Source organism: Ptiloglossa arizonensis, chromosome 9 (genome assembly GCF_051014685.1).
Source record: "Ptiloglossa arizonensis isolate GNS036 chromosome 9, iyPtiAriz1_principal, whole genome shotgun sequence".
In the NCBI taxonomy this organism is placed as follows: Eukaryota; Metazoa; Arthropoda; class Insecta; order Hymenoptera; family Colletidae; genus Ptiloglossa; species Ptiloglossa arizonensis.
Window position 1 is genome coordinate 6740606 of NC_135056.1, and position 72089 is coordinate 6812694.

The 72089-nt window shown below is 35.4% G+C and overlaps 2 protein-coding genes across 18 annotated transcripts in view; both read left to right on the forward strand.

Annotated features, from left to right (window-relative positions):
- The first annotated feature begins 1008 nt into the window (after positions 1–1008).
- On the forward strand, positions 1009–47085 carry Alk (Anaplastic lymphoma kinase). Of its 7 annotated transcripts, none has more exons than XM_076320403.1 (26): positions 1009–1869; positions 5491–5703; positions 17203–17582; positions 19353–19545; positions 19641–19768; positions 21489–21620; positions 21700–21855; positions 23928–24058; positions 24150–24319; positions 24411–24505; positions 24607–24705; positions 24817–24994; positions 25080–25227; positions 25472–25624; positions 25885–26041; positions 28630–28821; positions 31473–31718; positions 32151–32252; positions 32423–32618; positions 32745–33024; positions 33384–33676; positions 36839–37064; positions 37136–37252; positions 38666–38926; positions 39554–40027; positions 41321–42370. In XM_076320403.1, the coding sequence occupies exons 3-26, from the start codon at positions 17240–17242 to the stop codon at positions 41411–41413; spliced, it is 4563 nt and encodes a 1520-aa protein (XP_076176518.1). In that variant the 5' UTR covers positions 1009–1869; positions 5491–5703; positions 17203–17239; the 3' UTR covers positions 41414–42370. The 7 variants fall into 7 exon arrangements, with proteins under 7 accessions (XP_076176518.1, XP_076176516.1, XP_076176522.1 ...); XM_076320405.1 differs by lacking the exon at positions 41321–42370 and adding an exon at positions 42381–47085 and having other exon boundaries at positions 1010–1869; XM_076320404.1 differs by lacking the exon at positions 41321–42370 and adding an exon at positions 42426–47085 and having other exon boundaries at positions 1010–1869.
- A 3343-nt stretch (positions 47086–50428) lies between these two features.
- Positions 50429–72089, forward strand: part of Calpa (calpain A) — a 29141-nt gene continuing 7480 nt past the window's right edge. The window contains exons 1-8 of one of the 11 annotated variants that reach the window (XM_076320413.1): positions 50429–50593; positions 50914–51046; positions 65022–65198; positions 68155–68342; positions 70797–71100; positions 71174–71355; positions 71459–71709; positions 71792–71949. In XM_076320413.1, coding sequence (XP_076176528.1) covers positions 50514–50593; positions 50914–51046; positions 65022–65198; positions 68155–68342; positions 70797–71100; positions 71174–71355; positions 71459–71709; positions 71792–71949 — 1473 coding nt within the window. In that variant the 5' untranslated portion in view covers positions 50429–50513. Of the gene's footprint in view, positions 50594–50913; positions 51047–56582; positions 56855–59299; positions 59441–59466; positions 59588–59792; positions 59911–60245; positions 60840–65021; positions 65199–68154; positions 68343–70796; positions 71101–71173; positions 71356–71458; positions 71710–71791; positions 71950–72089 lie in introns of those variants that run through there. The other 10 variants (XM_076320414.1, XM_076320417.1, XM_076320422.1 and 7 more) reach the window with 10 other exon arrangements.

Here is a 72089-nt window from a genome sequence, read left to right on the forward strand (position 1 = left end):
ATAAAATTATCTCTAAAATGATGAAAACGTAACGAGGATAAGTTTCCTCGTGTGGTTAAGTTTTAAATGCTCCAGATACTTCCTTTTCCGCTGCAAGAGCCTTTTTTCTAGCTGGAAATACAGCGAGCGAGAAAATAAATTGCTGCAGTCCAACGATGTAAACATGTCGGTTTTTCGTTACCCGAATAGAAAATTCGTGTAGTATCTTAAACGAAGGTGCGTTTTAAAGAGGAACGGGGAACGCGAGCAACTCGAATTGTAGTCCACGCCACGTTTATGGAACACTGCGAATATTTAGATATTTAATCGAATATTCGATAATCAATGATGTTCTCGTAATATACTCGTAATATTCCGGTAACTAACGCTCGGATACCCGGAAAATATTCGCATATTAAAGCATTCGAATGGTACCGGCCCCAATCAGAACCCAAAGCCTCGAGCGTGCCAGGACACGGTAAGATTCGATTCAGCTGGAAATCCAGGAGCGAATCCCAGGGACCGCTTTCGGCGCGCGTGGCCCGCTCCGGTGGAAAAAAAAAAAAAAAAAAAAAAGGAGGCGCAGACGTGAGTTTAACTCTCGACAGAAGGGCGGAGTCCCTGCCCTTCGTCAATAAGAGCACGCTCCCTCGTGTCCCTTTATTTCGTCTTTTCGTTCCCCGCGTTCGACGCGGTATCCTCTCTACCACCCTTCATCCTCATCTGCGTTCATCTCCCGTGCTCTCTTCTCGATCTTTCCCCCTCTCCCCTCCCACGCGTATAATCAGTCGCTACCCTTCTCCGTTCTCTTTCCTTCCTATCGCCTCGTCTTCGTTTCTTCTCCAGCTAAATCACAAACATCCACCCTCTCCGTTACTCTCGGACGCGAAGCTCGTCTCGCTCTCTTCCTATCCGTCTCCTTCTCTTTAACCCGAACCTCGTCTAACCCCCCACCCTTCTCTTCGCGAAAGGTTCGTCAATCCACCGTCTTTCTCCCGGATACGTCGCGGCGAGCGCGATCTTTTTTCGGCGGTCTCGAAATACGCAACACCCGCAACGCGTTGTCGCGTGGAACGTGGCTCCCACGGGAAACGACGCCGTACGACGTCGCAACGCTGTGCGGCACAGAGCGAACCGCTGGCGAGCCAAACGGTGCCGCGCGGAAGCGGAGAATCTCGGCGAGGCTCGAATATGCGCCCAAGGTGAATCCTGATGAACGTATCATCGATCGGTGGTTGCTGAACCGCCCGCTGTGCTCGGTCCACGCGTGTACGCGCAAAGAGACGCGCTGCTGCCAGCTGAGCCGTCGTTGCTCGCGCTACTATTGGCCACCTACCGACGAAGATATTCGCGTATCGCCCAATTTCCCGTGCGACGGTGAAACGGTTTCGTCCTCGACCGGCCCGCGATCGAGAAGGAACACGCGGACCAAGAGATCGAAAGAGAGAGAAGGATAGTCGTTACAGGGTGGCATGGGGTGGGGTGGTCCGGAGAGGGAGAGAGGTGACTTTTATCGATTGTCGCGGTGAGACGAGATACGCGCGAGACGTGCTGGATTCGAGAGCGCGAGATCTCGCGTCGGCGGCTGGAATCAATTCGCGTGGTCCACGCGCCTCAGCCAGCACGTACGAAAGCGAGATCGACGTCGGGTACGACTACGCGAAACCAGGCGATGACCGATCCACGTCCTCCCGGCTAATGGTGTTTCTGGCGACGACACGTCGTTCCCCGCGAGCGAGAAGGGTGGTACATTGTTGGGGTGACAGATGCGAGAGGTCGCGCCGGAGAAAGTATGTGATCAGTTGATGTAACGGAGTTGTACGCGTGATCCGTTGGTGCATTTAAAAGATACGCAGGACTCCTCCGTGCTACTCGGCTTCCCTTCTCGATGTAAGTACACCGTGCAAGTTCATTGCGCGTTCAATTCTTATTAGTCGATCGTGGGAGAGTACGGTTCCTCGAACGAACGAAACGGATACTTTTATTCGTCGAACGTATTGGCTGAAATCAGCTGCGCGTCGGAATTTGGAGAAATACTCGATGCGAGGAACGGAGAATATTAGAACTTTTTAACGTTACTACGCGCCGTGATTGACACTCGTTCAACGCGTTCGAGCGTCTGGAAAGTGCCAAGAGAAAGGTTTATCGCACGATCGGGGTAATTAAGTCGAAACGACGAAAACGGTAAATATCGTCCGTGGTATGGTTTATCAAAACTCGATATGTCGTCGAGCCGATGCCGAATCGCGGTTCGACCTATTTCGGTGCCGGAGAAAGGACGACATCGCCGAAACGAGAAGCGTGAGGTAAAAGTAGTCGATTGACTCGCCGTAAATCACTTCCTGTAGGCTTATTCCGAGATCATCCGTGATGACAGTCAGCGGTGTAGAACGGTGTCTGACAGCGTGATAACAACGAAGAGTGTACGGAAGTTCGTGTTGTGCAGAGTACGCGATAACGCAGTTACGAAGAAGAATGTCGAACTCTGTAATTAACTTTATCGATCTTTTTAACGAAATGCACGGAAAAACGATAGAATATTCTCCTTCGCTTATTTTCTGGAAGTCGGAAGTTTTAACGTTCGTTCTTTCGTGTTTTCGTATATCGCAACCAATGCACATTAAAACAATAACAAATATATGTATGTGTTTAGTTTCGAAACGGTAACATTTTAGATGAAAACGTTCAACATTTTTAGCATATTTTTAACTCGTAAACGATACTTTGGCTAGTTCGATCGTTTTTCGATTCTTTTTCACGATCGTAATTGAAGGTTATACAATTGTCGAGAGATTGTCAGAAAATTTTATAAAAGTATTCAACCCCTTCGATGTGAATATTTTCCTCTCGAGGAGACGTTTCGGTTAACTCGACACTTTTTGGATTTTTTTCAACGATTGTAATTAAAGATCGTATAATCGTCGGAAATGCGTAGTTTCGAGAGATTGTAATAATGTCTCGATGCGACGTACTAATTACGCCTGATCCACATTGCGATTTCTTGCGAGCTGGCGCAGGTAACGGCATCCTACTTGAAAACGATCATTGCTTCGTTATACGGTTCGTTCGTGCACGTGCTAGATAAGACGAACATCTCTCGAGTTAACGATTCAAACCGGTGTCTCTGAAAATTAGAAACATCCATTTCGATGAAGTTTCCAAAATTGTCGAAATTGAAGGTTATCTTTTGATTTCGAGGCAACATTTTATTCGGAAAATGTACTTGTACTTCGGGAATACGATTGTACGATACATTTGATCGGTCGGGATTGATGCTCGAAAATAAAAACATCGTCGATACCGACAGGTAACGAAACCGTTACCGATCGCGATCGATCGATCGGTTTAATTGGCAAAGCACAGCTGTCCGTCGAGTACTTAGCATTCCTGGGGATCAAGTACCATCGAGTGGGAACAACAGAGACTGAGAGGAAGAACTCTCGTTGGTCGTCACTTGGAAACGTCGGGCAACAGATCGCGCCGACGCGAGTGTACAAACTCGAAACGTAACCTTTAAATTCTCCTCGAGCCTCGGGCGTCGTTAACATCTCGTTGCCTTCGTGTTTTACATTATCGAAGTAAAGTATAGTAATCGCTGCATTCGAGGGACAATATCGGGAATTGCCAGTTCGCAAGGTAGCCAGAGATTTTTATTTCAAGCCGAGAACGAACCTCGCGTGTTATTGTCTAATGAGGAAAACGAACGAGATACAACGAGAGTGAGCGAGACAAAGTAACAACGAGCGAGTCTAGCATTACATGTGCTCGGTGATCGAAGCTTCGAAACGATGTTGTACCAGTATCTGCTTTCGAGACGTTAATGAGAAATAAAATTTGTTATAATTGTTAGGAATCTAGCTTGCGGTATGACATTCATCGACGAACGATGTAATTGTGACAAGCCATTGATTTTTGTTCAACCTTTCCAATCGTGTGCTTGTGGTTATCTTCGACATTACAAATTCAAAATGATCTTTGATAATACGAAAAAAAAAATTTATATATGTATATTGTATATTTTTACATTACTTTGCGTGTTACTTATTTCTAAGTAATTTTTATTTTTGATTTACATTTGTACATTTTGACTTGTTATATATCGCGAAAATCGAAATGTACAAGTGTAAATTAAGAATAAAAATTTCTTGTAAAGCAATAAAACGGAAAGTAATGTAAAAATAAGACGTGTCATGAGTATTGAGCAAAGTAGTTGTATTCAATACGAGACAAGTCTATAAATAAACACGAGTAAATTTTATTTATGTAAGTTTTGATTTCAATTAGAATATGGATCGGTAAAGTTTTCTCGATGAAAATGAATCCAAATACGACTTGTTTTTAATTACACGTTGTACGGATCATTTTTAAAAAAACATTCAACTACAATTAAAACTAATTCGAAAAGCACCGTGTTTGGACTTGTTTTTATCGGGAGAGTCACGCCAATCCATTGAAGATGTAAAAGTCTCTCGGACGTATAAAGTACAATTATTAAATTAAATTCTATTAGGTTCTTCGAAAAGTCATTTCGTTTTTTTTTTTTTTTTTTTTTTTTTTTTGAGAAAATGAAACACGATTTTTTAGAGTGTATAAACATTTTATTAAATTATACATTATCCATTTTGGAAAACGAAATGACTTTCCGAACAACCCAATATTTATCGCTTTCTTACGGTTTACGATCTTTAAGTTACACTTCGTACGAATTGGGACAAATATAAAAAATCTTATTAAATATAAAATTCTTACATATTGTATATATGTATATTATATCAATATACATATATACAATAAACGTGGACCAAGTCTTCGATGACTCGTTCGTACAAAATAAACGCGAGCACCGAATAATTTCGTCGGTTTCGAGTCCGGTTTCAATAAACGATCCCTCTGAAACGTAAATTACCGCGCGACGTACCAAAAATTCCTCGCGAATGCATAATTCGTGAATCGTTCGAACGTACCCTACGGAGACTACCGATGTCGTCTATTCGATACACGCGGGACCCGACTGAATTCAACAGAATCCCGGCACCGCGCGCACGCGAGATAAAAAGGAAGACAAGAGTAACGAGTATCGTTCAGATCGTGCTGAATCGCGTCGAGAGAGCACTTAATTCGCACTCGTCAAGCGATCGCTTCAATATTCCGGAAAAGAGTGAGACAGCGTTATAGAGGGAAAAATGACGGGGGACAGAGAAACACGGAGGCGGTTAAAGAGTACCGAGGGTTATAGGGAACTAGAGAAGGGACGAAGAGGAGCGAACGGCGAGGGGGGGTGGGAGGTGGGGCGGGCGGAGCGAAGCGACGAATAACAGGGTAGAGTGGGAAAAAAAAAACGAGTTCCTCGATTGCCGTTAACGACAGACAAGAGATTATCCAGTTGAGAGTACGAGATCCTATAACGCGATGCAGCGTGCCCCGTGTTTCGTCGTTTGCGAGCGCCCTGTCGTCCTCGAACTTCCGAAGCTCGTCGACGCGCTTCTCATTAAGCACTTTCGTTTCGTACAGGTAACGGAAACACGGGGGATCGAATCGATCGGCGACGTGCAACACACCGGCGTACACCGATAATCGCCGGTATCGTTCCAACGAGAGAATGAGAGACTGAAAGGGAGGAAGTGTCGGTGCATCCGAGTCGTTCGAGGAGCTGCTAATGCAACGGAACGGATGAACAACCGGGAACTATGCCGGTGCATTGTACAACACCGTATTCGGTCGAAGGTAAGGAAAATTTTCTCTCTCTCTGTGTGCACGCGATTCTTTGACTCTTCGAGGTCATTGTCAGTTGAGAAATGTCTCAATTATGTTAACTCAACGTACACCTTTTGGGGTACAGTGAGTTAAGAATTGTCCCATCTTTTTAACGCTAGAACTACCGTCAGATTTCAAAATGACTGGTTCCAACTGCTTTTATAATGAAAATTACTTTAAATTTCATATCTTCTTTTCCGATCATTTTTCTAGTTATGACTTTTCTATTCTACACACGTGATCAATTTTATCAATTCTAATAGGGAATATTAGATCTCGTTGTATCTAAAAAAGAAAAACAATCACCGAGGAAAATGAGAAATTTATCAAATTGATCACGTATGTAGAATAGAAAAGTCGTAACGTCTTTGGAAAACATGCTATGGAATTTAAAGTAATTTTCATTATAAAAGCAGTTGGAATCGTTTTTGATCGAAGGTAAGAATGATCTGGTCTCTATATATGCACGCGATGCTTTGACTCTTCGAGGTCATTGTTAGTTAAGAAATGTCTCAATTATGTTAACTCAACGTGCGCCTTCTTTTGGGGTACAGTGAGTTAAGAATCGTCCCACCTTTTTAACACTAAAAGTACCGTCAGATTTCGAAATATTAAGATATATATCTCATATGTATCTAAAAAAGAAAAACTTTCACCGAGGAAGAAGAAGAATTTATAAAATTGATCACGTGTGTAGAATAGAAAAGTCATAACTAGAAAAATCACCGGAAAACATGCTAGGAAATTTAAAGTAATTTTCATTGCGAAAGCAGTTGGAACCAGTCATTTTGACCGGTTGGTAAATCTAGTGTCAATACACCGACGTGCACGGTGTGATATTTAGCAACCCGCCATGAAAATTTAAAATAACTCCATACAAATTTCCCAGTGAGGCTGTTAATATTCCATCTCATAATTAAATATCTAATTCATCTGTCTTTTTTTTTAGTTTTAGTTATTTCGTATCGTTTCACACATTTAGCGTGCCTCGAAAAGTTAACACATTAATGAACTAATGCTCTCCAGGGTACGTGACCTTGGGCCCTGCACATTATTCGAAATAATAAACGCGCGAATACTTTGGGAATGGTATTATTGTAAGTTTTTTTTTTACATAAAATATTATGCATTTTATAAAAAATTCTTGAACTTTTTACCGAAAGGTCATCCCGTTAATGGTCATGGCTGGTGTCGCTACAGATTTCGCGCGAGTCCAAGATACAAAAGTTAATTACAAACGTCGCGCAATGACGTTGCTGTGTAACCGATCGGTTCACAACTTCGCGCGTATTTGTCTTGGAAACTTTTAGCGGAAACCAGGAAAAACAGATTATTTTTAGTTAATCATCGATGCAGTTCGCTTCGTTACGCTCCGTATTATAGGCACGCTCTGAATACCATTGCTGAAGAAAACTCGATTTTCTTATTAATGTATTCAGACACTGCGTGGATATTTCTGTTGAGTTTTTTTCTTCTTTTTTTTTATTATGGAAATGGTACCAGCTGCACTCGCTGTAAGATGTAAAAACAATATTGGATGAAAAGATTATTTATTCCTCGAGGGCAATTGTTAGAGTACCGTTGCAACGTAATTGAGTCAACATTGAGAGTAATGTCTTTTGAAATATTCCCCGGAGTCTTAGAAACACGGTAGTACTAACGCGTTGAACGAAAAAATCATTCTTGAAAAATTTGAAAATTCTCAAGGTGCTGTATATTAGTACAAGAAGGAAACAGTTTAGTATTTTGGGCAAAAAATGGAGCGTTCTTTGTATTTTAAACCGAAATAAAAATTAGTAGACACGTGTATACCTTGTGTGATGTAGTTTAGCGCGGTGTATATTGTTTTCCCGGAACAAGTTTTTGTTCTTGTTTTTCTATAGGTTTGTCGCTCAAATGTTCCATAGAGTCGTTAATTTTTCGAATTTTGCAATAAAACATAGATGATACGTTCTCGAGAATATTTATTTTTAAAAATATACAAAGAAAGAAGAATCGACCTTTTTGTCAGAGATCAAAAATTCTGTTCTCGTTAAATAATTGTTTACAACGCGAAACAGATGGTAATCTCTTCCGACAATATCTGGAAAGAACGAAGTACGAGGGAGAACTACCCAATTAAACTTTTTATATTTCCAGAGTGTTGTTTGCACAGTATGATAACGTTCATTATCACGGTTAAGTAAAACTTCTTTCGGTTGGTTGACGTCGACCGTTTTTTTACTAACTCAGCGTTCAATGTTTCACGTTGTCCGCAATGGAATTGTGCAATTAAATTCCTTACGTTGGGAATTACTGCTCCAAATTATTGTCTCCGCTCTTGCATCTTTTGAATCATTCCTGATGTTAATAACTTTAACATTACAAACGTTGTTAATTATCTTTCGTCGCAGTTCTAGTATTTCCATTGTTTGCAAACGAAATACACATATAAAATCTTTCGTTCGTATTTATAATCAACAGTGTCCATCTTTTATTGGTTTTAGTTCACGTACGATTTAAACATACGTTGAGAATAAAATAGCAAAACTGAAAAAATAAAAAAAAGTATTAAGAAAATTAGGATTGAAGAATAAAAACGTTCGACACGAAATCAACGTGACATTGATATGTATATAATAAATATGCGCGTAAACTTATGGGCTGATTTGATACAACATATAGTACGATATAAAAATCTATTTCGAAAAGTTTATATTCTTCGTTGTTTATTGATTGGTAATAATTGCTTAAATACTTTAACGAAATTGCAGAAAAATAATAGACGTTGATAATATTTATAATATCTTATTGTCGTTGACTCCGAAAAATCGATCATTCTAGATTGTTCGACGTTCAATTGTTATTAAATATGCTATCGATTCGTACGGCATTTTATAATTCTCGACCAAAAATTGGACGATTTTTGGGACTTTTTGCGGAGAAAATTTTAATTTTTACAGATTTCAAATTTTCTGTATACACATATTTAATTATATTGCACCAAGCCACAGGAACGTTCTCAAGTGTCTAAAAAAAATTGTTTTTACACTTGAGACGACAAATCTTGTCTCGAACATCGAAGTAAAAATAAAATAGAATCTTAATCCGTGCAAGTGTGATCATTGTCTGAATTAAAAGAAATAAAAAAAGCTAGAAAATTGATAAGGTGGCATTCTAAGAGAAATTTAATTTTTGGATCTTTTGTGACTTTTTCCAATGATAAAGAAAACTCTTCACAAATGTAGAATTTATTTTAATAGGAGCGATAAAGGGACATTTACTTTACATTCGTCTACGAATAAAGTATCACGCGAACGAGCTTGGTAAATGTTTCGAAAGTTTGTCCTTGATGTTTGTTGTCTACTATTAGAAAAATAGAAAAAATTCGGTTGAAAGCCCTACAACTTCGTCAATTTTTCGAGTTCCACTAGAATATAAATTTACCGTTTAACGATTATGTTTCTCATACTTCGAACTTTAAGAGAGTCCGAGAAAAAAGAATTCTTTTGTTTTACTTCAGAACTGGAAAACAAATTCGTTAATAAATAACGCATTACACAGATTGTATTATGACCGAATGTAGCGTGCTGTTAAGTCTTCGAACCGAGAGTTCGGTTCGAGAGTGACTAAAAGATCGATAGAAATACCCTGAATAATTTGTTCACGGCGTCCATTGTTATAGCAACCTATTCTCTTATCTACGTCTTTCGTGACTGTTACGCCGACAATTTTTTAATCTCTCCGAGTTCTCTCTCGCGCTGCGAAATCCGATTTAATGGAGCAACGATTGTTTGCAAATTGGGATTCAACCTATCCTTGTTTAATACTAAAAAAAACCTACATTCGCGAAATTGAGTAATTGCAATTTTTCAACATTACATAGACACGTTCGTACAAAATATCTTCCAGCATCTATACTTACACAAATGTATCGAATATCGAAATGGAAGGAAAGTTGTTTGCGTAATTTATTCTTTTTCAGTCACGTATACTAACATTTTTTTTTTTAAATTTACATGTGTTTTAAAGTTTGTTTGCAATTCAAATTATTTAGCCAAGAGTAAAACTTAATCGAATTAAATTTAGTAACAATTTTCAAACGATGTTTCATTCCAGAACGTGATCTGAACCGAATGCAATTGGAACTTCGTTCAAAATTTTTTTTAAATACGTTACTACATTTTTAACACGTTATTACAGTAATCCTATTTAACAATAGAACTACCAAAGGAGTTAATTTGACTTGTTTCGAACTTCTTTTTAAAATTACTCGACTATTAACAGTATCTTTTCCTACAATATTCATGGACTATTATCAAAATAGACAACTAATTGTGCTTGTAAATTAACTTGTCCTTTTCCCACCGAATTTCGCAGATACGTATTTGGTCTGATACAAATGGTAATAGGTTCACTGTCGGTAGTTCTGTTAATACAGTCACATAAATGTTAATACAGTCCATGTTTGTATAGGTGTACGAATAAAGTATATTACATGGATCAACTATATATTCCGAATAATGTCTATAGTTCATATTTAATTTATTCGCACGGACATTAAATAAAAAATCATCGTTATCACGTATCTGCAGGTGTATTTAATCACTTGTTATACATGTATCTACATACCTACACGTATGATTATTATTTTCAAGAAATTAATAATACATGTAATTTTATTCTTTTCGTGGACACGAATATTTGATATAGGAACATAAGTAAATTCAAAGACGCGATTACATCCTTTCGTCGAATAAAAATAAATTTTCGACGAATTAAATTTAATTTTAGGGTTTCACTAATCGTTTCAACCGGGCCCATTAGGTTCGGTACTAAATCATTCAATACGATCGATTATTAAATATTATCAAATTTTATTTACAACACACAACGTACAAGGTGGAGCATTTAAATAGAAATATTTAAATATCTCCGTTATTTGTGATTTTATAAAAAACTCATCGTAACAAAATTATACCGTTTGAAGGGGCACGTGTAAGAGTAGCATTATTCTTCTTCGAAGGTCATTTTTTATGAATATTTAAGGTCATCGATATTTTCTTCAATATCCTTGTAGAGCATAAAAAAAGAAACAAATCCTACGGTCTAATGAACCATACAGTTTCGATCATTCGATCTCGAGATATTTTCATTTCATTCACGCGATTTGAAGTTACGTGTGTTAAAAACGATGGTCGTTTGGGTTTAGAATTAAATTTCTTTATGAACGATTTTTCAGCATTTTCTCACTCGTGTGACCCGATCGAAGCGCATACCGTAATAATTCTTTGTCTCGTATCCATCGGTGTTGTAGATTTGTTAAGATAATACCACTTTCTCGCTCTAGTTGTCACGTACTTGTACGCGGATCGTAAGACACTGACTGCACTTAAAACATTAACTGCATTTCGCTTCACGCGTTACGGTTCTTCGCCTGTTGCGTTTTGTAGTGTGCATTCTGCTGCTTTGCTTAAACTGTTTTATTATGATAGAGAATGCGTGTAACGAGGAGCAAATACGAGATGAAAATCTACCACTGTATAGACTCACCGCTCGCCTTGATTATTGTTTGCTGTTTCACCATAAATGAAAGTCATATTAATTTCCTCCTACCGTATATAACGCATTTTCACGATACTTGAGTCTCGACTGACATACGAATAGTGAAAAAGGAACATTTTCATTTTTAGACGATCATTTCGATGAACAGTCTCAATTACGATAATCATAAGGTAAATAAACCTTTTAATACAAATTCATCGAGTAGTAACTATTTGATAACATTACGACATATTAATGGATAATTGGAACAGTATGGTTTATAAGATTATTGGATTTGTTTCTTATGCTTTGGAACGATATTGAAAAAGATATCGATCATTTTAAATTTTCGTAAAAATAGAACTTTGGGAAAAGATTAATGTTATTATTACCCTTTCAAAGGGTTCTTTTCTAGAAAAAAGTTTCAGTTTTTTCATAGAACCATAAACAACGAAGGTATGCTTGGCAACGATATTGAAAAAGATATCGATGATTTTAAATTTTCGTCAAAAAAGAACTTTGGGAAAAGATTAATTTTATTATTACACGTGCACTTTCAAAGGGTTCTTTCCTAGAAAAAAATTTCAGTCTTTTCATAGAACCGTGAACAACGAAGATATGCTTTGCAATGATATTGAAAAAGATATCGATGATTTTAAATTTTCGTCAAAAAAGAACCTTGGAAAAGGATTAATTTTATTATTACCCTTCCAAAGGGTTCTTTTCTAGAAAAAAGTTTCAGTCTTTTCATAGAACCGTGAACAACGAAGATATTTAAGTGTTATCGTTTAAATGTGTCCATAATTTTCGAATTGTTGCATATTACGATGAAACCAAACGTGTCGAAAGATTCGCGAAAAAGAATCGGAGGAAGAGGAATTGATGGACGCGTTTTCAACGATCGGTGTCACTGAATCGTCGCGATTCCCTAGAAATTACGAGTATACATTCGATGAATTTCGATCAATGCTTGCGACAATAACCATCGCTGCTGGGTATGTTTCTCACTTAACGAGAAAAAATTGAACAGTGGGAGTCGATATGTTCAAATCACAGAGCACGACTATTCCAGAGTTTCTGTTGTTTATGGCACTTCCCCGATAACGAGAAATAAATTTATCCATATTGTCGCATGCGAGAGGAATATTAGACGAAATTGCAATATTATGAAGACTCATACGGGCGTAATACACTGGCCACATGGTAGAAAACATGAATTTTACTTCTTCTTAAATTTATTATTTATGATTTATCGTTTGTAGAAATTATAATTTATTATTTATAGATAATAATGCGTAGACGGAGTAAATGCTAGTAGTTCAGTCTGTGAGATTTATAAGTACATAATTTTATTCTTTTTAAAACTTGAAAACAATCTCTAATCATATGCTAGATAGGTATATAGTTTTATATTTTTTAAAGCTTGGAAACAATCTCTAATCATATACTCGATAAGTATATAGTTTTATATTTTTTAAAGCTTGGAAACAATCTCTAATCATATACTCAATAAATATATAGCTTTATATTTTTTAAAACTTGGAAACAATCTCTAATCATATATTCGATAAGTATATAGCTTTATATTTTTTAAAGCTTGGAAACAATCTCTAATCATATACTCGATAAGTATATAGTTTTATATTTTTTAAAGCTTGGAAACAATCTCTAATCATATACTCGATAAGTATATAGTTTTATATTTTTTAAAGCTTGGAAACAATCTCTAATCATATACTCAATAAATATATAGCTTTATATTTTTTAAAACTTGGAAACAATCTCTAATCATATATTCGATAAGTATATAGTTTTATACTTTTTAAAGCTTGGAAACAATCTCTAATCATATACTCAATAAATATATAGCTTTATATTTTTTAAAACTTGGAAACAATCTCTAATCATATACTCAATAAATATATAGCTTTATATTTTTTAAAACTTGGAAACAATCTCTAATCATATACTCGATAAGTATATATAGCTTTATATTTTTTAAAGCTTGGAAACAATCTCTAATCATATACTCGATAAGTGTATAGTTTTATATTTTTTAAAGTTTGGAAGCAATTAGTTGAAGTTTATGAAAAATTGTTCGCGACATTTTGAAAATGAAAGAAACAAAGGAAGTTTACTCTTATTCAGGAGTAAGATTAAAATGAAACTTGGATGCATTGCGCCCTTGGTGTTACGAGAGACGTCTTCGTTATTACCGGCACACAGGAAATTATGAAATATCGGTGAATCAGTTATTCCATTTCCGCCAATCATCGCTTCGTTTCATCATCCGGCTCACCCTCTCGATTCTGCAAGCAGCCTCTGTATCTCGTATAGGTTTGCTGACGATGCAGCGACAAATATTTCTCCTATATCTTAGATGTAATATTGTAATGTACGAAATGCGATCGTTAAGTGTTTTCGACAAATGGTATTAATTATACGGGCCTCTTGATATTTCCACAGTATTGTTTCCTCGTATAAAATATCGATTTGTTTTCATTTTATCGCGCAAAATATTTGAAAACGACATCTCCAATTTGTAACACTTTAATTAAATCCACAACGATCAGTCTGCTCAAGCACTTTGTTAAACGTTTTCAATTTGTAATTTGGATCCTTTGCAAAAATTGACGCGGTATTTATTAATCTACAAGGTTGAATCTAAAAGTTGAATATTCATGTATTATTTCAGCAGCACGAGTATTACATTTCTATTTGTGTAATTAAGAGTAGTGTATATCAAAATTATAATTTCTCTTCTTCTCTATGTTTTTCAAAATATTTGAACTTTTTTAGTTAATTTTATATATATACGGATTGTGGGTTCATCGGAGCAATAAATTATCAGCCTTTTCAATTATACTAGCGATACTTTATTACCAAGAAGATACATATATCTTTTTTCTGTGAGCTTTCTAGAACGATTAATCGTCTTTTACGCGTAGAAGATTAGTGTTATAATGTGTCTCGGATAATTAGACTTATCTCGAGAATAATAACCAAACATTTTGGTGCTCGGTCCTAGGAACCAATTCTAAGAGTCAATCATTATCAAAAAAAGGAGTTTCAAGTAAAGATTCAGTTTTGATTATTAAATACTAGGTATGCGAACTTATATTACTTCAATAATATACGACAGATAAGAGTTTCACTTGTATTTTAAACAAATATTATTATAATAATTCTCTTCGTGCGAGTAAATTTTTTTTTTCAATATAATTTATCTTAAATTTGTAAATGAAGAAACAATGTTATACTCGTGTGTTCGATTAATACTTCCAAACTCGATTCTTTGAATTAGGTTCTATGATACGTATTTGCATCGGTATCTCGATTGTACACCAATAACTTTATATCATAATTTTTTCACACATAAGTCAATGTCTCTTTAAAACAAAAATGATTCAAAAATTAAGATTGATTTTTATTTAATTTTTCTTATATTTCTGGAATCATATCCCTTTGGGTAAACAAACCTGCAATCAATTTCAACAAATCGCACACTGTAGAATTAACGAATGTTACGTTAATTTCCGAAAGGTACTCGTATTAAAAACGTTTCATGAAACGTTTGGATTAATTATTTACGATTTTATGTAATTCTCTTAACTTTGAAAAAATAATTCCAGACCATCCAAATTGAGAAATGTCGAATACGGAAAGAAAAAAGAAACATCAATGATTGAAAAATTATTTTGCGAACGTGTCGCAAAAGCATAAATTTTCGTTTTTCATTTACAAAAGTATTGGCAAGGTTTCTTCCTACACGAACCCACAAAAATTCTAATTATAATTATAAGTGTAACCGGAGATCCAACGAAAGATCTATGGAAGAGCAAGTCGTGATGTTCGAGGGCTTCGTGTGCATCTCAATTAGCCTAAGCTATGAACATTTTCACCTAGTCTTGCCGTAAGTTGTGTTACAAGTATCGGCCTATTGTAAAATATGCGAAACATTATCACATTTTAACTAATCAGAATTTCTTCGCACAGTTAAACAGCAAACGAAAAATAATATTATTTTATACTACATGGCCACCTTTTACAGCGATGAAGGATTGCAAACGACGCAGCCAATTGGCTATCGCGTGCAGTCTCCACAGTTACACATTTCAGAGGCTGGTTTTAGGATGTTCTTCGAACTATCTAAATTTCAATGAGAAATTTCACACGCCATATTCTCTAACTCTGACCGCAGTTTATAATAGTTCGTAAGTGAATATGAATTTGGTCGACCACAGAGTTAGTGCTTGTTTTGCCGAGGGGTGTCCTTCGAGATGTAACACGCCTTTATTTGTATGAGAAAAGTATTCAAAATGGGGCCAAATTCTATCAAAAATATGTGGCGAGACAGATTACTCTCTGTAAAATTAAAAATAGCTTTTCCAACAAGACTTCCCTCGACCTTACGAAGCAAAAACAAGTGAAGTGTAGTTACAGGAAAATGTTTCAAAATTCATTTCAGTCGAAGATTAATTATCCGGTAAGCCGGACTTAAATTCGATTATTTACAAACCGTGGTCAGAATTGGAGAACATAGTTTCTAAGACATATAAAAATTTGAGTAGCTCGAAGAACTCCTTGGCAAAGCTTTTCGAAACATCCTTGGAGCCGATTGGCCTCGTCGTTCGTAAGCTTGTATTGCTGCTGCAAGGTGGCCATTTTGAATAATACCATCGTTTCTCTCTCGTTGGTATTTTAGCCACTTTGGCTGCGTCAAAATGGACTTTGTTCCAATATTTACATTCACATCTCCTATCTTATACAAAATCTCCTAAGTTGTCCTACCTTACTTGCACGCAATAGCTTATCCTACTTTACTTAAATATCTATCTCTGGCTTCACTCAGCTTCCTCTCTACTCTTTTCAAATATTCCGTTATTCCTGCATTCTTCTCACCATCTGTTATTTCCTCCATTCTCGTATTATTACACCTTGTCTTATTGCACTCTTCCACTAAACGTTTCAACATACCATATTTACAATCACACATTGCACACACTCCACACCTCCACACCTTGCTCCAACCACCAATTTTTATCCTCCATTTTTATTACATTTCTCCAGATACACCGTTAAACTTTCTATCCCATTATACCTTCATTTTCTCTTGTATTATTACACCTTGTCTCATTGTATTCTTCAACTAGACATTTCAACACGTTTACAATTACACATTGCAAACACTCCACACCTCCACACTTGCTCCAACCATCAATTCTTATTCTCCATTTTTATTATATTAATATACATTTATTATAACTTTCTACCCCATTATACCTTGATTTTCTCTTATAATAATCTTATTACTCCTTGTCTCATTGTATTCTTCGACTAAACGTTTCAACACGTTCACAATCACACATTGCACACACTTCAAACCTCCACACTTGCTCCAACCACCAATTCTTATTCTCCATTTTTATTATATTACTATACATTTGTTACAACTTTCTACCCCATTATACCTTGATTTTCTCTTCTAATAACCTTATTACACCTTCTCTCATTGTATTCTTCGACTAAACGTTTCAACACGTTTACAATCACACATTGCACACACTCCACACCCCCACACTTTCTCCAACCACCAATTCTCATCCTCCATTTTTATTATATCACTATACATTTGTATACTACCCCATTAAATCCATTGCACCTTGATATCCTCCTAAAATAAATTCGCGAATAAACTCCGGTGTGTTAAAACTGCTTTCTGTTTCGTGTACAATAACTCGATATACTTGTAACAGAACTTATGGCAGGCCTAGGTAATCACGAAAAAGTTGTTTGGAACCTCGTCGGGCGTGTTCACGCGATCTGTTCCGGGAAAGGTCGGAACGGTCGGCGCCTAGACTCATGGTTGCCGCGAGAAAAAAGAGAAAGCGAATGAAACAAATACGAAAAAACGTGCTTCGAAATGTTGCGTGTGACCTTTTCCAGGATATATCGAGCGGCTATACGAAGAAACCACGGAGTAATGATCAGAGCTACGCGGTCTGGGGTGTTGACCGCGAATTTCAGACAGCCAACTCGCGCCGTGCACGATTGGCGATATAAATTCTGCTTCAACGTCAATCTGTTGTTGAGAATCGTTGTCAGTCTTTGTTGCATCACCGGCGGCTGTTGCGATTGGAGGGAAAGGATGGTGCGCGGGAACAAAGACTTGCAAATTACTCTGACGCGACCCTCGCAGTTGGGACACTGCGATTTGGAGGAGAGCTGCGATTGGTCATGGAACCAAACGCTGGAATTCAACAGAACCACGCCATCGGCGCGCAACAAATTCGGCCCGAAGACCGACGCTAATAATTCGGAAAACGGTGAGACACTCGCCATCGAAAGCGATCTTTCGAAGCTACGGAGAGGAGAGTTGTCGAATTTGGAACGATGCTCGTTGTTGTTTCAATCGTAGACGGGAAGTTGATATTTTTATGCAACGAAAACGAAGGGAATTAATTGATCGTTACGTGTGTCTTCGATCGATGTAATTGAATTTTTCGAAAAGAAGAGAAACACGAGGGAAAAATATCATTCGAACACGCGTAATCGGTTCGAGCTGAGCAACTTGGCTTGCTGTATTGGATTCTATGAGAATGATTAAATTTTCTTTAGAATTACGTAAAGAGGTAAATATAAATATAAATTGAATAGTATTAAATGCAATATTTAGCGTTCAGCTTCTCTGGAAATTGATGTAATTGAATTTTTCGAAAAGAAGAAGAATACGAGAGAAAACTATAATTTGAACGCGCCTAATCGGTTCAAGCTGAGCAACTGGCTTGCTGTATTAGATTCTATAAGAACGATTAAATTTTATTTAGTAGAATTACGTAAAAAGGTAAATATAAATATAAATTGAATAGTATTAAATGCAATATTTAACGTTTAGCTTCTCTAGAGATTTCTCAATTTTCAATTTGTACGAGATGTTCAAGACAACAACTGACTTAGTTCTGACGGAAGAACGGATAATTTATAATTTCAATTCTTTAGCATTTAGCAAAGTTCGTTACCGGAATATAAAAACGGAATTTTAATGAACCGGACCAAACGGAGGTAACAGGTTGTGTCTAAAACAGGTAATTTTACCAAATAACTGTAAACACGTGGCTCGACCTTAAGTTCAGATTTTAAAACGATGACAACAATTTTAGCAAATGGATTTCCCAAGGAAACAATGTAGTTGTATATTATCTCGATCGATCTTTCGATCTCATGTTTAAATATTCGATCGTTAACCAACGCCACACCATCGCTAATTTCTAATTATCCGTACTTTAATTACCCACTTATCAGTGTAGACAACTTGTATCGCTGATCAGAGAAGACAAATATTTTCCAAACATCAAATTACAACACTGGTCCAACATAGACGATGATCCAATTAAGGCAACTCTCCTCTACAGTAGTTTCCGACTTTAAACAATAAAATCAGCACTACAAATTAATTGAAAACGAGGTAAACAGCAATTTTTATCTCCAGCTGTGACTAATAAGAAGTTATCTTCGAATAACGATAAACAATGGGCAGCGATTCTGGATCTTGAATCCGGGGTAAAAATTGTGCCAGGATGCATTACGAACAAACTTACATTTTGTTCGTAATTTATATTCAGAATTTGGAAACATATACGAAGAACAATTGTTTCTCAAAAAGAGACGTAAACTTGCTAAAATTATAGATCGTTCGAATAAAATTTCTCAACAGTGTACACGATATACGATGATTAAGAGTAATTACGTAAGAAACGTACGGTGAAATTTGTCATCGCAGAGGTGCACGAACCAATGTTTGCAAGGAACTTAAAGTGTTTAATTTACCATATGATTAGAACTGTTCGTTTTCCCTGTGAACGGTACGGTGTAACCGAAGTTGTATCGAGATATCAAGAAATAAAAAAATACATCTATAAGAACGGTGGATCGATAAACGATACGAAGAGAGATCTAGTGATTACAGACTAACCGAGAGAAACAGTAGTGTACTCAACTATTAAGATTATGGATTTAGGTCCAACGTGAAAGAATCTTTCGCCCATTTTTCAGAAAGTTACACCGTGTATTTAATTAATTCCATTTTTTTTTGCCAGGACACTTCTTGTGGTTCACTGGCCGTGGAAAACCCCAATTGTGGTCATACTCGATTCCTCGCACTGGATCGCTTTGTGTATTGGAATTAGCCATGTACCAGGTCGAGATGTCCGATGGTATTATCAATCTAATCATAGTTACGAACGAAACGAGTTCGTTCGCCGCGCAAAAGGAAGGGAATAACAATGCAACGTACGTAATTAATTTTACATTGCTTTCTTATCGAATATTATTCAATGTCTCGTTACCGAGCTAACGATAAAAAGAAACTCGTCGTTCTATTGCAGATGGGAAACAACGCGTTTTAATCTTGGTGCAATTAGTCAGCCGCATCGACTACTTCTTGAGATGCTGACACCGTACTCTAATTCTAGCATTGCAATTGATAACATTCGTCTGATCGATTGTTTCCCGGGTAATTATTGTTTTATTTCGTCTATTTTATTCCACGATAGAACGTGTCTGATTTACAGCTTAAGTAGAGTGCTTTGAAACAGGTACCTTCTATCGTTGAATTTCTGTTCAGATTTTTCAATAGATAGTATTGTCGATGTGAAAAAATGAAAAGATTGAATCGTTTCGAAAGGGAACTTGATCTCTTCGTAATGATTTTTTTCGTTGCGAGAAAAGTTCGTTTTGCGGTAATACGAGCAACGTAGATTGCATTCAAAGATTTATCTTTAATATTTTAAGAAGAATTACACAAAATTTGATCGCATTTTATGAAAGGAAATTAAATAATACGTACACGTACGTTGTCGTAAGTCTATTTATATTTCATATCGGTGAGTTAACAAAATATTCCAACGATGGGAACAGTGTTTGCAATTTTTATTGCATCTCTCATAATTGTATTTAAATTATAAAATTAATATAATTAATATCGTCGCGAAATGTTTTTAACTTCAGTCGACAAACAATTTGATACTTCTAGGATTAAAAACACTCTCGAGAGTTTTATTGCGTTACAAATTTATGGAGGGTAAACAGATTTTTGTGACAGATTACATTTGTTTTCTCTCTGAACGCATATTTCTGTAATAATTAGTTCTTTATTTGATTCTTTCGAATGAATTGTTCAGTTTGTATGGAACAGATTAAATTAAAATACACGTAATGTTCTCGCGATAATATTCTATACATTTTTCATTCGAATGTTGCTCACAGTAAAATTCCCATTATTTAAACTTCCATCGATCGAACGTTCTATTATTCAAACAAAGTATACCCTCGAGAAATATCTTTTCCTAGTAAAATAATCGTTTGTCACTGCTAAAATTAATTCTGAACAGTCACGTCTCGCTATTAGGGAAATTCAACTATTATATTTGCGTTACGTAACATTTCATTATCATAAGACATCAAATGGTACTACCTACTATATTCAAACGCATGCTCGGTACCAAATGTATAATAGTATTCGATCGAATGTACAAGATAATAATAGAGGACAATTAGAATTTATTCTAACAGCTTCTGAACATTAATTACAATTTCACTTGAAAAACACACCGCAAGGTAAATAAATTATACAAAATACAAAACGTTTCGTAACAAAATTAATCCGTGTTGTTATCGTATCATATTGTATTTCGTATAATTTATTTCTCTTGTAGAATGTCTCTGAAAAGAAAAAAATCCCCTCGAGCGGGTCGAAGACGTAAATACTGAGATTATAATTAATTCACCGAGGCATTATTTTGATTTATCAACGAACATTTACGATGCGAGTCTTTTCTTTCGACAAACGTTAACGCGCACTTAAAAGGAAAACTAAAAGCAAATACTAGCTTTATACTTTATACTAGCTTTATACTTTATATTAACTTTATACTTTATATTAACTTTATACTTTATACTATCTTTATACTTTATATTAACTTTATACTTTATACTATCTTTATACTTTATACTATCTTTATACTTTATACTAGCTTTATACTTTATACTAGCTTCATACATTATACTATCTTTATACTTTATAGTAGTTTTATACTTTATATTAACTTTATACTTTATACTATCTTTATACTTTATACTAGCTTTATAGCTTTATACTAGTTAATACTGTTCAATAAGTTTTGTCGTTCGATAAAATTTATTGAACAAACTATTATAGAGTTTCTCGTTCGCAGAGTCGACACCAGTAGGAGCAGCTTGTACCGAAGATATGTTTCGCTGCAACAACGGTTCGTGTTTAAACAGAACGCGTATTTGCGACCTGACAAAAGACTGCGCCGACGGCGAAGACGAGGCTCTCGACTGCGGTAATTGGCAAATTATTGCTTTCCCGTTTCAGTTCAGCTTGTCGGATATATGACAGACTATAATCGAAGACCATTTCAGACAAAATGCCGGAGAACTCCAGATGTAATTTCGAGCACGGTTGGTGTGGCTGGAAAAATGTACCGGGCAGACCTTTAAATTGGACCCTTCATCGTGGCGCAACTCCGTCCGATAAAACTGGACCTAGTTACGACCACACATACCGCAATGCGTCTGGTACGTAAAATTATATTCACGCGTGTAGGTAAATTGGAACGAAAGGTGCGCATTCTGTATCGAATTAAACGCATTCGTCGAAATTTACTTTTTACGTTTAATCGAACTCGTGGAAATTAAATTGAAATTTTCGTCACGGATCACCTACGTAATTTTATTCGCGAAGAAATTATTTTTTACTTTTTATTCTTTAAATCAGCAATTAGAGTATCTGTAGTTTATGGGTTAACGTACTGTGTGGTATTTAATTAACTTGGATTCCTTTAGTAACGTAATGAAGTGTCTTCGACCAAAAAATTCTCCTAAGCCTTATTAGGGCACAGAAGTATGTAATAGAATATGTAATAGAATAGTATTTACGTTTAATCGATACACGAAAATTAAATTGAAATTTTCGTCATGGATAATCTACGTAATTTTATTCGAGAAGAAATTATTTTTTTTTATTGTTTGAATCAGCAATTAGAATATCTGTACTTAATGGGTTAACGTACTGTGTAGTATCTAATTAACTTTAGTAACTTGATGAAGACTTCTTTGGTAACTTGATTAAGTCTTTGGTCTTGTACCAAAAAATTCTCCTAAGCCTTATTAGGGTGTAGAAGTATGTAATAGAATTTACGTTGAATCGAATTCATAAAAATTAAATTGAAATTTTCGTCACGGATAATTTACGTAATTTTAGTTGCGAAGAAATTATTTTTTTTATTGTTTAAATAAACAATTAGAATATTTGTACTTTATGGGTTAACGTACTGTGTGACTCCCTTAGTAACGTGATAGTAGTACGTATTTTAGACTCCCTTAGTACCCTTAGTAACGTGATAAGAAATCTTGCACAGAAGAATACTCTTAAGTCTTATTAGGTCGGAGAAGTATGTAATAAAGTATGTATTATTACTCGTTCAGTGCAATATTTAATACTGTACAACAGTGTCGATAAATTTTTTAGCGAATATAAGAGTGAATAAATCGAACGATCGCAGGTGCGAATAAATAGGTACTGCAGAGCTACAAAGAATGTCTCTGAGTTTTCGATATGAAAGAAATCCATCTTGAAAATAATATATAAGCGTTTTTAACATTTTATCGTATCTCGTTTGATTTTACTATTTCTCTCTTTCATCCTTAATGTACAAAGTGAACGAGAAATAAGTAACAGCGATCAACTGAATTACCAACCATCTTGGAATCAACTGTGATAGTTAGAGAGTCATCATCGTATTTAGAACGATGCAGCCGAGGATCGAGTAGATGTTTAGGTTTGTGTATCGATTATGAAAGAAAAAAAATCGAGAGCATGCGTTGCGTGTTGACCTGCGAGTGCAATCGTGTCGGAAAAGTCAACTTGTAAAGTATGGTCGTACGTAAAAGTACGTTGTATATCATTCAGTTTGTCCACCATATTTGATTTTAACATATTTTATTAAGAACCTTTACCTTCTGCATTCCTATAACCTACTGTAAACTACTGTTTTATTGTAAATTTGTCAACCAATCCAATAAGTACCAATGTTCTGTTTATAGGACTTCCGAAAAAACATTTTCTTATCGGTATTAAAATTTATTTGAATATCGTGTGTCTTTTAAGGCATAAAAATGAGACTTAAGTTTGATGCAACCACTTTTATAACAAAATATTACGAATGAAAAAAATGTATCCATCGATCGTTTACTTAATTTTTATATTCCAGAATGTTCAATACAACTAATTCTATCTTATATTATTATGATTTTTTACCAATATTCTATAAATATTTATATATTCTACAAACTATATTTGAACGCACTTTTAAAGTATTTTGTGCGGTATCTTTGTAAAGTATTCCTATTCGCCAAGGTATTTTCAAATATTTACATTATATAGAACACAGGAAAAATTCGAATGAAAACAATTTGATACTTAACAACTTACACCTGATCTATCCAGACCTCGTATCATCGAATCAACTCGATGTATCTTATCCATTGAAAGTAAACATTCCCCACTGAACCATTTCCTGCGTCCACGAAATCTTTCACTCTGACAATTTCGTAATTTCTAATAAGAAATTGATCGTTTTTAATCCCAGGAACGTACACGTACGTAAATATGTCTAAAAAAGTCGAATACGGCAGTCGTGGTACCATCGAGAGCCCGCTGTACAATCCAACGCCACCTTATAGCAGCGATCCAAAAAGTCGTTATCATCGATCCTGTCAAGTAAGTTATTTCCCCTGGGAGGAATAAAACAGCTCTCACTACGGCGCAGATTGTCCCATATATTTCTTTCATCGTTTGTATAAATCTTCAGGTACGTTTCTTTTTCCACCAATACGGAGTGCACAGCAGTTCACTCGGCTTATATTTAGTTCAACAAATAAGACCGCATCAAAATCATTCCGAACGGCTGTGGTGGTCCTACGGTGATAGAAGTGACGTTTGGTACGATCAAGCTATCGCTTTACCTGCTATAAAGTACAGGTATTTATCGTTAAAGAATTTGATAAACATCGAACGATTGATTCGTACGAGTTTCATTTCCAACGTTAACGTATGCACCCATTTTGTTCAGGTATTTTCTACAATTCGAAGCGAGCAGAGGCTACTCATCAAAAGGTGACGTTGCGATCGACGACTTCTCTTTGAGCCCGGAATGTTTCGGCATCGGTAAATCTCTGCGTGTTTCATTCCTTGAATTCCATCCAAATGTATAAAGTATTCACACGTTAAATGTATAAAGTTATTTCACACGTTATTTCCTTCTTTAGGAGTTCCTCCCGATGTGGTGGGAGATTTCAATTACTACAACCCTATTATAGACACGGAAAAAGTTCCGGATCAACACGCCGATTTTGTGAACGAAACTGGTACTGTGCACAACATTCATCGTTCTATCGCGATACTTGCAAATCGTCCACAAGTTTTATCTCGAATTTGTTTCACAGATTTCGTTGCATCGTGATTATGTTTATTTTTAGTAATACGAATTACCACTTGCGGAGCTACAGGCAGGATTGGTCCCACCGCTGAACAGTGTCTCGAGGAGTACAACAAAACAGGTGTACAGTTTGTTATACCGCCACCGTTGCTAGAGGACTCTAACTTTCATTTAAACGGTGTTCAACGATGGACAGCTCCCCGTGGAGGATATTACACGTGAGCATTTCCCGTTACGTGCATCTTATTTACAATTTATAGTTCGATCGACATTTGATTACGTTTGAACAATTTTGAATTTCAGTTTGATCGCAATGGGTGCACGTGGAGGAAAAGGATCCAGCGGCATGGGTAGCACGTTAGGTGCTCTCGTTCGTGGTGTCATGGAACTAGAAAAGGGTGAACAATTGTATTTTATGGTGGGACAGCCTGGATCAAACGCGTGTCCTAAAGTAAGAGTCGTTTATCAATGTTATAAGAATAAGTTGCTGATTTCTGGAGAATTTGAAACAGAATCGACGAGTAATAAATTATATTTAAAGTTACCCTGGAATCGATACTCTTGTTGAGAAAAACAACGCACATTTATTTCTGTAACTTTCGAGTTGTTTAGTTAAATAATTCATCTTTCTCGTATACGGTGGTAACACGAAGTACTTTTACTCTCAGTGACAAACAGTGAATTAAAATTTTCAGAATTTGGGCCTGAAAGCAGACAGCTGCCAAACTAGTGGATCGCAACAGTACAGTTCATCTCTCACGGGAATTGCTTCCATGATACACGAAGTGAAAAAGATTAAGATAAAGGACGGTGGAGGAGGTGGAGGTGGAGCAACGTATATCTTCACGGTGAGTGATTATTTTTAATTCGATTATAATATTAGGGGAAGATGAATTTTTATTGAGCTTGCAAGTCATCGACACCTAGTCGAGGAACCGTAAAGATTGATTTGTCACAGAGATTAAAAATATCTCTTATAACATTTAATCTCTTACAATTTCCTTTTTAAGAAAGGAACAAATCGATTCGATTTTAAAAGGGTAAAAACTTATTTTGCCAGCTAGTATTTATCAGTTTTGGATCAACGACCATCTTTTTAATGTTACAGTTGAAAAGCAACGGAGACCAGTACCCCATACTCATTGCAGCAGGTGGAGGTGGTATAGGATTGGGACAATTTGTCGATAATGGTCTTCAGCATGGACGAGGACCTGCTCCCATTGGAAGACAACCAATGTCTGGTTCGGTTCTTTCAACAGAGGCAGGTGAGTAATATCGTAGGAATGTTAGGTGACCAGACAGGTCGAGTAAAATGATCGGAACTAATTCACTTTAAGAACTGTCTTCTTCTCACCACACCAAAAATTATAATAATTGCCTGAACAAAATTCCAAAGAATCTGAATACATACATATGTATGTATGTAAGCATTGTAAATCCGTTGACTTTTGTTTCTTCTCTACTTAGCTTTAAGTGTCGAATGTTTTGTTTTTTAAATACGTACGATTAATTTGTACTTTTATTTGTACTCTAAAGTGTGTGTCTCCATTAAATAATAAGTAATAATAATAAGAATGATATCGATAAAAATAATAAAAAGAAACTTACTTAACCGATTAATTTCAAATGTTAGGGATATGTTAATAAAACATCATACATTAATTTAAAAATAATGAATCATTGAAAAATAATTTTATCAAAGAAAAATCTTCATCGATTTTGTACAATTTGGTTCGGGATTACGGTACATTATCCGTTTTGTATTTTTATAATAAAAATATACAGAAAATATAAAATACTTTCACCGAATAAAGTTTACTAAACGCACGGAATATAATGTGTAACTTAAAATCTAATATAGTGCAATTAAACACGAAAGAGGTAGGAAGAACTTAAAAGTTGAACAGGCTTGAAGTTTTAAAACCAAATATTCATTTGTTGCATCGTTGAATCGTTGAACGTTGCATAGTCGCGCATCGAATTTAATACAAAATATCCAACGGAGCTCGATTGTTCGTTTGTCAATTTTTCTACAAAACACTATCGCCACACCAAAAGAACGATACGTTTGCGTATCGTTGCACGATGATTTATTTCGTAAACGCCCATACTATTCGAACGATAGAAATATACATGTATATCGTGAAAGAAATTTATTTAAAAAAACAAATTACCCATATCGTGTAATAAGATACGGAGAAACTTCATGTGATACCACTGGGTGTTTCACGCTCAGGTCATTCACACTCATAGTCACACTCAAAAAAAAAATAATAAAGAAATACAGAAAAGTGATGCGTGGCAAGATATTGTACAAGAGATGAAAATATCGGCGAGTGCATTTAAAAAGAAAATTGATCCAATTGAAGATAACAGAAACTCAAAATTAGTTAGATGTAGCCTAGTGAAATTTTTATACAATACTCTCATAGATTGGAATTTTAAATCGACTGACGAACTTGATTCACTATGCATCTCCCTACTCACATAAATTGTTAACATTTACCAACGTGGGGAATTTCTTTTCTTTTTTTTTGTACATATGCATAAGAAATAAAAATGTACTTTATTACAAATCAACTCTTTGATTATCAGTACCGAGAACGTTAAGACACTATTATATTTCATCTAGCGATAAAATAAGTCCTATTTTGTATTTATTGCAGAGCACGTTATACTTTGGACTAGTTGAGACAAGGTGATTCGTTGAAATTAACGTGCTTTGTAAATTGTTACGGAATCCTTAGCTAGTAGGTGTGAATTGAAGTTTATTAATGAAAAACCAAAAATTTATCGTTATAAAAATGTAATTTTTTTTTAATCATCAGCCGTCTATATAAAAATCCAGAGGAGCCGAGATATTATTGCAAAGATTCCGTTACTGGATTTCGTTTATCTCGATTTAAACTTTATCTCGCCCAACAGAATTGAGATTCCGTTTTTCACGTATCAACAGGTCGTATTATCTACATACATATGTATGTATTTCGATACGGATAGCCAGCGATGATACGGAAATCTCGCATACCGTTGTACGGTATCGTATTACTAAATGATACGTAACACCCATTTTTTTAACATTAACACGAACACGGAGTGTGTCGAACTCCGATGAAAATATCGTTATTAAATGTTCAGAAAAATAATTTATAGAAATTGAAGAGACATCACGTTTCTATAATTGCTATAGAAATTAAGACATTAGATTTCTATAATTTTCTATAATTTCTATAATTTCTATAATTTCTATAATTTAAAACTTTTAAAAATTAAATTTCTCTATTCCTATATGACTCCACATTTAAATCGAGTTGCATCTATCCAAAACCTTTCTCGATTTACCAAATTCGAATTTTGAAATTTAAATAAGAATTCCGTTCTGTTAATAGTTTATTAAAAAAAAAAGAAGAAAAATACGCGTCTAATACACGTCGATACTCTAAATTTATATAAATTACAATAAAAAGAATGTCTTTCGTCTTTCTGTCTTTCTGTCGCGATAATAAATACTTTTTAACAAGCATTTATTACATACACATCATAAGTACACTTATTAATAAATATCTACTACAATTTACCCTAATTTACACTAATTTACACAGTTAGAGGGATTCCTCCAGGAGATTCCAAAAGCGAAAGCGATTACGTAGTTTTCACTCCGATAACCGTGGTTCATCGATAATTTTCTATTTTCAAGGTTGAACCGGAAAATGGCTTCCAGGCTGCAAGTTAACGAAGTTCCGATTTTATTTAAGCGATTCGCGTGCTCGACGTTGCAGCAACGCGCGTCAATCTACGTTTAACTGTAACTGTTTCGAAACTGTGTTAATTACGTGAAGTCTGGTTGGTGCAGGTGGCCCTGGCGGTGGGTGGAATGGGTCATCGAGCAGCGATTCGAGTCAACGAACTTCCGCTGGCATGCCTCTAGTACGGGGTGGCGTAGGAGGAATTGGTTGCGGTCCTGGGAATCAGAGTCACGGCAACGGAGGATTTGGAGGCGGAGGTGGTGGATGCCTGACAGGAGGCGGAGGCGGTGGTTACATAGGTAGTTAACGAATCGATATCAATGCGATTTTAAACAGGCCTGAACGGTCACTGTAATAGGTTGTTCGATAAGTTTTGTCGTTCGATAAGAAACGGAGCTATCAGGTTCGTCGTTTTATTTCTTCTAAAGATGGTACTACTGTTTGATGAACGTGTATGAAGTTTCATGTAGATTTGTCGACTCGTTCATTACAGTTGTTCAAAGTTGAAGTGAACATAGTATTTTTTTTTTACAATGGAAAAAACGACAAAACTTATTGAACAATCTAGTACTCTATAAATAGATGCAAACACGAGTTCCTAGATATTATTCCTGATGGAATTATGTCAATCCTTGTGTTAATAACTAAGTTGTGAGGGGGATAATAATGAACCATTTTGATAAATAGGATGAAAAATATACTTCGTGAGCTGAAAAATTAGGTTGTACCTATAACACAATAGTCTACTTCTCTCATGCATGTTTCTACTGTGAACACTCTCTCCTCACTCTATAATACACTCTTGTAGTGAAGGTGAGAATTAGTTGCGATCGGTACTCGAGTATCTTCGCTTATATAATATTTAAAATTTATACACACACATCGAATAGAACCCGAAGCCTAGGATCCAAACGTTTATTTTAATTAAAAAATATTCCTGTACGGACTAATTGAACATTTTTTCCCTTTCAATTACGAAGAGCCAAAATAATGTTATAACTACTACGAGGGGGAAAAATTCTTATACACAGGAAGTTATTTTTTTAACATTTAACACGCGTTCGTATTTCACCGATAACAAATTGCAACAATTAAAATTGTTTGATTTTCTTTCGCTAAAAAGCCAAAATCGTTTTGAATTTTTTAAATGTAATTATACATGTATCTTCAATCGTAATAAGTCATTATACCTTGAATCGAAATAAGTAATTATTAATAATATAGAGTACATCGAAGAAATTTAATCGATACACAACGTTATTTTAACATTTCAAACCGTAATTTCTTTCGATCGAAACGATTGCGATATTAGAAGCGTGTACAAGGAGATAAGTAATAGTAAACTTGACCTTACGTGTTTCGTAACAGATACTTCGTATTATGTGTAATAACAAAACTTATCTATTTATCGTATTTATCGCCGGTTACCAAGTATCTAATAATAAATCGTTACTCGAATACTGAGAGAGTTGATACATTATCGGTGTTGACGAACTGCTGGTAGTGATTTATTGAGATTTGATTGCATACTTTGCGCGTGTATACGATGGAATGCACGAGCGAAGAAGTTGGGCAAATTGCAGTACGAAGTCTTTAGAGTAGCGATAACTTCTCTGAATTCTTTGATTCCACGAGTGTGCATAGTCCCATCGAGTGTATGTTTGCTGGACTAAATATAGCGAGGTATATACTCGAGAAATATTCGAGTGGTATGGAAAGCCACTCTTACAGACTTAAATCAGTGTTTTCTAATTTTTTCGGATGACGCCACCCTGAAAAAAGAAATTAAATTTCTGTACTCGAGATTTGAAGAGATACAAGAAAAATATAATAGGTTGTTCGATAAGTTTTGTCGTTCGATATAACTTATCGAACAACCTAACACTCTTGCAGTTGAACTTTATTGATCGATGCATTAATAGAAAGAAACGTTTCTGTTATATATGACATCTTCCTTGGATTATAAGATGTCCCACCTAGGAACGATGTTCTCCACTTTGGAAAACACTGGTTTAAATCGCCACACAGAATTCCACACTTTTGCAATACCTACGTTCTTCCGGGCTTCTTGTAAGAAGTTGCATAGAATTGATCTCTGAGCTCTTGACTCGTTGGATCATGTGTTACTGTCTTTAACCTCTACTATTTTTAACAATATTAAATTGTACACTTGTTACACCAGTAACAGAACTCACTACGTAAGACGTACGTTTTATAAAAGTTAGAAACATTCTTTCTATATATGTATTCGACATCTTCAGAGTAAAATCATTTTGTTCAAAATGTACAAAAACTCCAACTGATTTAAAATAACTTAAGAACCAAGTGTACACTTATGTACACACACATATATAGTTAACTTAAGAACCAAGTGTACACGTATGTACACACATATATAGTTATCTTAAGAACCAAGTGTACACTTATGTACACACACACATATATAGTTAACTTAAGAACCAAGTGTACACTTATGTACACACACACATATATAGTTAACTTAAGAACCAAGTGTACACTTATGTACACACACACATATATAGTTAACTTAAGAACCAAGTGTATACGTATGTACATACACAATTAACTTAAGAACCAAGTGTCTAAATATACATATCTCCTTGTAATGTACATAACAATTTCAGTGCTTGTGGAGAGGTAACCAGACTCGTGTTCCTTAATCTTGGTTCTTGGTAACTATAGTTGGAACAATTCTTTGAAATTGTTTCATTGATCAGAATCGATATCAACGCAACGATTCTCGATCCCTAGAAATAATCAGGTATAAACCATGGAAATAATAAAAATAGTCAAATTTCATTCGTTACGAAACGTTAAAATCGCGAAAGGATCTCGTTGATCGATCATTCTGTGTACAAACAACTCGATTAGATCGGTGAAACGTTTACTGTCGTTTTGTTCAATGTATCAATCCGTATCAATGATTTAGGTGGTGATACCGGTCATAAAGAAACCGGAAATGGGGAAGGTGGCTACTCGTACACCAGCCGTGACCTTATGCACGTTCACTTCCAGCCAGCGATAAATCATGGACCTGGTGAAGTTTACATTATTCCCGCTATCAGTGGTTGTGGTTGCGACTTTCGATGCGTCGCTCTCGATCAGTATCTCAGCGAGACAAAATGTCTCTGTCCACCTGGATGGTTGTTGAGCAACGACTCGAGATCGTGCGTCAGTGAGTATCGAACACCTTTATTTATTTACACGCGTTTTAACCGAATTGTAAACATACAACATCAAATATGGTCGTAACCATTTATTACTTCCGTTTAACGCTCACGATCAATCGTGTACAATCGAAACTATCGAAACAGTACAGTCTAAATTGAAGAAGGAAAAATGACACAAGTGTTATGAAAGTTGCAGAAACATGTAGAATAATTTTTATAGTTTACGCTCTAACGCTTTACCGTATTATTACACTCTGTAAATATTTTTTACTTTATATTTCATACACTTGTATTTTTTTATCTTTTCGATTCGGATCCGTTCTATTTCAATGGTTTCGAAGATGGCCACGAACTTCGAAATAACAAATGGCCGCGGCTACGGTGTCGTTAATAGCTGATTTCCAAACGAAGTTACAATTAATCCCATTGTTTTGCAGTGGCTGACGATTCGAAGGTTACGCACCAAACGTTCATGATTCTGCTCATAGCCGTGAGCATCGGCCTACTCTTTGCTTTCACTGCTCTCTGCCTACTACTGTGTAAGAAAATACTAAATAATATTGTGACGTATGTAATTTTACGTAATTTCGAAAACATCGGATTCCCGTAATCCGATCGAGTACTATAGAGAAATAAATATGAATGTATAAAAACGAGATCACGGTACGAATGTTCCTCAATTACAAGCACGAATCGCTTTTGTCGATAGATAATCGTTATCAAAGTCGAAAGGCGCTTTTACGTCGGCGACAAGTTATGTTTGGTAATGGTACGGAATTAACGTCGCTGCGCGCCGTTTCCGATACCATGATGACCGAATTCAATCCGAACTACGAGTTCGCTGGAAATCTCTATAGCTTTAAAGATTTGCCGCAAATTCCTCGTGAATATATCACGTTGGTTAAGTAAGTACAGACCCGACAGTAAACGTAGATGAACACATCTCACGAATCTAACCGCCCATGTGTTTTTTTTCCACGCGGCGGAAATAAAGAAAAGAAAAAGATGTACTACGGTTAATTAATTTGTAGACCGCTCGGGCAAGGTGCATTCGGCGAAGTGTTTCAAGGTGTGTACAAATACAGACGCAACGAGGAACATCCTGTCGCGGTGAAGACCATACCCTCCTCGTCCAGACCCCAAACCGAGGCCGATTTCATGATGGAGGCTCTGATAATGAGCAAATTCAATCACCCGAACATAGTGCACTTCATCGGCGTCTCGTTCGACAAAAATCCGAAATACATAGTCTTAGAGTTGCTCGCCGGTGGTAATCTGAAGAATTTCCTACGCGAGGAGAGACCACGCGCGGTAAATAATCATCGAGAACACCACGCACGGCGTTACTTTTCGTTCGTAGTGTTTTCTTCGAAGCGACGTTACCCGTTTAGTTGCGCGCGCATCGGCCTCGCGCCGAGAATACTCGGTTTACGGTCACGCACGTAGAATTTCGTTTCCTTTTTCTATTTTTTTTTTTCTTCTTCTTCTTTTCTTCATTTCTATCAGTATTTATCGTTGGCTTATCTCTAGTTGGCGTATCTTAATTTCGCTTGGTGTGTTCCGTTGCTTTCCTTTAACTGTGTGCCGTTCTGGATTATAATTTAAACAGGTACAACTGTTAAGTTTTGGCGCTGGTCGTCAATGGGGTGCATGTATTCCTGTTTTGGCAGGATCGTCCCACATCGTTGACGATGCTGGACCTTATAATGTGCGGCTACGATGTCGCGAACGGCTGCAAGTACATGGAAGAGGCACGATTCATTCATCGGGATATCGCGGCGAGAAATTGCTTGCTCACGTGCAAGGGACCCGGTCGCATTGTAAAAATCGCGGATTTCGGGATGGCTAAGGATATTTACAGAAGCGATTATTACAGAAAAGGGGGCAAGGCCATGTTGCCTATAAAATGGATGCCCCCGGAGAGTTTCTTGGACGGAATATTCACAACGAAGACCGATGTCTGGTGAGTATTCGTTCGATATTCAACAGGGCTGGGACAGTTCGTTGAATTTTTCTGAACTAGGTTCAGACTGTACGAACTACGAATAGAATTCCATTTCTTTTCTCGCTATATAATTTTTTCAATATTATTTTATAACAGTTTACTAGCTCCATACGTCCCTATTATACTGTTCTCATTAAATCGAGTATTCGAATACTACGGTGATTCAAATGTACAACGAATACATGATCGAGTATCTGGATGTTCAGCGAATACATGATCGAGTATCTGGATATTTGTTTTTCTCGCTATATAACTTATTAACATTATTTTACAACATTCGGCTATTTTTATTCCCCTGTATTATATTGTTTGTATTAAATCGTGTATTCGCACTTTGGTGATTCAAATATCCAACAAATACATGATTGAGTATCTGAATATCCAGCGAATACATGATCGAGTATCTGGATATTTGTTTTTCTCGCTATATAATTTATTAACATTATTTTACAACATTCGGCTATTTTTATACCCCTCTATTATATTGTTTCTATTAAATCGAGATTCAAATATCGAATACATGATCGAGTATCTGGATATTTGTTTTTCTCGCAATATAATTGTTAACATTATTTTGTAACGTTCACTCATTTCTATATTATTATATTATGTTGTTTATATCGAGTAGCAATGTTATCAAACAAAACAATTTTAACTTGGCTCGTTGTCGCTGTGTTATGTATCGATTTTTCATAATACCAAGCTACATTTACTATTTATCAAGATCTTAAAGTTCGTCTAAAAATATTTTATCGACGACACTTTATATATTTCTGTTTTTCTAAAGAGAACACATTTTTTGAAGCGATTCTTTCGGCAAACGAAAAAATAGGAATATTAAAAAAAAAATATTTCATTGATTTAGCCATGGAAGGGAAATTTATAATGTTTAATTTCTACCACTTTTGGAGAACCGAGCTGCGTTTGATCGTTGAATTAGTACTACTTGAATATTTAAATATTCGCAACTTTATTCGTGGGATTTAAGTACCTATTAAATATTTAATTATTAAATTATTCGAATGGTTCCAGCTCTGGTATTAATCAATCGTCCTGTAACAACGAATCACGTTCATAGATTTTGCAACAATGTATTACAACATTATTGTCGTCGAGGTTCTCGGTAGTTGGTGTTTTTGTAAACAATATTGAGCATATGCAAAAGTTTTTACGGGTTTTGATACAAATAAAAAGATCGTGTTAATTTAATAAATTACTTCAAAATATCATACGCGGTGGATTTATCGCTGTTTAAATCAACAATCTTGATCGTCGAGATTCGTGGATTTTCTTTTGCTAAATAATTGTTCGTAATATCGTTGTTAACGTTAAATTACCCAGAGCCGGGCTTATCTTTTAGGTCATCGCAGCGATTAAATTTAGAAAATCATCTTGCACAGGTTGAAATCGATACAGTGAACTCGCCAAATGCATTGCAAATGCATTTCACGATATTTTTAACGTTGATTATATGTATACCGATGTAACACGCGAATAATATTTATCATTGTCTATCTCTGAGATTAATTTTCAACAAAATTGTCGACTCGATGTAGCCAATTTCAGTTGTGAATAACAATTGACGATATTGCGTCGACACTCGGAAAACTTTAATAGATAGTTTATTATTTTGAATAAAATAATATCTTTTTTCAATTCGAAGATATTAAAAAATGCGTAGATCGTAATTTAAACGATTGAATCGAACAAACATAATTTTCGTTCGTTTCGGGGTTGTTCATTTCCAAAAACTTCGAAATCGGTGTTTTTTAAACAAAACTATAATATCGTAGAATATTAATGACTGTTCGAGGTATTAAATGTTTGGCTTTCGAAGAATCCAATACAATAATTTCTCAATTTCAATGTTTAATAGTTTGAAAATCGTACGATTTCGAGTTTTGTAAAATCGTAAAAATTAAAGAAACATTAGATTACGATATTTATCGCGAAATGCGTTTTCTATCTTATCGAGTTACATGTTCATTTTTAATTTATTTAACTTTTAGTTCTTCGCGACAACAAACCGCTGCACTGACACGATGATACATATTTTACATTTTACTTCGATATTTACAAAATGGGAATAGTATTACAGTTATGGTCATAATATTTTCCACTTGGTAGCTATAAATAGAAACGATTAAGATAGAAAGATTTACGATCGAAAATTCTCTTAGAGTAAATATATTGTTGTAAAACTACGATCGTAATTTAAACTGAATGGGTTAAAGGAGTACACTGACTCGTAGTTTACGTTGATTGGGTTAAGGGAGTATTCTGGTGATTCGGCTTCAAAGAATCGATTTTTTTTCTATATTTTGTCAAAGTATATACCTTTGAAAATATCTGTGCTGAAAGATTTCTTCTAGTTTGTAAATGAAACAAAGTTACACATGTTTAAAGAGAACAGAGTATTGCTCATAGTATGCGTACCAAAACTTTAAACGCATTTCTCTCGAATCCTTATTTTTTAAACAGGCTAAAAGAACATTTCAAGTTCCAGTTAATCGATTTATAATACTTTAAATTTAGAGAGAATCTTTTATCACACGAACCACAGATCTCAAAATTTGTTGTTTCCTTCTATTATTTCGACAAAAGTTGAAAGAGTTTCGTTTCTTTAAAAACGAAAGAAAAAAACAGCAAAAAATAGATATTCAACCTTTAAAAGTCTCCATTTGTTTAATTTTCGAGATTTTTCTCTTTCCATACTCGCTTCCATAATAATCAAGTTACTGTTTGATTTTTTTTCGTTCCACACAAGCAAAACCATTCGGACCAGTTTATCAAAACACGCTTCGCTTAAGATTGCACAATTCCAACAATTTTTATTATTTTCGTTGACAAAAAATCGTGAATATAGCGTAAACATGTGTAAATACATATGCGGAAACTCCGGATGAAAAAGTTTTATAGTTTCTTCGGAAAAAAGTCTGGAAGAAGTCGATGTTTCACGGCTAGATTACCAGAAGACTCTTTTACGCATGTTTTCACCTAATTGTCTCAGATTTATGATATCCAGTCGGACTTAACGTAAACTTTTCAACGAACAATTGACGTTACGTTTACGAGGTAATGTCGACGATAAATATCCATTTGATAAATTGTTATCCATAGGGCGTTCGGCGTTTTATTGTGGGAAATCATGTCTTTCGGATATATACCCTATACAGGGTGTACTAATAGAGAAACAATGTCGATGGTAACATCGGGTGGTCGTCTGGAAAAACCAGCGGGATGTCCCGATCCTATTTATGGAATAATGACGCGATGTTGGCATCCACGTCCCGAGAATAGGCCTAGTTTTGCAACGATTGTCGAAAGAATCGGTTATTGCCTACAGGTAAGACTGGATAAACCGGTTCGCGGTAGCGATACGAATAAATGTACTCCAATTGGTAATTATTTTCGCAGGATCCCGACGTGATCAATCACCCAACGCCTAACTTTGATATTTTACCGATCTGCGATCGCGAGATAACGATCATGAGGCCGGATCCGGAAGCAGAGTGTATCAATGTACAATCCGAAGTGAGTATCATCTTTTCGACCAACTTTGCGTTTGAACTTAAGGGATTGGGACACTTTGACACTTTCAAAAATTATTCGTATTTTAAAACATTGATTGGAAAAAAGGTTACTCGTATCTTAATATAATATATCAGTAGAATATTTAGAATTACTAATATTTTAAAACATCGATTGGAAAAAAAGTTACTAATATTTTAAAGCATCGGTAGAAAAAAAGGTACTTGTATTTTAAAATATCAGTAGAAAGTTACCAATATTTTAAAACATCTGTAGAAAAAAAGTTACTCGTATCTTAATATGTCAGTAGAAAAAAATTACTAATATTTTAAAATATAAAAAAAAAGTAAACGTTTCATCGATGTAAATTTTTGTGGCATATTTTACAGTATGAACTAATAGCAGAGTGAACTTCATTTTAAATGTTATTTATTTAGATTTTCAACAGCATCCCTCCGAATGACCTTTTTTTAAATTTGCCTGACGGTGTACAGGATTTCTGCCAAACGGAATTACCTGGAACAAAAATTCAGAAAATACTTGAAACTAGAATATATATTCTACGCACGAACGAATATTTTCATTTTTGTGAAAATTATCAAAATAACAGCTATTTGTATTTGACCTATCGAATTTGTACAAGGAAGTTTTACGTTTTTCTGTTTATATTTTCCAAAGTTACTGGAAATAATATATAACAAAAAATCGATCGTCAATGCCTAATATATGTTGTACTAAAGTTATTTGCAAAATTTCAAAATAATCGATTGATTGAATCTCGAGATATCTTCCACATCGTTTTTGAAAACACAGTTTCAAGAAAAATACGTTTAAATTTCCCAAATGTAATTTTTCATACGTTTTCCTCACTTACCACTGATCAATCATTCCTGCTTCATGCATATGGCTCCTGCTTCAATTCCAGCCCTATTGCTTCGCTCATAATTAATAATATACTAAAAACACCTGTGTGAAAAATACTGGCGACAATATAAGCAACAATTTTCACAGTTGCAACAAACGTTTTGAAACAAAACACGATACCACATTGTTCAAACTCTCGCTTCGACTTTGTTCCTCGTGAATAAAGGTAATTGCCTTCAACACGTCACTTTCTTAAAAACATACTCGTAAAAAGCGTTTCAGTTTCAATTTCGTGCAAATTCCGCGAACAAAAATCTAACAGTCATTAATATTTTTGTTTATTTCCAAAAATAATTAGTCTTAAAGACAGTAACCTCTTGAACACTGTCTTCAAGACTTCGAGCTACTATTCAAAACAAAGAAGAAAAATTCAACTTCTTCAAAACTTCAAAGTGTCCCAACTCCTCGAGAACACCGTCTACTAATAATCTCTTCGTAATAATTTTACGATTACCGAAATCTTTGATAGCATATATTGTACAATTTTTATAGTTGGATGCGTGTGGATACATGCAGCCTAGAATAATCGATCCGCGATCAGCGAGCCAGCGTCTGGCTCAAGCCGCTGCTAATACCGTTCCTTCGAATCCCAGAAACGAACATTCGAACGAGAAAAGTTTCGTGCAACCGACAGATCGTCTGCAAGGGCAATTTCATTCCAATCCCTATGGCTCTAGTACAGTTACCTCCGAGCAAACAATCGACGGGAACACGAGTCGCGACGATTTCGTTGACGAGAACGATGATACGGAGGTACATTTTAATCATAGGAAAGAAATGAAACTCCTGCAGAGTTGCTTTAGTCGTATCGTAACGCATACATGTTCGTGGAATTGTTCAAATTTCGATCGAACGTGCGATCGAAACGAACAAATAATTGTTTCTTATCGAGATGCTTCGCTACATGTGCAACGATCTTCTTGTAAATTTTATTTCCGTTAGACGCAACGAATCCTAGTCGTTCTTGTCGCTTGCCTTGAAACTGTTTTATTTATGAACGTCGTTTTGCTCCGAAGATAGACTACATTAGATATTAGTCGTTAGGGAAAGTTCATCGCGTTAGCCAAATGTGTCCATCCGGAACGTAGATAACTCGATGAAACACGATCACTCGACGATACGAGATGGTAAAATTCCCTTAGATGGAGAAACAGTAGACGAGAACCCTAAACCGTGCCAACTCCCAGATCCATCGAGTTAAAGTTTCTATAGCCAACCGACAGCGTTTCGATAGGGTGAACAGATTTCGCAGCTTGTATCCAACGAGGTTATCGCTTAACGAGCCACTCGAGTACGCCTCGAGTAGTATCGCTGTGTTTGTTGCACTCACTGTTCTCGAGTACCACTGATATTTATTTAGACAACGTGATTTCTTTGCAGAGCAAACGGAAGGACGATTGCTCGAATCGAGCGGAGAAGAGTGTACATCGAACTTCGACGAACATCGAAAATAGCGGTAAGTTAGGGAACACGGACAATGGTAATAACCGTCCAGAGGAGGTCGTCGAGAGTCATAGGAGCAGCACGGTGGATGCAACGGAGACTGATACAAGAAACGGTAACGAGAGTGTAACCACCACCGACACCAACTCCGATTCCTTGATGGTTGCCTCCTCGGACACGCCGCCCGACGCGACCAACTTGTCGCCGAACACACGTACCTGCTCCCCTAGTCACGCTGGCCTAAATACAAACGCCACTAACGTGAACGGAATGTTAAAGAAAAATGCCCTGAAGGCTGCTCTCAGTTTAGATCCCAGCGCTCTGTGTCGGGGCACTATACCCTACGAAAAAATAGCGTTCTCACCGCCACCGCAACGGTCAAGCACTCCTGGTAGCATGGAGCTGAAAAAGGTAATTCGGGCATGTACGTCGCTGATCTCGCACGTCTTTCGGAACTACGGTACTCGATACGAATTGCTCGTACCGTCCTTAGGGATCGTTGTTGCTATTCTTGTTCCGGTACTGGGTGTCTGTTGATATCTGAGAAGTAACGCAGCTGTGGATTTTAGATGCAATGGGATAGAAGGTCGTATGAAAAAGTGCTCGTAAGAAAATATACGAGTACTCGTGATACGAAAGTTTTCAAATATTAGTAGTCGTAGTATAGGATTTTAGAATGATGAGCACTCGTGGTATGAAATTTAAAGAATATAAGTACTCGTATTACCTATTACGAGTGATATGAAATTTAAAGAATATGGGTACTCGTATTACCTATTACGAGTGATATGAAATTTAAAGAATATGAGTACTCGTATTCCCTATTACGAGTGATATGAAATTTAAAGAATACGAGTACTCGTATTACCTATTACGAGTGATATGAAATTTAAAATATATGAGTACTCGTAGTAAGATTTTAAAAAGATGAGCACTCGTGATATGAAATTTAAAAAATATGAGTACTCGTAATATAAGATTTTGAAAACATGAGCACTCGTAGTATGAAATTTAAGGAATATGAGTACTCGTAATATGAGATTTAAAGAATATGAGTACTAGTAATAGGTAATACGAGTACTCGTAATATGAAATTGAAAACAGTTTCTAACTTAAAATTACTATCAGAATAATATAGCTCTAAAAATACGTTAAAAAAAAAATTGGATCCTACGACTGGTACAATTACGTTAGTTTGTCTTTTATAAAATATGGAAGTAATTAATTCGTTTACCAGTTGCTAAGGACGGTACTGCGAATAAGCAACGCGGTATTGCCTTGTTTTTTTTTTTTTTTTTTTAATTACATACGTTTCGATTCGAGTAGGGTCATCTGGCCAGCGGTCGATCGAACGAGCTATTTTCTATACTGTATCGCTGACTTTTCATAAAAGAGAAAAGTTAGAACGTGATAAGAACAATGAGCATGATTCGTTCGAAAGAGTTAAAAGAAACGTTTGTAACCAAAGTATTGTAACCAAAAGTGTTCGACGTCTCTCGGTTCTCGATCGTCCAAATTTAATAATTAAAAATACAAGATTACAGCAGATGGTCTTCTAGCTTCGAAACTCTTCTAATTTAACAACGACATTAGAATTTTCAGAAACCGATCAACTACTGGCGACGAGTGACTCTACGCGTAGTTTACGCGCGAGACGCGTATAAACCTTTGCACTTCTGTTCATTTTCGCTTTACGTTTTACAGAATGAGTCAATATTCAATTTACCGTTTCGAGTGTACAGTGGCGCGCACGAGTTTGCACCGACACGTTTAGGTGTCAGCCTCGAAATCCTTTAACGGAATATAATAAAAATCTACATTCTTTTTATTCCTTCAAACGCTATTATAACAATAACCAAAAATGATTCTACGTTATTCTACTTTCGCACAATATTTCAAGATTTTTTTTAATTCTAGTGCTCTTATTAATCTGGAAATTAAGCGCATGCCTTATAACTGTGTATTTTTTTTTACTCTAGATGACAAATAGATCGATCGGTTAAATTTGTATTTGTTCGTTGTGAAATGTTTCGTTTCACATGTAAATACATGTAAAATACTACACGTGTATTTAAGTATACGTAAAATACTACACGTGAAATACTACACGTGAGATACTACACATGAAATATTACACGTGAGATATTACACGAGTATTTAAGTATACGTGAAATACTGCACGTGTATTTAAGTATACGTAAAATACTACACGTGTATCTAAGTATACGTGAAATTCTACACGTGAGATACTACACATGTATTTAAGTATATGTGAAATTCTACACGTGAGATACTACACGTATATTTAATTATACGTGAAATTCTACACGTGAGATACTATATATGTATTTAAGTATACGTGAAATACTATACATGTATTTAAGTATACGTAAAATACTATACGTGTATTTAAGTATACCTGAAATACTAGACGTGTATTTAAGTATACGTAAAATACTACACGTGAGATACTACACGTGTATTTAAGTATACATAAAATACTACACGTGTATCCACATACACGTGAAATATGGATCTCTGTTCACGATGCAATTACATCGAAAAGAGAATCACCCTCCACGATGCTCCCCAAAAAGACACTTGCGCGCCACTACACCGGAGGAATCGTAAAGTTTCGTTGAAACTTATCTCGAACCGATCCGAGTGCACAGGATTATCGTAATACACGCACGTGACATTCGATGTCGTAATTTTCTTCCAACAAAATCCAGCGACACTTATCCCTGAATTCGTTTCACCGCAGTTCTATGTATGATGGAACTATCGTCTCTCTGTTCTTCACACGAAGGATCCTCTGAGTCACCAGCTACCGAGGGAAGAGGAATGCTCCTGCTGAGATTTGTACAAAGGGGAGTGACAGGACTCCCCGGTCGGCGCTGTTGCAACACGCGTAACCGGTACCAAATCGTTGCGACGATCCGCTACGATAATTGCAGTCTCGGCGGCGCCGCGTCTCGTGGAATCCACGTCGGCTCTGTGGATACGAGACGAAGAGTACTCGCGTCGTGTGCATTCCGAAGAGACGCTCTTGTGAGCGGGGCGTCGCGCAATCCCGGAAGCGGATCGAGCGCCACTTTCGTCCATACTCGGAGGGAAGAGTTTAATTGCGTTTATTAAATGGACGGACGCGCGTCACGACACGCGCTGTGCGTACAATAAAACCACCGATCAATGTCGCAAACGGGACGCTGCGTCGACGAGTCGAAGATGAGTCGTACGTTGAGACGAGTTGATAAGAAAATTGAACGTTGAGACGAGTCGTAGGCGAGTCGAACGTTAAGACTAATCGTCGGCGAGTTGAAAGTTGAAACGAGTCGTTGACGAGTCGAGCGTTAAAACTTGTTATAAATGAATCGAACTTTAAGAGTAGTTGTTGACAAGTTGAAAGCTGAAACGAGTCATCGACGAGTGGAGTCTTAAAACTAGTCGTCGACGAGTTGAAAGTTGAAACGAGTCGTTCATGAGTCAAGGGTTAAAAGTAATCATAGGCGAGTCGAACTTCAAAACGAATTGTTGACGAGTTGAAAGTTGAAACGAGTCGTTCATGAGTCAAGGGTTAAAAGTAATCATAGGCGATTCGAACTTTAAAACGAGTTGTTGACGAGTTGAAAGTTGAAACGAGTCGTTGACGAGTCAAACGTTAAATCTAGTCACAGATGAGTCGAAGTTTAAGACGAATCGTTGATAAAATTGAACTTTAAGAAAAATCGTCGACAAGTTGAAAGTTGAAACGAGTCGTTGACGAGTCGAGCGTTGAAAGTAATCATAGGCGAGTCGAACTTTAAGACGAGTTGTTGACAAGTTGAAAGTTGAAACGAGTCGCTCATGAGTCAAGCGTTAAATCTAATCATAGACGAGTCGAACTTTAAGACGAATTGTTGACAAGTTGAAAGTTGAAAAGAGTCGTTGACGAGTCAAGCGTTAAATCTAGTCACAGATGAGTCGAACTATAAGACGAGTTGTTGACAAAATTGAACGTTGAGAGCACTGGAAAGTAAAAATAAATTGTCGAAATTTCAGACGAGTCACCGATGAATGGAATCTTAAAAACAATCCTCGACAAGTTGAAAGTTGAAACGAGTCATTGACCAATCGTGCGTTGAAACGAGTTGGTTGACGAAATTGAACTTTAAGACGAGTCGTCGACGAGTCGAGCGTTGAGACTAGTCGTAAGTAAATCGAACTTTAAGATTGTTGACAAAATTGAACGTTGAGGCTAGTCGAATGTGAAAACGAGTCGTCGACGAGTCAAATGTTAGAACGAGTTGTCGACGCTGCATCCATCGACGGTACAAGGAATTGCAATAACCGTCCGTTATTAAATACAACTAAATCCTTCTCCTCGACACATATACACTGTACACTGCGCGCAGAACCGCGCGTAAAGCTACACACGTAACATTCACACGCGCGTCGGAATATTGTTCTCGTGTCTGACACGAAGTAACTGGCGAATTGAATGAAACGGTTAACCATACCAAAAAGCTACGAAGACATTCCATCGCAATTCCAAATACATGTATGATAAATTATCGAAAGAAACTGTACGTAGATATAGCTGTTATGAGTTCATCATCGATGTTCCTCCTGCAGAAGGACGACGGATGAAGTTATCGCGATCCTTCTCGTCCTTTATAAAGCGTGCAGGACGATCGTCAGTATCGCGAGACGTAATGTACGAAATGTTTGCGAGGTTCTGAGCAACACAATGTATAATATACACGAAAGAGATTTAACAAAGAGAGCGAGCGTGATTGTACGGGTGTGTGTGTGTGTGTTTGAGTATGTCTGTGAAAGAAAGACAGAGCGGGAGAGACAGAGAGAGAGAGAGAGAGAGAGAGAGAGAGAGAGAGAGAGAGAGAGAGAGAGAGAGAGAGAGAGAGAGAGAGAGTGAGAGAGAGAAAACGAGAGAAAGAGAGAGAGACAGACAGACAATACGCTGTACACAAGACTTAATTTACAGTAATTTACACCAAAGGAAAAAGATATGCGCCTGCAGCGTTCTTTCTACACATACCTGTAAACCTTTATATACATATACGATACATATGTATGTATATAGATATGTTCCACCTTTTTTATAATTAATTGTCTACGAAATATTTCGCTGCGTCAGTTTAAGTTGGACACTCTGTATATATATATATGAATATAGGTATTACATATTCATATTATTGACACAAGGAAATATCTCGTAGACAACCGATTAAAAGAATAAGGTGGTACACAACTTTTACGATTTCGAGAGAGGATTGAAACTTTCTTACGAGTTTTCCAATCTGGTGGCATTTTTAACACTAATCATAAGAACATTCGAATCCCCTCCCAAAATCATAAAAGGCTTGTTCCGCTCATTTTTTTTTAATTATTTGTCTACGAGATATTTCATTGTGTCAACTTGAATGGGAGAATGTATACACCCTGTATACACACTTTTGTATACAGGGTGACCCATTTAAATAGAAACACTAAAATGTCTCCGTTATAGTTCTATAAGAAAACTTTTCAGGACAAAGTTATACTGTTTGAAGGAGCACGTATAACGTGTAATCCTTTCTCCAAGTATCATTTTTTACAAGAATTTAAAATCGTCGATATTTTTTTAAATGGCACCCTATATTTTTATTTCATATCCTTGTAGAGCATGAAAGAAGAAATCCAGCGATCATATAAATCATAGTGTCTGGATCACTCGATCTCGTAAAATTTACATTAATATGTCTTAACGTTATCAAACGGTTACTGCTCGATGGATTTGTACTGAAAAGTTTGTTTATGTTATGATTCTCGTCATTGAGAGCTTTAATTGATATTATTATTTCAAATGAGACTTTTAATGGATCCATAGTTATGTTATATACAGTGTGTCTAATTTTAATCGATAAATACGATTTACTCGTAAACTATTCACTGAATGAACAAATGGTTCAGATAAGAAATGGATGATTTCAAAGGGAGCATAAGATGTAATTATTGTTTCTGTAAGTGGATTTGTATAAGTGATACGAAGGTCAACTTTGATTATCTAAATGAAAGTATATATTTTTTAATCCATATAAAATAATATTAAAGACGTTTCACAATATTACACCAGAAATGTTCAGAGCTATGTACACAGATTTCAGAAGGATACAAACATGCATTGACAATGAAGACAGATCGTTTAAACACTTACTAAATGCATAACTTTCCGTATTTTTCACTTTCTGCATTTGAAAGCAGGTAGGTATCTTAACATTCATGTTAAAATATCTCCTAAACTGTTGATTTTTTGACATAAATGGATTATTTATTAAGTACTTCTTTATAGGGAACGACAAGTTGAATGTATTAAAAAGTATATCTTTCTATTTAAAAAACCAAAACTGACCTTGGTATCACCTCTACACGTCCACTTAGAGAAAAAATAATTACACCATGCCCCCCCTCCCCAATTACATCTTATGCCCCCCTCGAAGTAATTCGTTTCTTATCTAAACAATTATTTTATTCAGAGAAGAGTTCACGAGTGTATCGTATTCATCGATTAAAATTGGACACCTTGTATACATATAAATATAAAATAAATTCTAGGCAAGACTCGTCAAATCGACTTCATCCTCGATGCATTATGATTATTGCTACCGGACAACGATCGTGACATCTCGGCAACGTAATTACAGATATAAACTAAGGATGAAGAACGATTTCGGGTCGCACCGAATCCGGTTGTGTCATCGTTTCTGCCGTGAAAAGAAAAGAACTACCTGAATGTTGATGCATGAAAATTAATAGGGTATCCACGTCTACCTCGTTGACTCGTTAGTAGCCGCGAAAGAACGACGAATGGTGGAAAGCGACCGTGTTTAACATCGATCCCGTTGTATACGATCGCCATTGCAAGAAACTGGGGCGGACGAACACTTTCGAAAACAAGAAGAGCACAGGGCCCTTTTTTATTTTTCTTACAACGACGACGTACTTTACGTACGCGCAGCGTATGAAAGTCAACCACCATATATCTGTACGTGAAACGTAATAAAGACATGTTTGTGGAAAAATAACTAATTGGTTGCTTATCGTTTCGTGTCGACCGAGAACACAATGGTAACTTGATAATTACAGGAAAACGAGGCTGAAGATCTCCTGAGAGTATCGAGATTCGTGCGATCGAAGCGACTACCTCGATAAAAGTCGCGAGCTCGAGTCCGCTCGGTGACTTTTAACGAGGATGGTGAACGATTTTATTCCAGCAATTGACCTTTTGTATTTCGATTCGAAATCGAATATATCGCGTAACACTCGATGAGAAAAATGAACAAGAGACAATTTTTGTATTGAACATTTTTAATAAGCTACTTTTATCAACGCTTCGTGCGGAACGAGAAACAACTCGTGCGTTTTTGGTCACCTTCGAAGTAAACGTAATTATGTAATCTAAGAGAGAATAATATTAAATAGAAAAGAAATTGAAAGATACAATGATGAGGGAGATAAATATGTCATGGATATCATAAACTACACGAATTAAATGATATATAACAAGTAATAACAATACATATGCAATGTACTTCGGACACATGGACCAATTATTTAGAAAGAAAAGGAAACAAATTTTTTTTCGCAAAATTTTCAATTCATTGTTTTTGCTCTATTAAATAATATACCGATGTATAAAAAAGAAAAAATAGTAAGAAATAATAGAGAAACTTAGTAAAGAATATCTAAATGTACAACACAGAAATATGTACAACGATGAATTCAATGTATATTACTTTCTTTTTTTAAATTCTTTCCTTTTGAAAACCAGAAAGAGGGTGATTCAGAAATACGTGTTCATACTTGGGATGGATCGATGACGTAAATCTACACACTAATATCAATAAAAAATATTATATGTTCGTATATGTTTTATATACCTTAGATTTTAGTTATGGATAATCAAAAAAAATATTCAAAGTGTCTTTTTCGTTCTTCAACACTTCTATTTCGAGACCGTTTAAAATCGATCGTGTATTCAACGAAAGCCAATAATGTACTGTGCGCAGCTGAGAAGATGACTGATGATTTGAATCGTATCGGATTAAACGTTTTAATCTTCGAAACAATAAGTAAAAATTGCTCGATACTGTTCACATTTCTCCATAGCATGTATTATTACATTACCTCTAAGTGGATACTTTGATAATCCGTCTTCAAAAAGTCAATTTTCTTTTCTTAACACTGAAAATTATCTTCAATTATCCATAACTCGAAAACTAAAGTACATATGACACACATACGTTCATAGGACATTTTTTACTCCTCTTAGTATGTAGATTCATCCTCTAAAGTATGGACATGTATTTCTGAATCAACCTGTACAGTATAAGATACTTGGAAATTGTAACAAATACTTTCTTATTCTTATTCTGATTTAGTCTACAACCAAATTTGTTGTTTAATTATTAATTCAAAGGAAATTTTCATATCTTTCGCTATACTGTCGTAAGAGTACTAATGAATTGGCAAGGTTTTACAAACGAAAATGAGTCCAAGTGTTTCTTCATAGGCACTATCTTTAATTATACATAGTGTGTAAGGAATTTTTAATTAACGTATGATTAAAAAACGTCCGAATAAGGTCGTTACGGTTGTTATTTTCCTAGAAAAAACAACGCTAATCCATTAGCGATACTGTAACGAAGTTACAATGATAATATAAAAATTTTCATTTTCATTAGTTGATGACATTGAAGTATTATCACTCTCGCCTGGGATTATCGACCGCACGAGTCGATGTATCGTTCGTACTAAATAGACGATATCAGTGGCGAGAATTTTGTCACTTATTGACAATAAACAATTAAACAGGAGTTACTGCACGTACCCAATACTTATGGTTACTATTATCTGTTACTTTCACCTACAACTTCGCTCGTTCCTAAGTGACCATCCCCTTCACTTGTCGACACGATGCAACTAATGAGGTTTCCGTGCAATTATCGAGGTTGCATTTGTCCAGATTCTACTGCATTTATCCTTGAGGAGAAACGGAAGGCGGAACGCGTGTTAACGTTCAATTTAATTCGACGATAACGCGAATCAAGACAAACACGATTCCACTTGTCTTTCGATTGTTCCCCATTTAGTCAACAAATGGGTTGCACGGGACTATTTACTCGAACGTTACGTAAGAAAGTTTAATAATCAGTTTCAAGTAAATTGATAATTTGCAAGCAAAGATGCAAACGTTGGTTTCTTGCATGAGGCAAAGAATTTGTTTACAATTTCGTTTAAAACGAACACTTTACGCTATACTTTCCTTTTTAACAATATTGAAGAAAGTTACTAATATAAACTAGTAACGTTTTACGTAGATATAATAGTAAAATATTAAATTGAAATTTAATCATAAATATATTGCTGTATATGGTTTAAGGTTAAGTTTAAAATTCTCCTGATCGAAAAAAAGGAATACTATCGTCGGTTTAATGAAACTATACATTTTTTTTATACATTCGTTAATTATGCCTACGTAACAAATATACAAAAAAGGAAAAAAGTCTTGGTATTTTTTGTAAAGAATGTGATAGCTTCTCCAGTTCTTTGCTGTATGATTTTTTATTGTTGACTTTAAAAAATAAAGTGAACTATACTTATGGAGAAAAAAAATTAAAAAAGAACCTATCTAAACAAATTCTTCCCGTTTTTCTTTTTATTAAAGAAAATTGTTCCTGTAAATGAACAATATCGTGCAAATATCAACGAATTAATTCTCTCGATGTGTTGGAAATTTACAACAGCATATCACAAAAGCAAAATAATCGTTCCAGTTGTACTTTTGGGTGAAATTTGTGCAATGTTGTATTTTTACCAAAATTGAGCACATTAGTATCTAGACTTTTAAAATAAACAAAAATCCATTTCGTGAAATAGAAAGACGAGGAAGTAAATATTTATTCGTTACGTTTGCAATGGTTTGCTCGTGTTTGTGATACGTATGCGTAATATTGTACGTGATGCACAATACACGTACGCTGTCTGTGATTTTTATACCAGTCGTATGATTTATTATATTTTTGCAGTGTGCGCGTTGGATTATACGTTAACCGTAAATCCTGTTCTACCACCAATCTACCTTATCGAATGCATATAGGCTCGTTACGAAACGATAAAATCGATGAAAAAAATTTCCAACAAATATTGAACCAGAAAGACGATCGATATCTGTAAACGAAAGACTATAATTCGTTCCGCGTTGTACGAATGCTGACGTCGAGACGATTTCAATGATACGTGACACAATAATCTTCAAGGTCGAGCAAGGTCAAAAGCGAAGATTAATAAGGAGATCTGACGCACATCGAGAACGAGGTTCCAAGGAAGTAATCCCGTGATCTTCGTTGTTGCCTAATCTCACCTCCAATGCGCGAAGGATTTCGTATAAAATTTCCCGCGTCTTGGAAACCACTCCTACGCGACAGAAAAAAAAAAAAGAAAGAAAGAAAGAAAATGGTAGCCTTCCTCTTAAAATAAAATTCGAGTCACCTTTATGAATTCTACTGTATCGAGAATTTTCGAGATCGATTTTAGCCACTGCGTTCCTGATTGAAAATAGCAAGGGAATTTCCCCGTTCAACTGCTTCTTATACCATTTATCTTCGTGTAGACCGTTGGCTGGTAAGAGATGGCTAGGGAGAGACATCGGAAAATATAGGTAAGCATAAACGAAGAAACCTTCCGACGGACAGACAAGCGAGCACCGATGAAACGAAGAAGAAGGGGTATGGACGACAATTCGAGTGTAGTTTTCGGCGAACAGTACGTTTGTGCCGCCCTTTCGAGAATCTTGCGGCCTACAGTGTAGTCCAGTACGCTCGTGGCTATATTTACCAAAAGTATCTTTATTAAGGCGATGTCGAATTACTCCTACTACTACGTGAAAACTATAGCCGACGGTACTAACAACGCGAGAACGTACAAATTCTTAAAAGGGTAAGCTGTCATCTTGAATCCAAAAACAGCATGGCGTGGTTTGAAATACGACTTGTCGACAACGTAACCTCTTGCTAAACATCCGTCAACGTTGTCTGGTTGTCAATATCAGTAAGATTTTCGAACAAGATCGTTTAAAGAAAATCAAAAAAAAAAAAAAAAAAAAGAAAGAAAACAATCCTCCCGTCCGTTTGCCTCGCGCGAAATTATTCTTCCATGGACACCGCGACCTAAAAGAAATGATGTGCTCGCTACGGTGTAATCACCGCTGGTGTACACGTCGGCCTTAATTCCTCTAGAAAAGATTAATTTATTCGTAGGAATCCTACCCTGTTTCAACCGCCAGAGGACACATGGTCCACATATGGTCGCTACAATCTTCTCACGCGGTTGCTCAGAGGAGGACTATCCGGTTCAGGTGATGTCCATCATCCAGCGAACACTGTTTTCAAGGTCCGTGCTCACTGTTCGTTTCTTAATAATTATCATCGAATCGTAAACGTTTGACGCCAGCACGTGTACCAACGATCCCGCGTGTGCTACTGGCGATCCACCAACGAATTTACTTTTTCTTCTTCTTTTTTCCCACCTCTTTAACGACCTTTTACGGCTCATTTACTCGGATACATTCCGACCAGCAATCCGCCGACGTCGAAATGAACTCGGCGGAGGCAGAATGAATTCGAGCAGCTCAGCGACGGTCGAGTAATGTCGGTAGGGGGGGAGGATTTTTCCAAGCACCGCTTGGAACACTGCCAAATTCAGCTTTAACGTAAAACGAACCCCTTGCGCGAGAGGTTATAACATATAACGAATTCATATTTTTAGTCGGGCCTAATACCAAGGTTGTTACCCAGTTTCACGCTCTCCGACGTCTTTGTACGTGGTGAACGCACGTTGTCGTGATTTACAAACTCACCGATCGCAAAAATAATATTCATGACACCTTTGTCAATAATCGTACGCCCGTGTGGATATACCTATCGGTGAGAATGAACGAAACGTTTACAATCGTTTCCACGCGATCGTATTGGGTTAATTCGAACGCTCTTTTTCATTTGGATGAAATTTAAATACGTAATGTATTCTTTTTTTTTTTTATTGCTATTTTTCATTTGGATGAAATTTAAATACGTAATGTATTCTTTTTTTTTTCATTGCCTTTTTGCATTTGGATGATATTTAAATACGTAATGTATTCTTTTTTTTTATTGTTTCTTTCAATACAAAGGCATTCTCGATTGATTTGTTCGTTTCTATTTTGCGACGAAGACGCGTTATTTTTGATTATTCTTTTACTTTTGTTCAAATTCTGGATACATTCTTCGTGGTACGGTCGGATTTAGATTTATTCTTTCGAGGGATTTAAGTTCTTCGCGACATGGCCACGTTTGTACGTACTTGATTTCGTTGACAAATTTATCTCGCATTACTCGGAACGAAACTGCGTTTTCGATTTACCTTTTTCGACAAAATCTTCAACGCTTGAAATTCTTCGAATTCAACGAAGTGACTAAAACGCAATTTTCTTTCTTTGCGGGTAAATTTGTGCCGAATTCTTCGTAACGAAGCCAGAATTTTCCTCGTTATTGTTATGGCGACCACCTTGTATTTATTAATTAATAATAAATACAACAAAATCAATAAAGTCAATAAATCATTTATTAATAAATATAAAAACATCTATTTTACGTGTCACTCCAAAATGGAGACGATTTAAAGATTTAACTATGAGAGACAATTGTCGATACAGTAAAATTACAAAAGCAAGTTAATTTTGTTAACGAAAGTTATAAAATATATTCAAGAAACAACGCAGTAAGAAATTCATCGAAAAGATACCTACGATGAGATTAATAAAATTTGATATATTATTGAAGCAACCAAAAAAAATGTATAAATGGTAGCACAATTTTTATCACAGCAATAAAACAGTGATAACAGGATGCAAAGTCGAGATAATCACGATCTGAACAAACCGAACAATTTTACGAATAATCGAATTACTTGAGACTCAATTTATCGTAGATTTCCCTAACAAACAATATAGAAATTTTAACGAGTTCTTAATTATGTGCAGTACAACGATCAATTAATAATGTAAAGTTTAATTGGAGTAGTTTTCAAATATATACTTCTTAAATGTTTCCATGGATAATAAATCCGATACGGATCTGCGGTGGAATTTAAAAACAACGAATGCGTTAAATTAACGAAGATAATATCGGTGAGTCTCGCGTATTTGGTAAATGCATTTCGAGCCATCAATTCACGACAGAAGCAGTTACGAAACAGTGGGGTATTCTCTTCTGGCACACAACTATTCCCGGAACGTCTTCTTACATGAATTACCGAGCAAGATGTAACGATAGATTACATTTGTAACGATATACTGGCATACATTCGCTCGATTGGGCTGTTTATGCCATAGTATTTCATTTCGTTGACACCGATTAAATTTGTATCTCTGTGAAAATTATCGTCCCGATTAATTTGTTTACCGCGCGAGAAGAGGAATATACAATAATATAAATTCGTGCTTGTACGTGGAACAAGATTGGAAACACAGAGGCAAGAGTTCGATTGTGCAAGAATTTTTCAAATTCAATTTTATCTTCGTTCCTCCATTTCCATATCTTGCAACGACCATAAATACGTTTTCGTCGTAAGTTCCAAACTTATGATCAAGCAGAACGTTGGAAATTTTGAACGTGCCAGTAACTCTGTTGGTCTGACACTGTTACGAAACGATAAATAAAAGAACACAACGGTACAATAAAACGTTCACAATGGTCTACTGTTTCAAATGTTCTATTATTCGAACACAACGTTTTATTGTACATCTCTTCTTCTATTGAAACATTTTCACACGACGATTAAAGTCAATTCTGGACCATGGAGAAACACATGGAAAGATAATAAAGAACGATGTTGAGGATACGGAACATAAAGATAAATATATTTCGAATCTTATGTAACGATATAATTGATAATATTGACATCTCGTACACAGCTAATAATCGTAGCTGGTTACGCTGGTTTGGAAATAAATAAATAAACATACAAAGTTAACAAAAAAATCGGTATTACAGGCATTACAGGTAATTAGCAATGGAGTCAAATATAATATAATATGTACTTATAAATATCGATTAATTCAATATTTAAGATTCGTTTCTTTAGAACCGAGTATTCGTAAAAATTCCTTATTAGAAATAATTGGTATTGTTTTATTGAATTGATACTGCTTGTATTCCATTTGAAATTTTTAAGTTCAAAGTTATTTTCGGATAGTATTAATTATAACATTGTGCACACATTTGTGCCAATAATAATATACCAGAAAGAAAAATATATACTTCCACCTAACAAAAAAGTGTATCGTTGCTAGTATAAAAAATAATTAGGTGGCCTATTTTAAGTGGGACACCCTGTGTATAGTCATTGGGTTTTGGTGCTGTTCGCGATGTGCTCAATCCCGTTGCTAGTGCTAACTATAGAAACAGAACCCGAGATAATTCATATGTTGGAAAGTAATGACACTATCGTAAAATTAGCAAGAATGTACAGCAATGTATAACGTTACATTTACTGGCACGTGTCACACAAATTTTTGTTATTGTTTGTGGGATTAGAAAAAGAACTTAGATAGTATCGAACAGGTGAATGTAAATTTTTGTCATTTCCATTAATAATGATAGTTACGTATTTGAATATATTGGGTTGTTCGGAAAGTCATTTCGTTTTCCAAAATGGAGAATATGTAATTTAATAAAATGTTTATACACTCTAAAAAAATCGTGTTTCATTTTCACCAAAAGAACGACATGACTTTCCGAACAACTTAATAATAATGTAAAAATTCATTCACTACTTTCCCTTTTGGAAATACACAACGTTAAATAAATTTTAATACGGTGTACTTATGTGACAGTGACTGACAACAATTTTCGGACAGTTCTTGCTTCGCGTTCGAAAGAAGAATGAAGACGCTTTTTAAATAATATAGGATTAAAAAAATGCCCAGTAGCAAGGTTGGAGTACGAACAAAGAACATTCTTTCTATTTTTAAACATTTTTTCAAGTTTTCCTATTTAGGATCCATATAAATAAAACACGTCAGGAGAAAACAGCTGAAAGCAGTTTCGATGAAACTTGAAACGTATCTACAGGGTGAACCTACTTAAAAGTGTAAACTGCATAACGTGTTAAAGTTTTTGCTAAAAAGAGAGTTAAGGAGTCACCGTTGCTATTATAATAAAAACGTAGATAACAAAAATTGTTTGAAATTAAATTTGGAGACTTTTTTATTTTATTCAATGTTTCGATAGAATAATTCACTGTAATCGAAATGAATAAAACGTGGTTACGTCTGTGTGTTTGTGATTACATCACGAAAAGCAACTGGAGAGATAGTAATGAGACTTGGGGAGTATCTAAAGAGTAGCCCGATTTAGCATCTAACCTACGTGATCTCTTAAAATTCTTTCTAAGATGGAGGGCTGTAGAGGGCGTCGACCATCAATCTCTGTACGCTATCTTCGGTGCTTTTAAAGCAAAATCTCATGAAACAAAAATTGTTGGAAATTAAATTTAGAAACTTTTTTATTTTATACAAATTTTCAGTAGAGTCGATAATAACAGAAATGTCAAACCCAACTTTTTCAAACTTCATGAGTTCTGGTCAGTTTGAACCTTGACAAAGTCAAGGTTGTTCTTTGACAAAGGAAAGTCTCTATCGGACCTCTGGAATAAAATTAAATTATTATTCTTTAAATATATTTTCACAAATTATTTTTTAACAAATGAATTCGTCTTGAAATAATTTTCGTTAACTTAAATAGTTCTACATTTATTGATTCAAATTTCTTCCACGTTCTTGCATGAGTCTTCTTAGATTCTGTTTAATGGTATTTAATAATAAATTAATGATTTTGTATTAAACAGTATTAAGAAATTCTTATTAACCTATTTTCATCGTATTTAAATGCCCATGTAGTCAGACTTAAATGCCCTATAGGAAATCAAAATCCACACAGACATCTAAAAAGTCTTGAAAAATTAAATAATAAATATTTTGCGTTGAAATATTGCACGCATATTTATGCAGACCACTGTAACATTACAAGTTGTAGTCGTTCTATAATTTAAAACCGTCGCAGTGCCGTGACGAGTTCAATATGTCAAGTGATTCGAATAGGTTAATTGACAGTAAAGTGTGACACCTTTTATTACCATTAATAAAAGTAGAATGATAAAAGCCGAATACATTGTAAATACAAAGTGACATTGATCAAACTATACCAAAAATTTCAATCGTTTCAAACTTTTAAACTGATTAAATTTCACTTTCTTTTTTTATATTTTTATTACTCTCGATGGGATAACGTACATTTTAATGGACGTTATTAATAAAACTAAAATACTACGGGAACCATTTTCTTTTATTCCGCTGTATATTTTTCTTTTTAATTGCTTTTAGAGCTCGACAAACCACAGCTTGAGAAACACTGTTTTAATCTAAAACTTGCTCTGAAATTTATTTAAATCTTTCCCATTAGAACGGAGAAAAAATGTAATATTTTTATTACTATCGATGAAAAACATTTTAACGGACATTATTAATAAAACTAAAATACTACGGGAACCATTTTCTTTTATTCCACTGTATATTTTCCTTTTTAATTGCTTCTAGGGCTCGACAAACCACATCTTGAGAAACACTGTTTTAATCTAAAACTTGCTCTGAAATTTATTTCTTTATTTAAATTTTATTCTGATTTATTTAAATCTTTCGTTCTCCCATTAGAGCGGAGAAAAAATGTTTTCGAATTTTAACTCGCTACTGCATACGTTACATCCACATACTATACTTCCGTACACTGTACCGTAAGCGTCGAGACGCCGACGCCAACGCTACCGTCGAGCATGCGGGGGAGGATGCTTTCGTTTCAGGCACAACTATCTTTCAGGAAATGTCGGTCAGTGTATCGCGTGCTCTTCAGCTTCGAACACGGGTCCACGGGACACCGAAACAAGCGTGAAACTTTCTACATTCGTTCGTGAATTTTGCATTTCAACTCGGTAGAAAATTCTGGAGAAACCACATCGATTCCGTGAAGTGACGTATCGCGAAATCGTCGACAAAACATAAGAGGGAAACTCGAAGCTGGTGCAACGAGCTCGTCCGGTCATGAAAACCGTATAATTTTTAATGGGATAAGTTTCGTTAATCGACTTTTACAACGAGGATACCACGCGGTAAGAAATCGTCTGCATGCTTAGTGACCTTGACATCGTGTGACAACTGTCACACGTAAACAGGGTGTGACTCCCGATCGATCCTCACACCCTATCGGTGTATTACCAGCTGCGTTTACTTTTATCCCAGTATCTCGATAAAACCGTTGACACATATGCCGTAAATTAGCTGCAACGAGTGACAAATCATTTTAACGAATACACGTCGCGCAATATTTCGTAAAGGTGAAACGAAATATCTGTTGCTCTTAAATTAAAGTAACGACGATTCGTTTAATAACGAGAGAATGGATTTTTACAGACAGGGAAACATATTGTGCATTGCTCAAAATAATCAGAGAGCCACTATAACTGATAATTTAGGAGAATTGATCTAATTTTTAGACACAGGACAGTACTGTCATGTACACGTGTTTTGAGTATGGATTACATCGTTTCGTTGTTATGTATATACCTAGTTTCTACTTTGTCAAATTGTAACATCGACCTCAATTATAGTTCTGTTATGAATGGTTCTTATAGTATCTGTTGACATCTTATAAGTTGTTTACAAAACCTGGAAAAATCATTTATCTCTTTTATTCGTGGGACCATGTTATTTCATTAGTTGTTCTCTGGAAATTACTGTATTTTTGTTTTTCTTGTATTCAGTTTTTCATTTTAATTCTAGAATTAATTATATCATACTAGAATTAATAAACAAGGATATCATATAATTACTTTTTCTCTGATATACCATATAGAATATTTCATTTCGATGGGCATTTTTTATAAATAATTAAATTTTGAAATACAAAAAAAATTTCAACACTTCACACATTCAATTTACAGCTTATTTAAAAACTTAATAAACGCAACTATGGGGATAAAAATACATTGTTATTCATCATCGAAAAGTGCTCCAATATTTAGAGATATGGTGCAATACGCTTCATTTTTCATAAAATTAATATCGGACAGATAAATATTTTCAAACGTAAATCAAGTATATTTCCCAAATCATACTACAGGCACGAAATGTAATTGAAATTCAATTTCGTTATTTTAACACGTAGAATGTAATAAAATTTGTATACTTCTGTTTCAAGTATAACATGATTTTACCTGCTATTTCACCTGCTAAGATAATAATATTTGTTTTAGTATCACTCGCTAAATTACGTAGTATGGTGGAACTTTTAATGACGTTAGATACCAAATTAAGTAATAAATTCATTTAGCAGACAATTCTCTCGAATAACTTTGAGCAATGAAATTAAAAGACGCATAAATATGGGAAACATTCGAGATTTCACAAATCTGAAGTACCATAATTGGAATATGGGTCAACGTCAAGGTAGTGATATTACAGGATGCCAAGTTTGGAGATCGGCGCCCAAAAACCGTGTGACGCATTGTCAAGGCCTACTTTCGCTGATCCCCTTTAATGACTCGGTGTCACTCTGCTAATACGATAACGCACTTCGCAGAAATATTACTGTAACAATTTTTCAATCGTTCCGAACAAATAAATGACACAAAATTAAAACTGACCATACGTGACAGAAAAAGTCCTTTATTATAAAATAAATAACACAAAATTCAAACTAACAATACTTGACAGAAATAGTCCTTTATAATAGAAAAAATAACAAAATTAAAATTGACAATACTTGACAGAAAAAGTCTTTAATTATAAGATAAATGACGCAAAATTAAAACTGACAGTACTTGACAGAAAAAATCCTTAATTATATAAGACTATGAAAGAAACAACCATCAAACACTATCAAAATCGGTTATATTATTTTTCGAAGGCAGAAGCATTGCACAAATATTGAAATCTGAGTTTCTTGAAAAAAAAAAAACATTCCACAAATTTTGTACCGCATTATCCACTTATCTTTTTTGCAATTAATCCTTTCCTTATCGATTAGATCACGGATTACGTCCCACTCTGTATATGGCTCCGATCATTTATACAACGAAACGAATAATTAAAATAGAATGGAGCATACTGAGCCGTGATAAAATTTTGCTAAATTATATACTCGAAAATAATCTGGAACTTCACTCTTCGTCGCTGATAATCACTATTATACGATATTAAAAACAAGTAAACAATACATTTATTTGACAATTGCCGTAATCCGGATGAAAACATTAAACACGTGCTCAATCGTAAATACTGCGACGACAAAGAAGACGATACCATTGAAAGATTGCGTATTAAGTACAATGTATAAATTCACTTTTTGTATTCACTCCACTTGTCGGCATCTCCTTTATGATTTGCACTTGAGAAGAGAAAAAAAGGAACAAAGTTCGAGCCGAATTCAACTTTTATTACGATAACAATGCAAACGTCTTTGATACTGGATGAAGGTTGAATATACCGGTAGTGACTAAAGAGTTACGAAACTGCGGTAAAAAGCTGGGTATATAACAGGTGAACTATATAACAACGTAGACGTAACTACGAGATATGAAGCACACGCTGTTGAACGTTAGTCATTCGCGATACGCGTCAACGTCGCGTGACGAACGAACAACCAGACACAGAGCCGACGGTTCAACGATATACTTCGCTTTGTGACGGAGTTCGAGGTCGGTCCAAGAAATCTCCTTCCGGCCAAGTGGTCGTAAAGTCATCGAATCGTATTAAAAACATGTAAACTTTCGAAAAAACGTACAGTACGTTAGGTGTCACTTCGGTCGAAAGACGCAAAATCGGTGCTCCGGATCTGACAGCTAGTTAGTTATTATTCGCGATAATGTTACAGGAAGACACTTTTATTAATTCGATCATATACTCGCTACCACATTGAAAGAACGCTTGCTAGTGAATATTTTTAATAAAAGTAGTAATTTTAAAAGAGAAACGGTTTTTACACTCGATTATTATTTAGTTTTGCATTTCCGCAAAGTTTCGAAACGCTAACAGGGAAAAGCATTTCAGAATCCTGGATACACGTCGGTCAGATCGTAGCTAGAGCACAATGAACAACTATTCTTACGGATGGGTACGAGAGGTGAATGAACCAGAATTTGAACGGCAGGAAGCAAAGAAGGCGGAAGTGAGTATTAGTATCACGCTGTAATCGTATGGTCGTTAATCGTAGGGAGTGCCGTTATTAATTCGTTTCGATTCGCATGAAAAAAAAGCGAAATAATGGGCAAGTAGGTTTTTCCATCGATTATGCAACGCAGTTAATTAATGTTTGCACCGCAAGGACGTTTGTGGTTAATGGAGTTCAAAAGTCGCGCTTTTAAATTGATTCGTGATGCCACTCATAGATGGTGTACGCGTTATTTTCATTAAGCCGCGTGCACACCGAATGCGTAGGAATAAAAACCGAGCGGAGTCGAATATAGTCGAACACAGCCGAACGTTAATCCCTGTTTATGCCGGCGACTCGCGTGCATGCATCCATGCGTTGTGAAACTGCGAAATTACGTTAATGTATCACGTACACTCGTACCTGCTTCCATTCGATTTGTATTTTCTGGTATGCGAGAGCAACGTTTGCCACTGAAAATCTAAGAGAAGAAAGAGTCGTGTGCATTATGACGCGTTGAACCTTACCGCGTGACGAAACATGGTGAGGGTAACAGGAGAATGATCTCAGTTCGTGGCTCCAGACTTGTCAACGTAACGGTTCTATATCCGCACGGAGGAATCGCGTGGAGAACCAAGATCGAGTTTCCCCCGACTTTACGTTGATGGCGGCTGAAACCGTTTGCTTCGTACAGTGACACGCGACGAGAATTAACCATCAAAAACGCGAGCATAGATAACCGTTCGAATTGCGTCGATCGGATAACAACTATATTTTCGTATTTGACTTGGAACGTAGTGATCAGTGGTGATCGCGATAACCTAGCCAGGGCGTAGTCAACGAAGAAGATGAATTACTACGGGAACTCGGATCCACTCGATGACGTCTTCGTTAAAGCGGCTGTTGAAGTCAAACGATTCCTTCCGTCGCTTTTCAACATTAAAGTGGTACGCGTTTTGAAAACCGACCAGTTTCAATTTTAACCGAATAAACATCGCTGTCAATACACCATTCGATATCTAACAAATTCGTTGAACATATTTCAAACACCTTCACCGGCGAATAACGATCTTACTAACTTCAAAAACGTATCATTTATCGCAATGTTTTCACATATATTGTGACCTTTTGATAACCAAATTTGAAATGAAAAATATAAATTTATAAGTTTTCTATGAAAGACTACTAATATCACTTTGTGTCGTCATAAAGTTTAAAATTCGCGAATTAATCGACTATTACATTTTCACCGATAGTCAGTGCAATTGTTTTTTTCTATGTATATGAAAATAATCGAAATTAAATCATTTCAAATTTTCTCCCTCATTTACGAATAACATATCTCACATTTTAACGATAAGTAAGCACTTAACTTTACATTATATATAGATATATTTCTGTCAAAAGTTATAGGTAAATTCGACTATATAGAACATTACAATAAATGAATATTTCCCCGTATAATTTTTTCTCAATATTTGCGTATAATGTATCATGTTGGTGATCCTTAATAACATCCTCCAATTTATTATTGCGTATGATGTTTTCAATTTGTTACTACGTATCTCGTAACACTAATTTACGAGTTACATACTTGAAATATATATTCCAGGATACAGTGGCGTGCAAAAGTTTTCGCACAATTACATGCTTGACTTTAATTTATCGAAGGAGGGCTAATATGCATTTTCTACATAATGCATATAAAAAAAAATAAAGTAAAATACGATCAACAACTTTCCTAATTTGTAACGATATTTGCAATTTTCGGATTGTTGTTTCGAAACAACATTTTGATGTTTAGTGTAAGAAATCGCGATGAAACAAATAACATTACGAGTTGCTAATATTTTCTGCCACCTCTTTGGTATTAAAAACGATATAACATCGAGTCGTCAACACGATTATCTGATCAATATCATTTGGAATCGTTCTCATAATTACTGCACTAATTATCTATTATCTAAATATGCATGTTTCAATGCTGTATCTTGCCTTGCAAATGTTCTATAGACATTGAATGACTTGTGCATAAGACAGTTAGATTAAAACCATGCTGCTACTAATTTCTATCGATGTTTTACTGTCTCAATAAAGTATTCACTTTAGCAATATTTTATCTTCGGTATATAATAATAAATGAAGTATTAAAATTTATCTGCAGTATCGTTCGTAGTATAAATAATTTACATTAGCAAATCGACAGATCGGACAATACATCTCAATTCATACCCCATACATTCCTCCTATCTTATTTCATGGTTATGTTTATTATTGTAAATATGGAAGCACTGAAACATCCTCAACAATAGAAAGAATATTTCTTAGCCATACTTTGTTTTGACTTCCGAGTATATATTAATTGTATATTATTTAAAATTCGTTTTAACTTTCTCCCTGAAAAATAGAGTATACCTTGGCACAAAACTTTCATACGCTACTGTATTCGTCACATATTCTTGACCTATCATAACCTCATACTCATGGAAACAGCAATGTATCTGTTAAACGGTCACACGCCTAAACACATTCGAAGCTAACCTCTGAAAATTAATTACATTCAGTCGCATAATCCGATTACTTTAATCAGCTTCTCTTGAGTGAATACAATGCGCGGGAATATTTACACGATAATACTGCGCGCACAGTCCACAGTTAATTCTCACCAGCGCTCACAATGTTCGTGATACTTGAGAAAAATGAAATTTAATATCGGAAGTCATCGTCTAATTAAGCGAACCTGGAGTAATATTACACTCAAACGTACAATTTGAAGTTCGTAGAGAATTATTCGTCACTCCCCTCTGAACTTTTCTTAAAACATTTCATGGTGCAAACTCAAGTGTACTGTTCTCAGAGTAACGAGTGGGAATAAGCATTATTAAGGATAGTATCGATGAGAACGTTGACGTTGTTTGCGATCGGCCAATGCGTACGCATTTTCTATCTAGTACGGTGTGTTCGTAGGAATTATGATTAAACAAATAGTCACGTTATGCGTCATATATACATTACTCATTCATCTCACGTCCATTGTAACGATCGACCGAGATAAGATATGTTTTTGGCTGATGTAACCATTATTATCTATACGACCTTCTTTTTAAGTCGATCGGTGTTTATCGATTGTTTATTTACAATTACAGTATAGAATAATTTGTTCTAATATACAATGAAGAGCATTACTGTATCAATAACCACGATTTTCAACTTTCAATTTAAGGTTCATTATTTATTTTCATTAACAGTAAGGTATACAACAGAGAAGTATAACAGGAACATTTTACATAATTAAAGAAAACATAAACCATTTTTAAAAGTTGTGAATGTTTTCTCCTCTGCTTGTGAAGAAGAATATTCACTGTTACAGCTTTGCACATTGTTTTCAACAATATAAATTTTTATTCTCAATAACTTACTAATATTTCATTCATAATACTTCAGCTTTAAGAATTGCTCGAATTCAGATGTTTCTCAAGGAAATGGTATTTTTGGCACGATAGAGATTTAAAACACACCGCAAAATGTTCAAAATTGGCACAAAGCCCCAACCCCAATTCTATTGAGAATGTACACACAAGCATTTTTAAAACGGAGAATACAAGAGTCCGACGAAATGGCAACATTATCGATTTTTGTACTCCAAGAAAGGATTATGAAACAATGGAACAAAATTCATCCGAATTCGAGCAGTTCTTAAAACTGAAGGATTACGAACAAAGAAAAAAAATATATATATATATATATATATATATATATATATATATATATATAGATCCCTTAGATTATATGCAACGAACCAGGACCAAATGCCTAAAATATAACACTTCCGCCGCCGCGTTTAATTGTTTACTTAACATGTGGTTGCACTGATTCGCCTTCTCAAATCCAACACCAAGAACTCCCATTGGAACTAATTCTATTAATTTCTGTCTCATCGGACCTTAATATATTTCCATTAAAAAATGGGTTGTGCCCATTATTGTACATTGCGCAAAATAATTGGAAAGTCTCGTTTCCATAGAATTGAATAGAGCTATTCGAGTGCTCGATTATTTGAATAACACGAAAGAATCCAAGTAGTTAAATTATTCAAGTACTCGAGCATTATTTAATTTCTACTTTATATACATTTCATAATACTCGTACGAAATTGACAAGATAGTAAATTGATCTTTAGAAATTAACATAGAATGTAATATAAAAATACGTAATAAATTTGAATAGTAGGTACATATATTTTCTACAAAGTTACATAAAACTTCCATAAATTATATTTCAGAGTTGATTAATACATTTACGATATATGAAATTCATATAACAAGTAAATATTACAAATCCTCGACAGATAATTTCATTCTTCTTTTTAAATTTTCTTATTGATAAACCTGTGTAGTTACAGTTTTCAATGAATTTGCCATTTATTACGTATTATTTCTTGTCTTATCTATTTTTCCATTAAACCCGTCCACGTATCGTAAAACTGACGATACTTTGCAATCTAAACATAATGTGGTTAGTTTTCTTCCGGTTGTAATAACGCGGTGCCGTATTAGATAAGTTTAATCATACATATTGCAACAATATATACTTGCATCCGAATACTTTGCTCATTACAATAAACTTGTTCAAGCGTTCAAGAGTTGGTTGACAATTTTGTGAAATTTTAAATGCAAACGACTCGATACAATTGTGCGATAATAATATTTATCGGTTCTTTGTTCTTCGTTCGTATTTATCAAAATGGAATCACAAACCAGATATACGAACTATCGATTCACAAATTACATGGAGAAAGGTGTTGCAGTGTTGAAAGTATCATCGCCGTTAGAATATAGTAACAGTAGAAGTGTAATCGGTGATAATGTCTCGCAAGTTGCATTTGTTTCGCATTCTAAAACGCATAACCCGGGGAAAGGAATTTCGAATTCTCGATCCGAAGTTCCAAGAGTAAAAAAATCTTACGACGACAAGGGCGTAAGAACTACGAAAAATTTTATCGGGAAACCCTGTTACAACGTAGGCTATCGCAAGATTTTTCATTGAAATTATTACGTGCAAAAAATCGAACCCTCCTACGCGCGTGAACATTTTAAGAGTGTACAAGAGAGTACGGGTTTTTTTTCCAGTTAGGAGAAAAAGGATCTGGCTTCAGACCACGAGCAGCTGTTCAAGATTTCAACACACTCAGGCGAGAATGTTTATCAGCGGGAGTTCTGTTCGAAGATCCCGAATTTCCACCAGTGGACTCGTCCTTGTTTTTTTCGAAGAGACCTGACAGATACATAGAATGGAAACGCCCAATGGTAAGAATATCGAACACGTTGCTCTTAACGCGTGATTTTTATTAAAAATGGTTCTCGCGTTTCTGAATTTGTACAAATTATCGGGTCGAGTCTTAAATAACTTCTGTTTCCTTTCTTTCAATTTTTTAAGTCTAACAGACATTCGTGTTTATACTAGTTTAATGACACTGGATAATTTTTGTACATTAAAGTATTCTAGAGTTTCTGAATTTGTTCAAATTATCGGGTCGAGTCTTAAATAACTTCTGTTTCCTTTCTTTCAATTTTTTAAGTCTAACAAACATTCGTGTTTATACTAGTTTAATGACACTGGATAATTTTTGTACATTAAAGTATTCTAGAGTTTCTGAATTTGTTCAAATTATCGGGTCGAGTCTTAAATAACTTCTGTTTCCTTTCTTTCAATTTTCTATTGTCTAACAGACATTCGTGTTTATACTAATTTAATGACACTGGATAAGTTTTGTACATTAAAGTGTTCCTTGTATGTATCTCAGGAAAATCAATGATTGAGAAAAAAGTGGATCTTATGAAATTGATTGTATGTATAGACTAAAAAAAGTCATAATCTTTTTTGAAAATATGTTATAGAATTTAAAGTAAATTGCTTTGTACAAGCAGTTATAAGCAGCCATTTTGACTGGTTGGTAAATTTAATGTTAAACATTCTTCCTTATTATGGATCATCTTTTCTCATCCATCTAGAAACTTGTCGGTTCCCTCTGGCTAATAATTAACGAATTTTGACGTAAAAAATATTTCAACGAATTACAGTGCTTGTTCATTGTTTTCTAAATTGATTTTCATTTAACCCTTTTAGTGCCGAACGATATATTGTTGCATAGGTGATGACGCCTTACTATTCGCATCGTAAGAAAACTCTGTCTGAAAATAAATTTATAAAACGTTATAAATGGTTTAATTTCATTGCAAAACTTTTAACATTCTTTTTAAATCCCATATTTTTTTATCTTTGCCAGATTATGTATTCTGAAGCTGATACGTCCTCTGCACGGTATCATTGCTTCGTCAAGTGATAACTGTTGTTTAGGTACATACGGAGGTTGAAATTTTCTAACAATGTTCCAAAATGAGTTTCTGAAATAAATTACTATGCTCGAAGTTTCATAAATTAAAATAGTTAACGCAAGTACAAACACGAATTAACTCGTGATCGGTCAACAACGTTTGGGAATGAAACACGAGTTAACTCGTGACCAGTCAACATTTCTTCGACTCGTTCGTCTTCTACAGACTAAAAACTCCAGACACGTTTCCAATGATCCATCCACACTCTCCAAACCGATATCCTACTGCAATGTATAAACATCCGCTGGATGTTGTTCGCTCTGCCCCAAACACTTTTCATTCACATCTAATCATACCGATATTTATCTCATACCTGCAATATTAAATATACCTACAGTATATTTATCTCATGCCTACAGTATCTCCCGAATGAAACTTTTACAAACCAATTATGCCTTAACCAATTCGTTATCGTATCACTGTCGAACACATTGCATATTTTTGTAGCCGCTGTGGTCGCATTACTTCCTCGTTGAAATTCCCAGAGCATAACGCAACGAATGTGCACTTTCATAGTTTCTATTTCTTTAATTCAAAACGACACTTTATACAGGATGTTCAGCTTCTGACTACCGATCAGAAAACGAGAGATGGAATTACGAACAAAATTACTCGAAATCAGTTGCATGGGTTTTTCCAAAGAGTCAGTTACCTACGACGGAAGTTATTTGTGGTTCGATCCAATAAATTTATTAATAGATCTAACGCGCGAAATTACTCGAAACGAGGTACATGGGTTTTTTCGAAACAGTTAGCTAGCTCGATCCACGATGGAAATTATTTATGACTCAAGTCAATAGATGTTGCGCATTTCCTTGTCGATCAATAATACAATCGAGACGGTAAAACTGTAGATAAATTAATTTAGTATAATTAAATGTAGTAAATTAACGAAATGTACAAATTTAAGTCGTTCGATCAAAAACAAGTCCAACAGTGGGTGTTGTGACGACACCGATTACATTTTCTCATTGCTTTGTTTCGGTTCATATAAGGAAATATAATTCTGTAATCTTGCGAAGAGAAAATATAATTTTGTGATCTTACAATGAGAAAATATAATTTTGTGATCTTACAATGAGTAAACATAATTTTGTGATCTTACGAAGACAAAATATAATTTTGTGATCTTACGAAGACAAAATATAATTTTGTAATCTTACAAAGAGTAAACATAATTTTGTGATATTACAAAGACAAAATATAATTTTGTGATCTTACAAAGAAAATATAATTTTGTAATCTTACGAAGAGGAAACATAATTTTGTGATCTTTCAAAGACAAAATATAATTTTGTAATCTTACAAAGAGGAAACATAATTTTGTGATCTTACGAAGACAAAATATAATTTTGTAATCTTACAAAGAGTAAACATAATTTTGTGATACTACAAAGACAAAATATAATTTTGTGATATTACAAAGAAAATATAATTTTGTAATCTTACGAAGAGGAAACATAATTTTGTGATCTTTCAAAGACAAAATATAATTTTGTAATCTTACAAAGAGGAAACATAATTTTGTGATCTTACGAAGACAAAATATAATTTTGTAATCTTACAAAGAGTAAACATAATTTTGTGATATTACAAAGACAAAATATAATTTTGTGATCTTACAAAGAAAATATAATTTTGTAATCTTACGAAGAGGAAACATAATTTTGTGATCTTTCAAAGACAAAATATAATTTTGTAATCTTACAAAGAGGAAACATAATTTTGTGATCTTACGAAGACAAAATATAATTTTGTAATCTTAAGGAGAAAAAATCTAATTTTGTAATCTTACGAAGAGAAAATGTAATTTTGTGACCTTACGAAGAGAAAATATAATTTTGTAAATTTTGACTACTTACTGCAGGAAATCGCAGACGATGCCCAACTGTTTGTAGAGGGTTTCTCCAGATTCGATGTGCAACAGGGTGAATTAGGAGATTGTTGGTTGCTCGCCGCCGTTGCGAATCTTACTATGGACTCTAATTTATTTTTCCAAGTAGTGCCAGAAGATCAAAGCTTCGAAGAAAATTACGCCGGAATTTTCCATTTCAGGTACAGTGTTTATCTATCGTGTCGGTATTCTAATATAATATTACCCCGAAACATAGATCCGTTTGGATTTCACGGTAAAACGTTGTTTTTTCTTACGTTTCTACGAATCGACCGTACGAATTTTAACATTTCACAACATTTCGTAGTATTTATACGATTTGTTAAAATAATCTAACGCGTACGTTTTCGTACTTGAAACAATCGAGTCTATTGGTACGTTCGTTCGGATTTCTTTATTAGAACGTCAATGGTGGCGACAAATAACTATGATTTTTAATTTTTCACAACTTCTCGAGTCGTTTGTACGTTAATATTTTTACCATTTTAACGAGTACGTATCCTTGGTTTGAAAATACTTGAGTAAGTACTGTGTTGTGTTCTTCACACTCCTTTTACAGGAAGTCATCGCCTTTCTATGGTTAGATTCTTACATATTTTTCTTCTTTAGGCAATACAATATCTAGCTTTTGCCCATTTTTCGATCAAAAATGTACAAAATTTGTATCTAGATAAAAAATGTCGAATCACCGATAAAAAATAAATAACTTCGTGATGACAAATATTCGTTGCTTGTTGAATAGAAATTAAAGTTTGACGAAATATTATATTTCACGATGAACGAATACAAATTTAATCGAATAAATCGCTATACATTTTTTACATGATTGATCTGTCTAAATTATACTTTAAATAACGAATCTCGTATCACTGGACAGTTACAGTACATGATTTCGAGTCACTGTGTATTTAGCTATCATCAGGCGACCTCCTGTGGGGTACATGGTTTACATCTGTTACAGACACGTGTAAAACTGCTATATAAAACATGAAATAACGTCGAGCTGTTTGCCTTCAGAATAATTTGAAAATACGTGACACTGACACGTACAGTGAGTCGCAACCAAAATCGTGTACACCAAGTATCAGAAAATGTTTCGTCTCGTAAAAAAGTTCAGGGCTGATTTGGAAAAACGAATGTAACGAATATACAATGCTAATATATCTATATTTATTATGTAGCAATGTAAAAACAAATAAATGATTTATTCTTTTTTTGTATATAAAAAGGTTCATTTAATTTTGTATTACTACACAATAATATTGATATATTGGCATTACATACTTGTCACATTTGTTTTTCTAAATCATTTCTGAATTGTTTTACAAGACGAAACATTTTCTGAGACGTGGTATACGATTTTGGCCGAGGCTCACTGTATGTACGTATATTTTGTCGTAGAAACTTGAACACGTGCTTTTTGGCATCGTCCGTGTTTTTGAGTTATAGATTCAGCCCATAAATTCGTTCGTATTCTTCTGAAATGTTTATTTAAAGGCAAACAATTATTTTATTTTAGTTTAACCGGTGATACATTTCCTATCATTATCTGCAACATTACGTCATCTCGGGGACATGTTTTGAATATTATCGCAGAAAAAGGACTCTGGTGTCGATGCAAAATATTCATGCATCGTTCTACCGATTTTATTCTTGTTTCAAAACATGTTTTCAGTGGTATTTGGCGCGTATGAAAGCTTCTCATCCCATTCGAACTTTTTAATTTTCTAAATTATCGTACAATCTATGGATTTGCATTTTGGCAATTTTGCACGGTTGACTGAAATATATTTTTCATTCTTTTCAGACTTTTGCATTCGAAACAAATAATTACTGCATTTAATTTAATTTTCGTATGCAATCTCATTTTGCCATTTGTTTTAGTTTATTATCTCTATCCATCCTCTGTTTCTCTGTAATTACTGCATTTATTTATTTTCGTATGCAACATCATTTTGCGAATTTGTTTTAGTTTATTATCTTTAGGCATCCTCTCTTTCTCTTTTCTACATTACTTAAGAGTATCTATATCTTGTTATAAATTACGATGTAATTAATAACTAAGTTACGATAAAATTAAAAACATCGTTTTTAATCTTCTTGTTTTTAACTAATTTTCTTAACCAATCTATTATTTTTTCTACACTTTTCATACTCTATATTTCCTCATCTGACATACTTTTCCTCTTCGTTTCCACGCATTCTTTTATCCAATGTTTTAGACCTACCTAGTCTCTTTTGCATAGTACACAAACTTTATCCTCCTCTTCTAACCAATAGCTATTGTATTCTTTATTGAATTCACATCTTGCTCTTGTAACCATACCAAAAACCGATAACATTCCTTTTCGCACACGTTCCCATAACAACGCATGAGACTCTTTCCGCTCCCATAGAACAGGTTCTGGCAGTATGATAGATGGGTGAATGTAGTGCCATCTTCAATTTTAATACTTTTTCTTGCCCCTACACTGCTTATTCCTGTCCTCTAAAATCTAAACTACACCCTTTCCACTATTCCTCATCTCATCCAATCCTTTCTACACCCATTCCTTCTCAGATACTCCATTCTTGTCATAAATGTAAACTATTTATTCTTTGTTGCTGTGAAACAGATTCTGGCAGTATGGTAGATGGGTGGATGTAGTGATCGACGATAGATTACCGACTTATCACGGCGAATTAATATACTTGCGTTCAGCGTTGAACAACGAGTTTTGGAGTGCTCTCCTAGAGAAGGCCTATGCAAAACTTCACGGCTCCTATGAGGCGCTGAAAGGTGGAACTACTTGCGAAGCCATGGAAGACTTCACGGGTGGTGTAACGGAAATGTACCAGATGGACCAAACCCCCCCGAATCTGTTCAGTATTTTGCTAAAAGCCTTTGAAAGGAACTCGTTGATGGGTTGTTCGATAGAGGTAAATTCATCGATGTCCGTCTATCGTCCTACTCGTCGAATCCACGGAGAAATAAAACTTATTATTATTTCAGCCCGACCCAAACGTATTGGAAGCAGAGACGCCTCAAGGACTGATCAGAGGCCACGCTTATAGTATTACGCGCGTCAAGTACGTGGAGATTCAAACGCCAAATCAGTTTGGTAGGATACCCTTGCTTAGGCTTAGAAACCCTTGGGGAAACGAAGCGGAATGGAATGGTCCGTGGAGCGATCAGTAAGTCGAAATCCGTGTAACGTGAAGCACAAATTTACGGACAGTACGTTGTAATGTTATTTTTCCATGGTACACCTTACGAATGAAATATTTCGCACGATAGATCACCGGAGTGGAGATTCATTCCCGATCACGAGAAGGAAGAGCTAGGCTTGACCTTCGACATGGACGGTGAATTTTGGATGTCGTTCCAAGATTTCACTCGTTACTTCACCCAACTAGAAATATGCAATTTAAATCCAGACTCGTTGACCGAGGACGATTTAAACGCTGGTAAAAAGAGGTGGGAGATGAGCGTCTTCGAAGGCGAATGGGTGCGAGGTGTTACAGCTGGTGGTTGTAGGAACTTTTTAGGTAAATGTTTTCTCAGGTTTAATACTTCTTGCTGTTTCTTCCTACGAGATACAGATCAGTATCATTTTTAACGCTTTTTCAGAAACATTCTGGCATAATCCTCAATATCGTATTACGTTGGAGTATCCGGACGACGACGACGATAAGTGTACAGTAATCGTTGCGTTGATGCAAAAGAATAGGCGAGCACAGAGAAGAATGGGTGCAGATTGTCTAACTATTGGATTCGCAATATACCATGTATGTATTTATAATACACGTAAAATGAAATTTGGTTTCTAGAGACATCGAGTCATTCTGTAAGCAATGTCGTGATGGAAGGTGGTGAATGTATGTGCAAATATAAAACTTACAATTATTTTTAATCGACGACGTATGGA

Bases quoted from the DNA above. Each gene is read 5' to 3' on its own strand.
- Alk (XM_076320401.1), top strand. From the start codon at position 17,240: ATGATCAGAGCTACGCGGTCTGGGGTGTTGACCGCGAATTTCAGACAG. The intron at 24,320-24,410 runs GTATTTATCGTT...CATTTTGTTCAG, and splicing joins TTACCTGCTATAAAGTACAG to GTATTTTCTACAATTCGAAG. The intron at 37,065-37,135 runs GTAAGACTGGAT...TTATTTTCGCAG, and splicing joins GAATCGGTTATTGCCTACAG to GATCCCGACGTGATCAATCA.